Genomic DNA, 69,873 nt, shown 5'->3' on the forward strand with positions numbered 1-69,873 from the left:
TGATCACAGCTCACTGCAACCTCTGCCTCCTGGGCTCAAGTTATCCTCACACCTCAGCCTCTCTAGTACAAGTAGCTGGAACTACAGGCACATGCCACTACACCTGGCTAATTTTTGTAGTTTTTGTAGAGACAGAGTCTCACTATTCTGCCCAGGCTGATCTCGGACTCCTGAGCTCAAGTGATCCAACTGCCTCAGCCTCACAAAGTGCTGGGATTACGGGTGTGAGCCACCGTGCCCGGCTGACAGCTGAGATTTTTAATGCGTTCATTTGTTTCAAGGGAATTCATAATTGCTGTTGAAGCATTTTTATGATGGCTGCTTTAAAATCCTTGTCCAACAGTGTATGAATCATTCTGTCATCTCATTCATCTCCGTGTCTGTGGATTGTTTATTCACATTGAAGTTGGAATTTTCCTTGTTCTTGATATGATGTGTGAATTTTGATACCTGCCTTCTACCCCGTCCCGCCCACTCTCCCTCCCACCTTCCCTTCCTCCCTGGTCCTTCCTTTCTTTCTTCCATCTTCTTCTTCTTCACTTCCCTGCTAACGTCAAAGCTGCCTGCTTGCTCTCCCTTGCCGTTATTTATGGCTTAAGGCAAAGCATCACCCACTTTCATTCTTCCCTGTAAACCTCCTGCGGTTCAGGTTTCCCCTTCGTGTCCTCTCTGCGCTACTCTCCTCCTGTGTAGTCTCATCACTGAAGTCGAAAATAAAGAGACCCAGCAGACCCAGCCAACAACTCAATGCATAGGCCTTGTTTGGTTTTCAGTTCAACAAAATAGGTGTAAAGCCTTTTGTCTTAGTTGTAACCCTTTTCTTCAGTATGAGTTTCTTTTTTCAAAAACCATATATATGTGTCTGTGTGTGTGTATAGGTGTGTATACACACACATATATGACTGAATTGGGTCCCCAAAACTCATATGTTAAAAACTTAGCCAGGCGCGGTGGCTCACGCCTATAATCCCAGCACTTTGGGAGGCCAAGGTGGGTGGATCACCTGAGGTCAGGAGTTCGAGACCACCCTGACTAACATGGTGAAAGCCCGTCTCTACTAAATACAAAAAAAATTAGCCCGGCGTAATGGCGCATGCCTGTAATCCCAGCTACTTGGGAGGCTGAGGCAGGAGAACCACTTGAACCAAGGAGGTGGAGGTTGCGGTGAGCTAAAATCCCGCCATTGCACTCCAGCCTGGGCAACAAGAGTGAAACTCCATCTCAAAAACAAAAACAAACAAACAAAAAACAAAACTTAACCTCCAGTACACCTCAAAGTTGACTGTACTTGGAGATATGACCTTTGAAGAGTTGATTAAGGTTAAATGAAGTTATATGGGTGAGGCTGTTAAAACTTTAAAAAGACAGTTTTTAACTATTGAAATAAATGGAAATGGTCTGGGTACTGAATTATACTGTTAATTTGCTAGGGGGATCAAGCATTACGGTTATGTAAAAAATCTCTATCTGTTAGATACTCACTGCAGTATCTGCAGGTGAAATGATTCAGCAAGAAAAGGTGGGGGTGGGGAATGAGGTCATTGTTGGAACAAGAACAGTGAAATATTGATCCTTGCTGAGGCTGGGTATTGGTATATGGGGGTCTGTTCACACTACCTACACGTGGGTATGTTTGAAATGTCTATGTAAAAAGGAAACCAAAGACTAAATGTGGATTCTTCACACTCTCTCTTTCTCTACCAAGCCACTTAGAAGAGGTTGCAATGACTGTGTCACAACCTGGTGAACCTTCTAGGCCTGGATCCCTGTGTGACCATGTAGAACAGAACCCCCAGTGACCTGGGCTGGACTTGGAGGAGAACAGTGGATAAATAAATCTTTGTTATATTGAGTCTTGGCAGTTTCACAGTTGGTTTGTTATTGAAGGTATATTGTGGAGTAGAAGTAAATTCAGGACCCTGTCTAGGGTATAATATAATTTGTCATTTAAAAGGGCGTGTACCATTTGGGGAAGCTGAGGTGGGAGGATCACTGGAGGCCAGGAGTTTGAGACTAGCCTGGGCAATATAGCGAGATGTCATCCCTACAAAAAATGTAAACATCAGCCAGGTGTGGTGACACATGCCTGTAGTTCTAGCTTCTTGGGAATTGAAGTGGGAGGATTCTTTGAGTCCAGGAGTTCAAGCCTGCAGTAAGCTATGATTGTGCCACTGCATTCCAGTCTGGGTGACAGAGTGAGGCCCCGTCACAAAAAAAAAAAAAAAGAAAAAATAAGGCATATATATGTGTATGCTTATATATGCAGAGAACCTCTCTGGAAGGAAGTATAGAAAACGATGAAACTGTGGGTGCTTCTGGGGACAGGAATTAGAGGGCTGGAGAGATGGTAGGAAAGAGAACTTTTACTATAACCTTCTTCTTCAGTTTGAGTTTGTTTTTTCCAAAACCGTGTGTGTGTGTATACATGTATACGTGTGTGTATACACACACGTGACTGAATTGTGTCGCCAAAACTCACGTTAAAAACTTGACCTCTAGTACCCCTCAGAGTATGACTGTGCTTGAAGATATGACCTTTGAAAGGTGATTAAAGCTAAATGAAGTCATATGAGTGAGGCTGCTAAAAAAAAAAAAAAACACTTTAAAAAGACAGCTTTTAACTGTTGAAATAAATGGAAATGGTCTGGAAACTGAATTATATTATTAATTGACTAGGTGGGATCATGCATTACGCTTGCGTAAAACAACCTCTGTATCTGTTAGATATGCACTGAAGTATCTGCAGGTGAAATGATTCAGCAAGAAAAGGTGGGGGTGGGGAATGAGGTCATTGTTGGAACAAGAACAGTGAAATATTGATCCTTGCTGAGGCTGGGTATTGGTATATTGGGGTCTGTTTACACTACCTACACTTGGGTATGTTTGAAATGTCTATGTAAAAAGGAAACCAAAAACCAAATGTGGATTCTTCACACTCTCTCTTTCTCTACCAAGTCACTTGGAAGAAGCTGCAATGACTATGTCACAACCTGGTGAAACTTCTAGGCCTGGATCCCTGTGTGACCATGTGGAGCAGAACCCCCAGTGACCTGTGCTGGACTTGGAGGAGAATAGTGGATAAATAAACCTTTGTTATATTGAGTCTTGGCAATTTCACACTTGGTTCGTTATTGAAGGTATATTGTGGAGTAGAAGTAAATTCAGGACCCTGTCTATAGTACAATATAATTTGTCATTTAAAAGAGCGTGTACCACTTTGGAAGGCGGAGATGGGAGGATCACTTGAGGCTAGGAGTTTGAGACCAGCCTGGGCAATACAGTGAGATAGCATCTCTACCAAAAAATGTAAACATCAGCTAGGTGTGGTGATGCATGCCTGTAGTTCTAGCTTCTTGGGAAGTGAAGTGGGAGGATTCCTTGAGTCCAGGAGTTCAAGGCTGCAGTGAGCTATGATAGTGCCACTGCATTCCAGTCTGCGTGACAGAGTGAGGCCCCGTCTCAAAATAAAAAAAAAAAAAGGCATATATATGCATGCTTATATATGGAGAGAACCTCTCTGGGAAGAAGTATACGCAACAATAAAACTGTGGGTCGTTCTGGGGATAGGAATTAGAGGGCTGGGGACAGGACAGGAAGGAAAATTTTGCTATAACCCTTTTCTTCAGTTTGAGTTTCTTTTTTTCAAAAACTGTTTGCGTGTGTATATATATGTGTATATATAGATGTCTATATACACACTCATATGTGAATGAATTGTGCCCCTAAAATTTATATGATAAAAACTTAGGCCGGGCGCAGTGGCTCACGCCTGTAATCCCAGCACTTTGGGAGGCCGAGGCGGGCGAATCACGAGGTCAGGAGATCGAGACCATCCTGGCTAACACGGTGAAACCCTGTCTCTACTAAAACCAAAAAAAAAATTAGCCGGGCGTGGTGGCAGGCGCCTGTAGTCCCAGCTACTCGGGATGCTGAGGCAGGAGAATGGCGTGAACCCGGGAGGCGGAGCTTGCAGTGAGCTGAGATTGCACCACTGCACTCCAGCCTGGGCAACAGAGCGAGACTCTGTCTCAAAAAAAAAAAAAAAAAAAAAAAAAAAACTTAACCTCTAGTGCACCTCAAAGTATAACTATACTTAAAGATGACCTTTGAAGAGGTGATTAAGGTTAAATGAAGTCATGTGGGTGAGGCTGTTTAAAAAAATTTTTTTTAAGGCTTTTTTTTTTTGAGACAAAGTCTCACTGTGGCTCAGGCTAGAGGGCAATGGTGCAATCTTGGCTCACTGCAACCTCTGCCCCCTGGTTTCAAGTGATTCTCCTGCCTCAGCCTCCCAAGTAGCTGGGATTACAGGCGTCCACCACCACGCCCTGCTAATTTTTGTATTTTTGCTAGAGATGGGTTTTTACCATGTTGATCAGGCTGGTCTCAAACTCCTGACCTCAAGTGATCTTCCCTCCTTAGCCTCCCAAAGTGCTGGTGTTATAGGCACGAGCCACCGTGCCCAGCCGACAGTTTTTAACTGTTGAAATAAATGGAAATGATTCTGGGTATTGAATTTTATTGATAATTTGCTAGTGGGATAATGTATCATGGTTATGTGAAGAAGCTGTATCTGTTAGATATGTACTGAAGTATTTACAGGTGAAATGATGTAATAGAAACTAAAAAGGAAACCAAAAACCAAATGTAGATTCTTCACACTCCTCCTTTCTCTACCAAGCCACGCGGAAGAGGTTGCAATGACTGCGACACAGATTGATGGACCTTCCAGGCCTGGGTCCCTGCATGACCACGTGGAGCAGACCCCCCAGTGACCTGTGCTGGCCTCGGAGGAGAACAGTGGAGAGATAAACTTTTGTTATTCTGAGTCTTGCCCAGTTCACAGTTGGTTTGTTATCCAAAGTATATTGTGTAGTAGAATTAAATTCAGGACACCATCTATAGTATGACATAATTTGTCATTTAAAAGGACATGTACCATTTTGGGAGGCTGAGGTGGGAGGATCACTTGAGGCCAGGAGTTTCAGACTAGCCTAGGCAATATAGGGAGATCCCATCTCAGCAAAAAATGTAAACATCAGCCAGGTGTGGTGGCACATGCCTGTTGTCCTAGCTTCTGGCCACAAATTGAAGGCTGCACTGTCGGCTTCCCCACTTTTGAGGTTTAGGGACTGGGACTGATCCACCACTGGCTTCCTTGCTCCTCAACTGGCAGACAGGGTATCATGGGACTTGACCTTGTGATTACGAGTCAATTCTCCTGAGTAAACTCCCTTTCATATGTACATCCTATTAGTTCTGTCCCTCTGGAGAACCCTGACAAATACACACATTCATCCCTATACACTCTGTTAAGAACGAAAAATAAACGAGAAAATGCAACTCGTGTTTATCCCATCTCTCCTAGAACGCTAGCTGCACAGGCACCTTTTAACGTTCCATTTCCTGGTGGACTCCAGCCCACCCTCCTTCTGCTCCAGCCCCTCTGGGATCCTTGCTGTGCCTCCAACCTGACCACTCATTTTTAGGGTCTTTCATTGCCTCTGCCTAGAAAGTTCTTTCCCTAAATGTTGTGCAACTTTCTCTCTTTATTGCAGTCTTTCTTTCCTGATCACACCAACTAAAACATCCCCACCTTGGCCAGCACCGGTTCCAAGCCACAGATGGGCAAGCGGTGAGCACACGGGTCGCTGCCAACCACACTCTGGAAATGTCCTTGAGTATAACTCACTGTGCACATGGGCAAGGATTTTTCTAGGCTGCTGTGTGTATTTCCTTGGCTGCCATACAAATACCACAGACTGGGAGGCTGAGAGCAACAGGCATTGACACTCCTACAGTTCTGGAGCCCAGAACTCCAAAACCAAGGGGTCAGCAGACTCATGCTCCCTTGGAAAGGCCTGGGGTAGGGCCCTTCCTGCCTCTTCCAGCTTCTAGTAGCCCCAGGCATTCGTTGGCTGTGCCCACATCACCCCAGTTTCCTCTGCCTCCGTCATCACGTGGTCCTCTCTGCTCTGTCTCTCCTCTTCTTATAAACTTGTCATTGCATTTAGCGCCTACTGGAGCAATCCAGGATAGTCTCATCCCAAGATCCTTTCCTTAGTTACATCGGCAAAGACACTCTTTTCAAATAACATTACATTCTCACGTTCCCAGGGTTAGGACTTGAACATGTCTTTTTGGGGGACACCATTCCACTACTGCAGTGGAAAGGCATAAGTGAATTGCACGCACCTCTAAAATCTCCGCAGAGCCTGCCAAATTACACTCTCTATTTTTCCCCAGGGAAATTTTAATGCACACTTGGGCCTGGAGTCTGGCTCATCGGCACCACGTATACTCACCTTACTTTTGGGAAAACTGAGAACGATGGTGATGGTGACAGGCCCTGAGTTTTCTCCGACACTGATACCTACCGGGGCTGGGATACCTGTCTCAGAGAGTCCTGCCCTCCCCAGACACTGGGGCTGGTGGGGTCCTCACCAGACATGGGAGGCTCAAGGCAGTCTCAGGGTGAAGTGGGGGCCCCCTTCTTTGTCAGCTGTCCTGCCCTGTGGCTCCTGGGGTCCCAGATGGAGTGACTGATGCCTGAATGGCCAGTGGGGAGTCTAGACCTGGCTAAAGCCTGGGCCCCAATGCCAGCCCAGATGAGGAGCCTGAGACTCAGGGGACAGCCCAGACCCAAGCAGGCTGACGAACAGAACCACCCACAACAGGCAGGGCTCCATGACCTCGCTTTTCCCATCAGAGCCGGGCAACCTGTCACTGGGCCCGTGTCTCCTTTTCCCCATGAGCTGTGTGGGGCCTCTGAGCAGGGACCCGGGCAGTGGGCCAGGGCCCCTCTGATCATCCTCAGCCTAATGGGGTGGAGGAAGCAGGGGCGGGTCTGGTGGGGACTGAAGTGGGAGGGGCAGCCTGGTGTGGCCTGGCCTTGACACCTGCCCCTAGGAGCTGTGTCTCCCAGAGCGCAGTGCCTTCCCCGGTGAGACTCATCACAACGTCCATCTCCAAAGCAAACCGTTAGGATCTTCAAGTGAGGATCTAAGAAAACAGCCCGGGCAGGGCGCGGTGGCTCATGCCTGTAATCCCAGCACTTTGGGAGGCCGAGAAGGGCGGATCACCTGAAGTTAGGAGTTCCAGACCAGCTGGCCAACATCGTGAAACCCCATCTCTACTAAAAATACAAAATTAGCTGGGCGTGGTGGCGCATGCCTGTAATTCCAGCTACTCGGGAGGCTGAGGCAGGAGAATCGCTTGAACCCGGGAGGCGGAGGTTGCAGTGAGCCGAGATCGCGCCACTGCGCTCCAGCCTGGGCGACAAGAGCAAAACTCCGTCTCGGAAAAAAAAAAAAAAAAAGAAAAGAAAGAAAAAAAGAAAAAGTAAACGGTCCGATCTCCCGTAGGTCTGATTATCAGGATGACATCTGGCCGGGGAAGTGGAGATTCAGAAGAGAGTTCTAGAGGCAGCAGGGACACTGTCCCAGAGCGGCGAAGCGCGGGCCCGGGAGGGAGGCAGGTCTGCGGCTCCCCGGAGGAGCGGGGCCGTCCGCGGCGCAATGGCGGCCCCCGGTGGCAGTGGCTGGAATGGACCCCGCGCAAGGCCGAGGATCAGGGTGTGCAGGGTGCGGTCTGCAAATTGCCCTCGGTGCCCCTTCATCCGCGCAGGGCCGGGAACTCGGAAGCCGCGAGGTTGCCCCGAGCGCACCCAGCAGCTGCGCGCTCACGCTCGCCCCTCTCGCAGTCTGATCTGGTGGTTGACCAGCTGCCTTCCACCCCGTCCCCTGCAACTTTTGCAGACAAGCCCCCAGGAAGCAAAAGAACATCGGATATACGTAAGAATCAACAAAGCCCCTACTGTGTGTGCCTGGACCTCATCAAAGGGCAAAGGAGAGGCAGGCTCCATCACCTCCACAACTTCCTGTTCATGTGTTAGGAATTTATTATGTTCACAATATTTATCTATCAATATATTTATTCTGTTTCCTACGTGCAAGTGTTCATCCTCATGTTGATTCTGAAAAGGAGGTACCAGTATCACTCCCATTTTATGGATGAGCAAACTGAGGTGCAGGAACGTGAATTTCACTAACGCTGTCGAGAAACGTTTGGAATTTGGCAGGGTGCAGTGGCTCATGCCTGTAGCCCTAGCACTTTGGGAGGCCAAGGTGGGTGCATCACTTGAGCCCAGGAGTTTGAAACCCCATCTCTACCAAAAAATATACAAGTTATCCAGGTGTGATGGCATGCACCTGTAGTCCAAGATACTTGGGAGGCTGAGGTGGGAGGATCACTTGAGGCTAGGAGGCAGAGGTTGCACTGAGCCGTGATCATGCCAGTGCCCTCCAGCCTGGGCAACAGAACGTGACTCTGTCTCAAAACAAACCAAAAACCAAAAAAACATGTGGAGTGGGGGAGACTGCATCTCAGAAGCCAAAAATCCCTGGCTTCCTGGACCAGCACAGCCCACTGACCAGAGGAGGACATGGGAAGGCAGGTAATGAGAACGGCTCACCCTTTATTGCACCAGACTTCATACTGGAGACTCCATACTGGGCATAGCTGGGGGCACCAAGGTTTAGAAGGAGTCACAGTCCTGCCTCTGGGGTGCTGTGTCCAGTTGGGAAGGGGGAACGGCCAGTGCAGAAGAAAGAAGATGGAAGCAGCAAGGCCACTCCTCACAGCCCTCCTGGTGTGGGGGAAGGAGCCCAGCAAGAATTTCTGCTCCACCAAGGGCGGAAAGGAAGAAGCTCCCCCAGGCTGCAGGGATGAGAGGGAACTCGTGGCTATAGCCTTGGGAGGTGGAGGGCAGAGGAGAGGAGAAGCCAGGGAGGAGCCCGAGGCCAGATGAAGGCCACAGCCCTTGGAAGATAGACACTGGAGCCCCAGGGCTAGGGCTGCCTTCTTCTTCTTTTTTTTTTTTTTTTTTTTTTTTTTGAGACTTTTGCTCTGTCACCCAGGCTGGAGTGCAATGGCGCAATCTTGGCTCACTGCAACCTCCGCCACCTGAGTTCAAGTGATTCTCCTGCCTCAACCTCCTGAGCAGCTGGGAACTACAAGTGCCCGCTACCACACCCAGCTAATTTTTGTATTTTTGGCAGAGACGGGGTTTCATCATGTTGGCCCCAGGCTGGTCTTGAACTCCTGACCTCAGGTGATCCACCTGCCTCGGCGTCCCAAAGTGCTGGGATTATAGGTGTGAGCCATCACGCCCAGCCAGGCTAGGGCCTTCTAAGAAATCAGGGGTATCGGTCAAATGGGGGACTCTTTTAGAGCCTCCCTGGGGGGTGCATGAGTCCTACACACTCCCACCTAGAAGGACAGTGCATCAGGCCATGGCAGGGCTGGGTCCCCCACAGCCACTATGCGTCCTCGGCTGCCTCACTTCCCTCTCCAGGGTTTCACCATGTTGGCCAGGCTGGTCTCAAACTCTTGACCTCAGGTGATCCACCCGCCTCGGCCTCCCAAGGTGCTGGGATTACAGGCATGAGCCACCGCATCCGGCAGGTGGCAGCCCCAAGCCCAGGTTGGATCCCTCATTTCCCCTTTCCTCGATACAAACAGGGAAATACAGCTAGCCCTAAAGGGCTGGGCCCAGTTTTGGTAAACGGTCTTTGAGCTCTGGAAAGAGTCGTTTATCCAGGCACCCTCTCTACTGAGATGATCCGAAAGCCATGGGCAAACACCACGGCAAACACGGCCTGTCCCCCTCCCATGGCTCAGAGGGGCCTTCTCTGCCAGCTGCCACACTCTGCATTCTCGCGTATTCACTCAACAACCATTTACTGAGCACCCGTTATGTGCTAAACCCTGTGCAAAGTAAGATCTACATGTTTGGTATCTGCTAAGATTCAAACTTTCATCATTTATTTTAAGTCTATTTACTTCAGGAACCACAGTTTTGGAGACATTGTTATTATTTTCAGTAAAATGTGGATATGACATATCTCTTTGACAGCATCTATGTGTTTTGCATTTTGTTCAATTGGGTGAGGAGAAGTGACTGATATATTCCACCTGTTACATACATAGAATATATAACATAATGTATAATATACACATTAGATAACAACTCTCCCTTTTCACTTTTCTTTCTTTTTACGTTCGAGAAGCCATATATTTACAGGGTTCAAAACAAATCCCAACAGCACTAAAGCACTGTGGCAGAGACAGAGTTGACCAAACGTCCGTGGGCTCTTCTCCGTTTCCCAGGCTCCCCTGCAGTTTGGTCAGGGCCTTGGGACTGGTTCTGGCCAATGGAATGGAAGTAAAATGTTCTCCTGGGACAAGGCAGCTAGGAGCTAGTCTGCTTCCTCTGTCTCTCTCTTCCTCTACTGGGGCAATCAGGGGGCCTTGGTTCCTGCAAGTTGGAGAAGAGCTGCCCCACCCGTAGTGGACTTAGTGGAAATGGGAAATAGCCCTTCCTGGTTAAGCCACTGAGATGTCAGGGCTTATTTCTTATCGCAGCACAGCCTGGCCTAACCTGACTAATGCAAGTTAGACAGTGAAAAGTAGGCACCCTCTCAGACTTTCAGCCCACACCCAGTAGAGGTACTGTTGCCAGATCTTTGTGTCACGTTCCCAAAATGTTATCTCTTCTCTAGAAGCCTGAATAATGTGGGTGGCGAGCCACCCAGGTGCCGAGGCAAGAGATCAAGGGCATGAGCTGTTCCAGTATAATAAAATATATAAAATAAGAATAGTTATACTAGATATAAATCATAGATATGATTATATATGAATATCATTAATCATTAGTTTGTTGCAATTACTCTTTACTCCAATATTATAATAATCCTTGCTCTACAATCATAACCTAGGAAAAACCAGGCCATACGGAGATAGGAGCTGAGGGAACATAGTGAGAAGTGACCAGAAGACAAGTGTGAGCCTTCTGCTATGCCTGGGAAGGGCCACCAGAGGGCGCCTTGGTCCAGCAGTAACGCCAGTGTCTGGGAAGAACGCTCGTTGCCAAGTGGACTGCGGTCTAGCGGTAGCATCAGTGTCAAGGAAAAGCACCTGCTACTTAGCAGACGGGGAAAGGGAGTTCAGAGGAGTTCAGAGAAGACTCTACTCCTCCACCTCTTGTGGAGGGCCTGACATCAGTCACGCCTGCCCGCAGTTATCCGGAGGCCTGACCGTCTCCCCGCGATGCTGTCTTCAGTGGTCACACTCCTAGTCCGCCTTCATGTTCCATCCTGTACACCTGGCTCTGCCTTCTAGATGGCAGTAGCAAATTAGTGAAAGTACTAAAAGCCTCTGATATGAAGAAATAATGGCGTAGGCTGTGTCCTCTCTCTCTCTCTCTGTCTCTCCACCTCGGCTGCCAAACAGGGAAGGGTCCCCTGTCCAGTGGACACGTGACTCACATGACCTTGTCAATCACTGGAGATGACTCACACTCCTTACCCTGCCCCTTTGTCTTGTATCCAATAAATATCAGCGCAGCCTGGCATTCGGGGCCACTACCGGTCTCCGCCTCTCGGTGGTAGTGGTCCCCCGGGCCCAGCTGTCTTTTCTTTTATCTCTTTGTCTTGTGTCTTTATTCCGACAATCTCTGGTCTCCGCACATGGGGAGAAAAACCACCGACCCAGTGGGGCTGGGCCCTTCAGAAGAGGACTCCCCTGGGAGCCTTAAGGATGGGCAGAGGCTGAACCCTGCTGGCCGGAGAACTTCAGCAGCCAGGTGGGTGCCCAGAGGAGCCCTGTTCTCAGTTACTGTTCACAGCCCCAGACCCCTACCCCAACCCAGGTCTCCTGCACTATGACCACCAGGGAAGCAGGTAGAAAATGGCATTTGACAGGCTCCCAAACCCAAGCACACCTATTAGGGAAGGAACAGAGAGGAGGCTCGGCTGGAAAGATTCAGTGTGGCTCACGCCTCAGATTCTCCTCCCCCTGCCCCATGGGGTCAAACTTGGATTTGAGGCCTGCCTGCAACTTGCCTCCTTTTCCAAATGCGTTATTTATTTATGATGAATAGAGCATGAGATGAAACTTTATTCCTTGAACTGTCATTTAACGACTTCCTTTTCAGAATTTAAAACCGCTTCTTTTACTTCCAGATTGTGAAAGCCGCACTTGCTTCATTTTTTTTTTTTTTTAACAGGGTCTTGCTCTGTCACCCAGGCTGGAGTGCAGTGGTGCGATCATGACTCACTGCAGCCTGGACCTCCTGGGCACAAGTGATCCTCCCATGTCAGCCTCCTGAGTAGCTGGGACTACAGGCACCTGCCACCATGCCTGGCTAAGTTTTGTATTGTTTGTAGAGATGGGGTTTCACCATGTTGGCCAGGCTGGTCTCAAACTCTTGACCTCAGGTGATCCACTCGCCTCGGCCTTCCAAGGTGCTGGGATTACAGGCGTGAGCCACCGCATCCAGCAGCTTCGTGCTGTAAAAAAAAATAATAAACCTGAATCACAAAATACAGAAACAAAGGAATATAATTAAGAAGACACATAATCCATCACCCAAACATGACCACTGCAACCTCAGGGGTGCGGTCCTTGCACATTATTATATACATAGATAAAAACCTGTTGCTATGCTCGAGGACTTTTTTCTTGAGCCAAAATAAGAACAAATGATAATTTGCTCTTAACTTGTTTGTTTTTTCTTTTCTAATAAAATGAGTATGTTTCCAGGTTAACAACTGTAGATCTACATTGTCAGGTTTGGTTTGGTTTGGTTTGAAAACTACCTAGTATTTTGCTGCTAGAAGAAAGTCCACCAAAATGTTAATGGACACTATATCTAGATTTTGGAATTGCCATAATTTTTTTAATGTCCTCTTTTTTTTTTCTTTTTGAGCATGGGACTACAGGTTAAAAATGTAAATATAAAATTTTTAAAAATGTATTCTTGTAAGTAAATACAGTTTAATATTAAACTTCGATGAATTTGTTTTTCACTTTAGTTATGTTGACCTGGTTTTTCTTTGAACTCTCACAAGAATGTAAGCAATATTTCTACTTTATTTACTTATTTATTTATTTATGTATTTATTTATTTGAGATAGAGTTTTGCTCTTGTTACCCAGGCTAAAGTGCAATGGCAAAGTCTTGGCTCACTGCAACCTCTACCTCCTGGGTTCAAGTGATCCTCCTGCCTTAGCCTCCCAAGTAGCTGGGATTACAGGCGCCCACCACCACGCCTGGGTAATTTTTGTATTTTTAGTAGAGACGGAGTTTCACCATGTTGGCCAGGCTGGTCTCGAACTCGTGACCTCAAGTGATCTGCCTGCCTTGGCCTCCCAAAGTGCTGGGATTACAGGCGTGAGCCACCGTGCCCGGCCAACATTTCTATTTTTAAAATGTTTTTTTTCTTAATGTGGTAGATTCCTGGCAGGTGATTATATTATCTCCTTTATACCTTTTGTTATAAGTTAAATATTTACTAATAGTGTTTCTAAACCACTGAAATAAATACAATTAGTGAACCACCACACCCAGTCAAGGGAAGATATTAATTTAGATTCTTCCTACCCTTTTTATGTGCTCAGTTGCTAAAGCATAAAATTTGCAACTTATTTAAGGATGTTGATGTAAATATTTGGACTTTAAAACTGCCTTTTTCTACTTTCAAAGGCATGTGTGTATGCGCGTGCGTGTGTGTGCATGTGTGTGTGTCGGTGTGTGTGTCTATGTGGGCGTGCGTGTGTGTGCATATGTGTATGTGTCAGTGTGTGTATGTCTGTGTGTGTGTCTGTGTGTGCGCATGTGTTTTTAAGCACACAGCATCTCCCCTTTGTTGCTCAGGCTAGAGTGCAGTGGCACAATCACAGCTCAATGCAACCTCAGCCTCCCAAGTAGCTAAGACTGCAGGTGTGAGCCACTATACCCAGCTAATTTTTAAATGTTTTGTAGAGATGGGGGTCTCACTATGTTGCCCAGGCTGTTCTCAAATTCCTAGCCTCAAGCAATCCTCCTGCCTCGGCTTCCCAAAGTGCCGGAATTACAAGAGTGTGCCACTGCATGCAGCCCCAAAGGCCCTATTCTAACCATTTGGTCCTTATTTGAAAATAAAGCAATTTGTAAATAGACTATTGAAAATCCAGGATAATGGAATCAGGCTCTTTGCCTTTATTTTTTATTTTATTTATTTTTTATTTGAGATGGAGTTTCACTCTTGTTGCCCAGGCTAGAGTGTAATGGCACGATCTTGGCTCACTACAACCTCCACCTCCCAGGTTTAAGCGATTCTCCTGCCTCAGCCTCCTAACTAGCTGGGATTACAGGCATGAGCCACCAAGCCCGGCTAATTTTGTGTTTTTAGTAGAGACAGGGTTTCACCATGTTGGCCAGGCTGGTTTCAAAATCCTGACCTCAGATGATCCACTCACCTCGGCCTCCCAAAGTGCTGGGATTACAGGTGTGAGCCACCGCACCTGGCCCTTCTTTGTCTTTAATGCTAAGATAGTCTGACTTCAAAATAAATATTTTAGGAACAAAACCGATGAACAAATTGATGATTGGGGACGGAAAATCTCTCCAAAGCTTTATTTCAGATCAATAGTTTGAATCAATAGTGTTGATTTTTGTAGCACATATAATTGTTTGATGCTTTGCAAATTTTTTTAAAGTTAGAAATTAAAACCTACGCTCTTCTGTATGAGCCTCCATGTCCACGGGCTTTATTCTGTAAGTGGTCGTTTATTTTTCTCACCACGTTATCTATTTTCCTATGCCAAAAGATATATTTATTTTATTTTATTTCAGCTAACGAAATGTATGCTCAAAAAGGTGTTTTTTTCTTTTCTTTTTTTTTTTTTTTTTGAGACGGAGTCTCGCTCTGTCGCCCAGGCTCGAGTGCAGTGGCCGGATCTCGGCTCACTGCAAGCTCCGCCTGCCGGGTTCATGCCATTCTCCTGCCTCAGCCTCCGAGTAGCTGGGACTACAGGCGCCCGCCACCTCGCCCGGCTAGTTTTTTGTATTTTTTAGTAGAGACGGGGTTTCACTGTGTTAGCCAGGATGGTCTCGATTTCCTGACCTCGTGATCCGCCTGTCTCGGCCTCCCAAAGTGCTGGGATTACAGGCTTGAGCCACCGCGCCCGGCCAAAAAGGTGTTTTAAATACGTACTGATAAGAGAACAGTTCCCTTATTCGGGAGATGTTTGTAATCTAATGCTAAGTGGGCAGGGAGAAGGATATTACATTGTTTATATATTAAATTATGTTTATATGAAAATTCAAGGGAAAAATAACAAAATTAGCAAAAATCAGTTGGTGGACAGGGCGAACTTTTTTTTTTTTTTTTTTTTTTTGCTTGCTGTCTTTCCCTTTTTCCTACATTCCAAGTGTTTTGTGATTTCATTTGCTTATTTAAAAAACCTAAAAATTAAAGACATCTTCAGAACAAAATAATACAAAGTCCATTTAATTTCATCCACCACAAACATTTTTGTTTTTTTATGCTTATAACATAATTTATGTTCATTGTGCAAACAAACATGAGATGTTCCAAAAAATATAAATGAGGACATTAAAAATTACTGTAATTCCAAAATCTAGCTATATTCTCTATTAACATTTTGGTGTACTTGCTTTCACTCTTTTTTCTCTTTTCCTTTTTTCTTTTCTGTCTTTTTGTTTGTTCTTTTGTTTTGTTTGAGATACGGTCTCGTTCTGTCGCCCAGGCTGGAGTGCAGTGGCACGATTACGGTTCACGGCAGGCTCAACTTCCTGAGAACAAGCAATCATCTTGCCTCAGCCTCCCGAGTAGCTGGGGCGACAGGTGTGCACTCCTGCACCTGGCTATTTTTTTTCTATTTTTTGGAGAGATGGGGTCTCACTGTTACCTAGCTTGGTCTTGAGCTCTGGGCTCAAGCAGTCCTTCCACCTTGGCCTCCCAAAGTGTTGGATTATACTTGTGAGTCACCTCACCTGGCTACTTTCATTCTTTTAAAGTGGTGTTTGGTGTGATTGGAATTCTAGTATATGTAGAGTTATTTTTTTTTCTTTTTCTTTCTTTTTATGTTTTTGAGATGAGATTTCACTCTGTTGCCCTGGCCTAGCTGCCGTGAAGTGGCATGATCATAGCTCACTGCAGCCTCAGATAGAGGCCTTCTTTTTTCTTTTTCTTGAAATATCATGAGCGTTTTACATGATGTGACGTTTGTTGAAATATTATTTGTAATGGTTGCTTAGGAGTCTTCAACATGAATATCCTACAATACATGTCATAATTCTACCATTTTGTCAATGTAAGCTGCTTTCCGTGCCTTGACTTTTACAAATCGTGTTGCACTGAACACCACTGTACATAATATTTTTACTTGTCTTTGATTATTTCCTAGAGATGAAGTCTTAGAAGTGAAATGATTTGGTCAAGGGGCAAAAAACTTTTATTTTATTTTATTTTTGAGACAGAGTCTCATTCTGTTGCCCAGTGTGGAGTGCAGTGGCACGATCTCGGCTCACTGCAACCTCCACCTCCCAGGTTCAAGCAATTCTCCTGCCTCAGCCTCCAGAATAGCTGGGATTACAGGTGCGTACCACTACACCCGGCTAATTTTTGTTTTTTGAAGTTTCACTGTTTGGCCAGGCTGATCTGCAACTCGTGACCACAGGTGATCCATCTGCTTTGACTTCCCAAAGTGCTGGGATTACAGGAGTGACCCACCACGCCCAGCTAGTAAAAACAAACAACAACAACAACAAAAAACCTATATATATATCTATAGAAATGCCCTTCCTGTGTTTTGAACTGCCTGACCAAGAGGTGTCTTAAATTTATGCACCTATGCTCAATAAAAGTATCTTTTAATTCTAAAAAAAGGGGAAAAAGAGCTTAAACTATTTTAAAAGGTAAGAAATGCATCTCATTATTCTTTCTGAGCATTGTTTTGGTTACTAGTAAGGCTGCATCTGCTTTCCCTGATAAGCCAGCCATTGTTCTTTCTGTGAATAATGTTTCAAGTATTTTTTTTTTCCCCATTAGGATGTATTTATTTCTTATCCATCTAAATAAACTCTTTACCGGAAATATTATTTCTTTAGTTACAATATTTATGACAAATATTTCCCCATATTGTTCTTTAACTTTAAATTGTGTTTATTATCACTTTTGGTACACACAAGTTTGCATTTTCACATAGTAAAATGTTGGTTTTGCTTGCTGAGAATTCCTTCATGACTTTTATGTGTTAAAAGAGCATCTTCATACTTGTCTGAATGTTCCACCTAGATTTTTTTAATGTACTTTATTTTATTATTTATTTATTTATTTATTTAGAGATGGAGTCTTGCTGTGTCGCCCAGGCTGGAGTGCAGTAGTGCGATCTCAGCTCACTGTAAGCCCCACCTCCCGGGATCACGCCATTCTCCTGCCCCAGCCTCCCCAGTAACTGGGACTACAGGCGTGCGTCACCGCAGATGGCTAATTTTTTTTTTTTTTTTTTGTATTTTTTAGTAGAGATGGGGTTTCACCATGTCAGCCAGGATAGTCTCAATCTCATGACCTCGTGATCCGCCCACCTCGGCTTCCCAAAGTGCTGGGATTACAGGCACAATGTGCTTTATTTATTTATTTATTTAGAGACAGTGCTTCGCTCTTGTTCCCTAGGCTGGGGTGCACTGGAGCGATCTCTGCTCACTGCAACCTCTGTCTCCCGGGTTCTCCTGCCTCAGCCTCCCAAGTAGCTGGGACTACAGTCATGTGCCACCACACCCAGCTAATTTGTATTTTTAGTAGAGACGGGGTTTCTCCATGTTGGTCATGCTGGACTCGAACTCTCGACCTCTGGTGATCCGCCTGCCTCGGCCTCACAAAGTGCTGGAATTACAGGCGTGCGCCACCATGCCCGGCCAATGTGCTTCATTTTTTTAAGTTAACTCTTTAACTCATCTGGAATTATTTTGATGAATGGTGTGAGGCATACATGGAACCAAGGTTTTCCCAAACAACCAATTTTCCATTATAGTTATTACTTAATACTCCCTTTCCCCGATTCATTTGTGATTCTTCTTTTTATCTTCTTTTACATGAGAAGGCTTTACATCTATGAGAGTCCATTGTCTGGGCCATTCACTTTATTTCACTGGTCTGTCTCTTCTTGAAGCAACATACCACAATATTTATATTGTCACTTTATCTTTTCATATCTCATGTGAAAATCATTCTTTTTCTTCAAAAACATCTCAGTTGTTTTTATTAGTTTATTCATACGGATGAAAAAGTTTAGGATTTTGACACATTTTACCAGATCTCATGGAATTTTCTTTGGTACTGCACTTGTCCAGTTTTCCAATCCTCAGTCAAGGTAAAGCTGTAGTTTTCTTTATATGGGTCCTGCTCAAATTGTTAGAAATTCCTATTTCTAAGAAATATATTATGACTATCATAAGGCGATTTTCCCATCATCATCCCTGCTCAGGTTACTACCAATTTTTGTTGGAATAACAGAAACTGATTTTTTCCCTATTCATCATACACATAGCTACTTGCTGCGATTATGGATTCTAAGAATGTCTTAGGTAACTATTTGGGTTTTCTAGGTGGGCCATGACATCTGCAAACAGTAGTATTCCTGCCTTTTTTTTTTTTTTTTTTTTGGTATTTGCACTTCTTGCTTCATGTTTTACTGCATTGGCCAGGGCTGGTAGAAAGATGTTCAGTGGTCACGTGAGGTTTTACTACTTACTTTATTAGGAATGCTTTTGGTGTTTCTCATCTGAATTCCGTGATTGCTTAGAGTTTGAAATCGCTTTTTAAAAATCGTGTTCAGAAAGTACATCTCATGGAAATGACAAATATGAGAACTAAAACCGACAAATTTCCCCCCAAAATGCCACATGCAAAGCCTCCTGGCCCGGAGTCTCTTGAGGCGTCGGTTGTTTGATGACTTCCTATTTCTTTTCCTTTTTTTTTTTTTTTTTGACGTTGTCTCTCTCTGTCGCCAGGCTGCAGTGCAGTGGCGCGATCTCGGCTCACTGCAACCTCCGCCTCCCGGGTTCAAGCGATTCTCCTGCCTCAGCCTCCCGAGTAGCTGGAATTACAGGCGCCGCCCACCATGCACAGCTAATTTTTGTATTTTTAGTAAAGACGAGGTTTCACCATGTTGGCCAGGCTGGTCTGGAACTCCCGACCTCAGGTGATCCGCCCGCCTCGGCCTCCCAAAGTTCTGGGATTACAGGCGTGAGCCACCGCGCCCAGCTGATGACTCTCCATTTCTTCCTTGGTTCTTTCAGAGTCACTTTGGGAAATTCGGTTCCATCTGCGGTGGTAAAATACAGGCTCTCCCCGCACGCGGCCAATGGGCGCTCCCAGCGCGGACAGACAGTCCCATTGCGGGAGCGGGGCAGGGCGGAGGGACCCCAGGGCGGGGCTTCATTCGAGCCCAGCCCCGCCCACCGCCGCAGCCGCGCATGCGCCGTGTGCCGTCCGCTTTGGACCCTCCCGCGTGCCGTTCTTACCCGGCCTGCCCCGCGCTGCCGCTTCCGGAAGTGGATCTTGTCTCCTCCCAAGCGGAGCGTTTGTGCCTGAACCTGCCGGGACTGCGACGGCATCGCAGTGCTGCAGAATCCCGGGGGCCAAGGGCGGGCTGCTTGCCGCTATGGCTGGCAGTCAGGATATATTCGATTCCATCGTGATGGCGGATGAGAGGTGGGTGGCGAGGCCAGGCCCGTACCCCGCCCTGTCTGGTCCTCTCCCAGCGGATTCGCCGCCGGCTGAGGCCCAGGGCGGCTGCTGGAGCTTGGCGTCCCTTGGGCGTGCGCATTGGGGAGCGCCTGGTGGTCGTGGACGCAGGACAAGTGTGGGCCTGAGGCTCTGGTCCTTCTCTCCTCGCCCTCTCCGGCGAGGCACGTGCCCAGCTGCAATTCCAGACCCGCCTTCCGTGTCAGGGCTGCCCCAAGCATCTGCTCAGCCTGGTGGTTCCCCTCCTCCGAGGCCGCCCCGTCCTCTGGGAGGACAGACTTTGCCATCTGGGAGCTGCCTCTTTTTCTGGTTCCTTAACCATAGGACATACGGCAGTATTCATGGATGTGCTGATAGATGTGCCCGACCACACCCCTTTCCCTCCAGAGCCCCTGGGGAGCCCCTCGTGCTGCGACAGTGGGGGAACTGTGAGTTGTCTCCTGGCTGACTTCCAGTGCCCGGCCCACAGGACACGTCCATAGATGTTAGTTAAGAAAGCGACCGAACATTTAGCAGTCAGTTGCTGACGTTTATTTAGCTCTCGCTGTGAGTCAGACGCAGAGCTAAACGTTCCACCCTGGTTATCTACTTCAGCCCTACTTAGTAAGTGGATCCAATTATTCTTCGGAATTTACAGACTAGGAGGCACAGTCACTTTCCAGGGTCACATAACTGATAAGTGGGGAGCTGTGCAGTCTGCTTCATGGAGTGCTGCAGCCCACTCCTTGCGTCTTTGGTGACTGCAGGTTAAGATAATGCCAGTTCCACTGTTGGGCCTCACGGTCAGTGCTACTCCAGGTACCAGTGGGAGTACATTTTGTGGTGATCTGATGCCATTTCTCTCTGTTGTCCTACCAATGTGATGTCAAACCCTGTGTATGTTGCAGTTTTTTGGAAGCAGTTGACTTGGGCTAGTGCTACTTGAACACTCACAGAACTTTGGCCCCCTAACTCTGGCTGCAAACCAGACTTACCTAGGAGACTTCGAAAAGTAGACTCCGGGCCAGGTGCGGTGGCTCACACCTGTAATCCCAGCACTTTGGGATGCTGAGGCGGGCAGATCACCCGAGGTCGGGAGTTTGAGACTAGCCTGACCAACGTGGAGAAACCCCGTCTCTACTAAAAATACAAAATTAGCCGGGCGTGGTGGCGCATGCCTGCACTGTAATCCCAGCTACTCGAGAGGCTGAGGCAGGAGAAATGTTTGAACCTGGGAGGTGAAGGTTGCCATGAGCTGAGATCATACCATTGCACTCCAGCCTGGGCAGCAAGAGCGAAACTCCATCTCAAAAAAAAAAGGCTGGGCACGATGGCTCATGCCTGTAATCCCAGCACTTTGGGAGGCTGAGGCAGGCGGATCACGAGGTCAGGAGATAGAGACCATCCTGGCTAACATGGTGAAACCCCGTCTCTACTAAAAATACAAAAAATTAGCCGGGCGTGGTGGCAGGCGCCTGTAGTCCCAGTTACTTGGGAGGCTGAGGCAGGAGAGCGTGAAGGAGGCGGAGCTTGCAGTGAGCCTAGATTGCACCAGTGCACTACAGCCTGGGCCACAGAGCAAGACTCCATCTCAAAAAAAAAAAAAAAAAGTAGATTCTGGGCCAGGTGTGGTGGCTCACACTTGCAATCCCAAGACTTTGAGAGGCCAAAGCTGGAGAATCGCTTGAGCCCAGGAGTTTGAGGCTATAGTGAGCTGTGATTGTACCACTGTACTCCAGGCAGGGCAACAGAGACCCTGTCTCAAAATTAAAAAAAAAACAAAAAACGAAGGAAGAAAGAAAAGTAGATTCCAGGGCCTTGCTCCGGACTTACCGAATCTCTGGGGGTGAGGCTTTTGAGTTAATATCTTTGAATTTTCCTTGTGTGTCTCTAGTACTCTTATCAGGTTTGGGAATCACTGATTTAGCCCTTTGTTGTAGATGAAGAAACTGGGCTACAAGAGGTACAGTGACTTCCAGAGGAGACTAGGAAGTGGTATATCTGGGACCGGAATCTGTGTCTTCTAACTTGAATTTTAGGCTTTTCCTTCTTACTCTGGCTTGTCTTACTGGGTCCGGGTAATATAAGAGAGAAAAATTTTTCTGGAAAAAGTGTTCTTCTGTTGATTTGATGAAGCTGGAAAAAGTATTCTCTCTTCTGTTGATTTGATGAAGCATGTTTCTTCTTCACAGGTTTCATGGGGAAGGGTATCGGGAAGGCTACGAAGAAGGCAGTAGTTTGGGTGTGATGGAAGGAAGGCAACATGGCACGCTGCATGGAGCCAAAATCGGGTCTGAGGTAAGTGGGAACCCCCATCTGGAGATGAAACCTCTTCATTTACAGTTTATAATTTATTTGGATATTCAGTGTGATGGAGTAAGAATGTCAGGCCTTTTAAAATCAACAGTGCCTTGGCGTGGCGGCAGGCGCCTGTAGACCCAGCTACTCCAGATGCTGAGGCAGGAGAATGGCATGAACCCGGGAGGCGGAGCTTGCAGTGAGCCGAGATTGCACCACTGTAGTCCAGCCTGGGTGACAGAGCGAGACTTCGTCTCCAAAAAAAAAAAAAAAAAAAAAGTCACAGTGCTGGATGGGCACGGTGACTCACACCTGTAATCCCAGCACTTTGGGAGACTGAGGTGGGCGGATCACCTTGAGGTCAGGAGTTGGAGACCAGCCTGACCAACATGGTGAAACCCCGTCTCTACTAAAAATACAGAATTAGTTGGGCGTGGTGGCGCATGCCTGTAATCCCAGCCACTTGGGAGGCTGAGATATGAGACTTGCTTGAACCCGGGAGGCGGAGGTTGCAGTGAGCCAGGATTCGTGCCATTGCACTGCAGCCTGGACAAGAAGAGTGAAACTCCGTGTCCAAAAAACAAACAAACAAAAATCACAGTGCCTTTGTGTGGGAGTTAATGGACTAGATGGACCGTTGCTGGAGAAATACTCTTAGTACAGAACCGAGAGCGCATTTTGCTGTGGGTAGGTATAATTAAGTTATGCAGGCTGGATAAGATAAAACAAGTCCCTGGTCTCCTCAGTTTATTTTGGAGTGTCGTGGTGCTGGCTCATGTACTAAGCCAGCTGAATCATTGTCCAAAGCATGGGTGCCCTCTGTCATGTGAAAATATTACATTTATGTTTACGTTGAAATTTCATTAACTTTATGGGTTTTTTTTCTCCTCTTGCCCTTTGTCCTAGATTGACCCTTACTTACAGATAAGTGGCCCTTATTGGCAAAGTCTGAGTTGAGGCAGTTATGACTATATTGGATGTTTGATACTTCGAAACAGATCACCACAAAATGCATGGGGATTAACATAGCAAATATTGATGGTCTCACATGTTTCTGAGGGTTGGGAGCTCAGGAGCAGCTTTGCTGGGTGGTCCTGGCTGAGGGTGTCAGCCGGAGCCATGTCACCTGACGGCTTGACTGGGGTTGGAGGATCTGCCTCCAAGGTGGTGCTGTCACCTGACTGTGGGCATGGACGTCTCCGTGAGGCTGCTTGTGTGTCCTTGTGACATTCAAGAGTGAGTGGTCCAAGAGAGCTGGTGAGGCAGGTGGCATTGGCGTTTATCCCTAGACTCAGGAGCTTTGTACTGGTCCTCCACGTTCTGTTGGTTACGAAAGCCACCCTGATGGAGTGTCGAGGGACCTGCATAGGGCATGGGTACCAGGAGATGAGGACTGGGGCATCTGGGAGACTGGCTGCCCCACCGATGACCTAATCTCCTAATTTCCATTGCCTAATGCCCAATGGGTACTTCCAGAACAATAGTGTAAGAAGCACCGCTGCCCTTTGCCCCCACCTTTTGTTTTGAGAGATCTTGGTAATGAAAGTGTAGCTAGTTGGCTTATTAATTTCACTCTTACATATTTTTCACATTCACAGATCGGGTGCTACCAGGGTTTTGCTTTTGCATGGAAGTGTCTACTGCACAGTTGCACCACTGAGAAGGACAGGTAAAGATGGAGGTGTCTTTCTTTCTTAGTGTAGGAACCAGGAGTTCTAGTTCCATGGGTTACCGACATGCCCTTGAGTAATCAATCTGTCTGTTCCTCATCTGTAAAATGGAGAAAATAATCAGTGTCAAGCTTGAGCGTTGTTAGGAGATTTAATGAAAATACTAAACAGAAAGCGCCAGGCACGTTTTAGGTGTTTGATGAACACTGGCTGTTGTTGCTTCTCACGAGTTCTCTGCTCCTGCCTTTTACCTGGAGTCATTAGGGAACCACGTGGCTTTTAGATACCCTACCAATAAAATAATGTTGACATTGATTGTATTTTCTCGTTCACCTTTCCCCTGAGCTTCTAATAAACAAATTATAACAGTTTTGTATGACGTGGGCCCAGAAATGAGGATGCCATTGTCATCAGTTTTTTAATGTAGCCAACTAAGTCTGTTAACAAGAAAATGCATTTATATGTGTTTAACTCCTTTCTGGAGCTTGTCAACAGTCAATAAATGTTAGCTGTCATTTGAATTGTTTTTAGCTGTTAAAAACTCTTCTCGGCCGGGTGCAGTGGCTTACGCTTATGATCCCAGCACTTTGGGAGGCCGAGGTGGGCAGATCACCAGATCAGGAGTTCGAGACTGGCCTGGCCAGTATAGTGAAACCCTGTCTCTACTAAAAATACAAAAATTAGCCAGGTGTGGTACTGGGTGCCTGTAGTCCCAGCTACTCGGGAGGCTGAGGCTGAAGAATTGCTTGAACCCGGGAGGTGGAGGTTGCAGTGAGCTGAGATCACGCCACTGCACTCCAGCCTGGGCGACGGAGCGAGACTCCTTCTCAAAAACAAACAAACAAAAACTCTTCTTCCTGCATTGTACTTACTGAGGCCCCACATGGCCCTGCTTTATCTAGCTTCATTCTGGAGCTGGAAATGAACCCTCAAGTAAACGGCAGAGATGGTTTGGATACTCTGCCGTTCATGGGCGGCAGCAAGCGCGGGACCTCAGCTGGTGCTCTGGGTTGTTCTGACACCTCGTGGCCTCGCCTAGCGTGGGGGGGCACAGGGAGAGTGGATAACACTCGCCCTAACCACGTGCCTTGTGCTTTTATTTGAAATATCTGGAATTTCTAGAAATACCTTGAATATCTTGAATATTCAAATGTTTAAGAATGAGGATGCTTGCAGCTAATTTGGTGGTTCTTTCTGCTGCATTTGTAGCAGCGGCTGGGAGTTGATGGGATTCTGGGTTAGTAGAGAGGCACCTGAGGACATTTTCCTCTTGGTTCTCAGGCGGTGGCAGGCAGCTGGGGACCCCAGGGCAGTCGTTGTTGGCAGCCTGTGCCGCCACTGGGTGGCAGTCAAAGCTGAGCTTGGCTCTCGACTCCAGGCCACAAAAGGATGTGTGTGCTTGGCGTTCTCCACCCGTCTCCCGTCTCCCGTCTCCCGTCTCCCGTCTCCCACCGCGGCAGAATCTGCCGGCTCCCGGAGAAGTGCTGCGCTGTGTGTCCGTGGTCCCATCCCAGGAGGCTGCCAGCCCTTACCCCAGAGCAGGGGTTTGCTGACGTCTTAACGCAGCACACCCAGTCTAGCTAACAGAGAAGAACCGCTTTGGTTGACGAGGGGCTGGTGGAAGCCCGGCCAGACCCCCCTCGCAGCCACCCTCACCCCGTCCAGTAGTACCCAGAGGTCTCTTTGGAACCTAAGGCTTTATTGTAGAGCAGTGGTTCACGGATATTTGGATCTTATATGTCAGGTTTTGTTTATTTTTTTTAAATGAAGAAGGGCTGATGTTGCATGTTTTACCTGTAAATGTTTCCAAATAAGGATGTTAAGAGAAAAACACCCGCCACTTGCATTGTCATTCAGCAAAATGCTGGGCATGGTAACACCAAAGAAACCATGGAGAGCGGCATCTCGGGCCAAAAGATGGTGCTTTCTGTTGAGTAACTAGCTTTCCAGTAAACTGCGTGGCACTTCTGTCCCCGGCTTTAGCAGTCTGGTGAAACCCTTCTGCAGAGCAGCGCGTGCCGGGGCTGAGCGTGGGGGCTCTGGTGCCATCACTTTTGTTTCGTTAGCCCTGAGCTGCCCACACCTGCCTGATGTGTGCTGCCTGTGACGGTGCGCCCGGCTGGGTGTGTCTGAGCAGCATCGCTGAGCACCGAGGGTGGTCCTCTGCACTGGGTAGCATACAGCCACCTCCCACGTTTTGGCATCTCCCTTTGGTTTCCCTGGAAACCAGGTGCTTTGTTGCTAAAACTGACTTGCTTTGACCTTTCACAGTTTTGTATTTTCTCAGAGAGGTAGCCGTCGTTAGCTCTTGTAAACTGGATGCAGCTGGCGAACTTGCTCTTCTGTGTGTCCAGGAGCACCAGCTGTTTGCACACACACAGGAGTCTTGGTTGCTTTGAATTGCTGTCGATCCATCCTCACCGTCAGTTCTTTAAAATTCCTGTTAATCGAGAATCTTGCCTACTCTGGCCACTCACATGGCCCAATGCGGCACAGGGGCAGCGTGCTTCTGTGGTTCATTGGAAGGACCTGGCCCCACCAGATGTACACACGTGTGGATTATTTTTAAACCCCTGCAGGTGAGAGCCCTGGTCTCTAGGATCCAGAGGAAACCAAGAGACTGACATTTATTGAGCACCTACTCTATGCTGGAGTCCAAGCTTCATGTCTTTTTTTTTTTTTTTTTTTGAGATGGAGCCTCGCTCTGTCCCCTAGGCTGGAGTACAGTGGCGTAATCTCAGCTCACTGCAGCCTCCACCTCCCGGGTTCCAGAAATTCTCCCGTCTCAGCTTCCCGAGTAGCTGGGACTACAGGCACACACCATCACACCCAGCTAATTTTTGTATTTTTAGTGGAGACGGGGTTTCACCATATTGGTCAGGCTGGTCTTGAACTCCTGACCTCAGGTGATGCACCCTCCTTGGCCTCCCAAAGTGCTGGGATTCCAGGCGTGAGCCACCAGGCCCAGCCCATGTCAGTTATTTAATCCTCTTGGAAGTCTATGAGGTTGCTGTTACTCTCCCCATTTTAAAAAAGATAAACAACAGAAATGAATTTATTACCATCTGGAGACTGGGATGCCCCCCATTTTACAGACGAGGCCAGCAGGGTTGAGAGCGGGTAGGTCGGTGTTGGGGAGCAGTCATGCCCAGGGCTGCTGTCTCCTGAGTGCACACCCTTTCTGGAGAACCTCCTTGCCTCCCTAGCAAAGCTCTGTCCTTCCTGGGGAGGGGACAGTACTGATTTCCGCTCTTTTGAGGGAGGGATTTGCTGGTTTACTTGCAGCTGAACTCCGGAAGGCTTTGAGCACAAAGATTCCAAATCCTGGAAAATCCCCAGACCCAGAGCAGGCTGCTTGTGCCCAGCCCCAGTCCCTCTTGCCCAGTTCTGTCTGTTTTTGCGTGTGCGACCTCGAGAGTCAGTGGGGCTTCAGGCTGCCTCAGCCACTCAGCCCCATGGTCCGGATGGAGGCATGTCTGTAAGCTAGGCACACACTTGCTGTCGAGGTGCTGGGTGTGGGCCTAAGCACGTTGCTAGGTAAATAAATATGATTTCGTGTAATGAGAAAATGATCATCCAGCTTTTGAACGAAGGCATTCTTAGCGCACCTGCTGGGTTTCAGTAAGCAAGCAGCATAGCTGTTGCGTAAGTTGAACCTGGTGTGTGCACATGACTGAGAGTCTGTATTTCTGTGCTTTACAGCCGAAAGATGAAGGTCTTAGAATCATTGATTGGAATGATCCAGAAATTCCCTTATGATGACCCTACTTATGATAAACTCCATGAAGACTTAGACAAAATCAGGGGAAAATTTAAACAGGTGCGTGCACTGTGTGTTTCCTCCTGCTGGGAGCGCCTGACTGTGCCTTTCCCGGGCGGGGCGGCGCACTCCAGGGCCACTGCGGCGATGGCCTGGGGCTGCGTGCGCCGTGGAACTGTCCGTAGAGGCGCCTCGTCCTTGAGTCGCACTGCGGGAAAACCGAAGATGGTCCAGAAAATAGGAGTTAGAACTCACTTATGGGCTGGCCACGTAGACAGGAAAAGCTATCGCTAGAGATAGAATTATCTTCTCGTTTTTCAGTAAAAATACACAAGATTAAAAATACCATCCCTTTTCTTTTGTGTTTTCAGTTTTGTTCATTACTCAACGTTCAGCCAGACTTTAAAATTAGTGCAGAAGGTTCCGGACTTTCATTTTGAGAACGATGGATGAACAGAGACTGAACATCGAGGAACAGATGTGTGTGTGACATGTTTAGAAATGCGGCGAAGGGCCAGACGGTGCTGGGAAGGCCGTCGTTCAGTGGGAGGGTGAGGCTTCCGGTTCGGCCGCGGGAGGGCCTCCTTCCCCGGGGTTTTTTGCCTGTGTCATCTCGGTGCCCGCCGTGGGGCCTCTTCACAATGCCCTTTGTTGGGCTGAAGCCATCCCTGGCAGAGCCCTCGCGTGGCTGCTCCCTGCTGGGCCCACGTGCATTGGCCTGACGGCCTCTTCGGCAGCACAGGCCTGGCTGGCTCTGGCCTGGGGTTGGCTCTGGATAGGGTCAGTCCCCAGGCCTGGACTCAAGGCAGGTTTTTAAATTTTTTTTTGCAATGAGAGAGACAGTTGGCCCTCAACGAGGCTCGTGGGAGGTCTGGACGGGTGCTGTGCCGCATGTCGAAGCCGATTGTGTGCCAGGCCCTGCAGGACGTACGTCTCGTGTTTTATTTAATCCCTTCAGGAGCCCACGGGGTGGGTGTTACTCCCATTTTACAGAGGAAGAAGGTGAGACAAGAAGGGGTTGCGTGGTCTGAGGGCAGCCAGCAGCAGAGCTAGGACTTCCGCCCCCAGGCCGTGCCTCACCGCCACCAGGCACAGCCGCCTCTGGAATGCACAGGCCGGCACCTCAGCACTGGGAGTCCCTGCCCTCCCTCCCAGGCCGCATGGGCCCTGCTGAGCCTCGAGGAGCACGGGGGAGTCCGTGGTGGCCAGTTTGCCTGGCCATCTGGCTGAGAGGAAGAAAGGCCAGCCCAATCCTGAGGGGACCCGGACATATCCTTCACACTGTCCCCAGAGGGGCGATGAGCTCTGCAGCATTAAAAGATGGTGAAGGGGGGAAATATTTTGAACCAAAGACCAAATGTTAGGAGGCCGTTATATTTGCAGAAACTGAGAACCGTGTGTACAGGCTCCTGCATTCTCCCCTCTCCTAGGCGCTCTTTTGTCTCTGTCGGTCCTTAACGAGGTGCCATACAGAGACTGGGCTGGGCACGGATGAGCGGAGTGGATGGTTCGGTGGGTCCCCACGAGGTGAGTGGTCATATGCGATGACATGTGTTCACGCACCCTCCTGTGTGCACCTCAGGGTCACCGAAGTCCCCGCACGCTGGCTCTCCCCACCCCTCCTGTTCCAGAAAGCATGTCTGAAAGCAGTCCACGGGATTATTAAGGAGTCACCATGAATCCACTTCGGTTTTAAAACCATTCCCGAATGTCCTAGTGGATTGTGCTGTGCTGCCTAAGCTGCTGGCTGCAAGAGCCAGAGCACGGACTCCCTCAGGAGCAGCAGCAGGCGGGCCTCCACGGTGGCGGGCGGGCCTCCACGGCGGCTCGGGAGGAGAGAGAGCGCTGCTTTGTTTTTGTTTCAGTTTTTCGTTTGAGACAGAGTCTCACTCTTTCACCCAGGCTGGGATGTAGTGGCGCGATCTCGGCTCACTGTAACCTCCACCTCCTGAATTCAAGCGATTCTCCTGCCTCAGCCTCCCTGGTAGCTGGGATTACAGGTGCCCGCCACCACGCCCAAGTAACTTTTATATTTTTAGTAGAGATGGGGTTTTGCCATGTTGGCCAGGCTGGTCTTGAACTCCTAGCCTGAAATGATCCACCCACCTCCACCTACCGAAGTGCTGGAATTGCAGGCATGAGCCTCCACTCCCAGCCTGCTTTTTCTTTTTGAAGACAAGACTTAGGTCTCCTCCTCCTGAACTGTAAACCTGCGTGTGTGGCTGTGCACCCCTCGTTTGTGGCCTCACCTCAGGTCTGGGGAAGTCTGCGTTGGGCATCGCCCCATTGTGCCTTCATCAGAGCTGGTGCCTCCGGGCAGAAAGATTTCCATTCTTTCTAGATGGCAGGATCAGGGGCCTTTGTTGTGTTTCCCTTGGTGGATTTTTGTGTTTTGTAAGTTGTCTGTTTTGATAATGTATTATTTTTATAATTGGAAAAAAGTAAATAGCATATTTTAAAGTGAAAGTTTGTCTGGGACCGTTTATAACAGCATCGTTCATAACACAGCATCGTGTATAACACAGCATCGTTTATAACACAGCGTCACCTGTAACACAGTGTCATTTATAAAACAGTGTCACGTATGACACAGCATCATTTATAGCACAACATCCAGCCAGTTTTGTTTCTTCCTCCAGGGCATTTCGGATCTGGATATGAAGGAAGACATGTGCCCTAGATTTCTGCCAGCTCGTCTCCTTAACCCAGCGTAGACACAGCCGCTGCGAGAGTGGTTCCGTTGTGTTGGGGACTGGTCAGCTCCTGCTCACCTGGCCCAGCTCTTACTCATCCACCCTCTCCGAGACATCTCTATCCCCGCTGTCCCCGACCTTCTCTCCCCTCCTCTTTTTTTTTTTTCTTCTCCCATCTCTGTCTCCTGTTCTCTCTCCCTACTCCCTGCCTGCCTCTTCGACACAGCTGGCTGAGCAGCAGACTGCCGCTTCCTCCTCTGGTTTGCCTCACAGGGAGCCCGGGCTGCCTCATCTTCAAGATTCTCACACACTGTGCTGGCCTGTGCCTGCCTGGCCCCTTTCTAGAGGACGAGACCCAGTTTCCAGGATCCCTTGGTCACCCCCGACATTGTGGTACAGACAGAGCCCACTGTAACAGGTGCTTCCATCCTATCCAGGCAACGCCATCCTCAGCCTCTACCCTGGGAATGAGCATGTCTGTGTCTTCTCTTCTGCTAATGAGGTGTTAGTAGAGGGTTGACCAGTCCCCAGCACAGTGGGCCCACTCTTAGAATGACTGTATGTCTCTGCTGGGTTAAGGAGATGAGTTGGCAGAAGGTCCTGCGGGGGTCTGGGAAAGGTTACGTCATTCCAAAGAAAAGGTGCTGGTGCTATTTTGAACATCATCCTGTTGGGATGTGACAGCTAGAACTGCTCCAGTCATCTTGCAAGCTGGCTACAGCTGAAGCCACCCCAAGCCTGGCAGAGCGAAGAGCTAGGAAGAACCTGCGTCCTCGATACCACCGCGTGCTGTTCCCAGCAGCCCTGAGCCACCTTGCTCGCACCTGTAGGCGCTGCCCATCCCCGTCGTGGAAGGCCGTGGCCCTGGGTTTCCGTTGTTTGCGGACAAAGGCTGCTTGTTGCCTTCCCCATCCCCATCAGGCCCATCCCATCCCGCTAATTCTGGATGTCAGCCTTTGTCCAGAGTGGCCTTGAGTTTGGGAGCTCCTGGGGTTGGATTGCATCCCTTGTGGTTGGTTTCCCAAGGCTTTGGCCTGCCCCTTCCTTCCTGTCGGAAGCTCCCAGCGTGTTGTCTGCCGCTGTCTCAGCTCGGGCTGCCACCACGGCACCCCTGATGGGTGACTTCAACAGCGGTCCACCTTCCCTTCGTTCTGGAGGCTGGAGTCCGAGATCAAGCGTCACAGGGCTGCTCCCTCCTGAGGCCTCTCTCCTTGCCTTGCAGACAACTGTCTTCCCCCCATGTCCTCACGTGGTCGTTCCTCTGTGTGTGTCCTCATCTCTTATAAGGACCCCAGTCAGATTGCATTCGGGCCCACCCTTCCAGCCTCATCTGAACTTAGTTACGTGTTAAAGACCTCACTCTTCACACAGTCACATTCTGAGGCACTGGGGGTTAAGGCTTCCACATGAGTCTTGTGGGGACACAGTTTAGTCCCTAACAGGACCCAGCTGTGGCTGCTGGATAGACTGTTGAATTGGGACTCGGGAGAAAATAAAGCCATTTCATGTAAAAGTTGAAGTTACTTCAGTTAGTTTTTCTAGAATGTTAACAGCTAGGCACAAGCAAGAGTAGTCAGTCCTCCACTGAACTCTCCACTTTGGAATCACCTGTCAGAGTCACTGGATGGCCAAAGGGAACTGCCCAAGGGCCACTCAGTGGTCCTAAAACACGACCACCTTTCACTTTATTTTCCATTCACCCCTTGACATTTTTTCTCTAACCAGTGGCAAGAAAAGAATGAGGAGATAGGAAGAAGGGACGAGAGGCCTATTTGCTCGTTGGCTGCTGCTGGCCCGCCCTTTACCGGGATTATCCACCAGTGCTGGAGGCAGGGCTACCACCCTCGCTTTGCAGAGATACTGAGGACAAGTCCAGTGGTCACAGTAAGTGGCCAACTTAAGGCTTGATGGGGCACAGCAGGGCTTGAGCAGGTTGCTTGAATGATTCGCTTCCTGAGGCCATTGCTTTCTGAGAATTTGCAGCCTGTCTTCAGGACCAGTCTTGCATCTGGCACAGCAGTCCCCAGCCTTTTTGACACCAGGGACTGGTTTTGTGGAAAACAGTTTTTCCATGGCCAGGGCTTGGGGGTGGGGGTGGCTTGGGGATGAAACTGTTCCACCTCAGATCATCAGGCATTAGATTCTCATAAGGAGCACGCCCTTTAGATCCCTCACGTGCACAGTTCACAATAGGGTTCCCGCTCCTATGAGAATCTAACGCCTCTGCTGATCTAACGGGAGGTGGAGCTCAGGCAGTAATGTTCTCTCGTCTGCTGCTCACCTCCTGCTGTGCGGCCCGGTACCGACTGGGTCATGGACTGGTGCCGGTCCACGGCCTGAGGATGGGGGACCCCGATCTAGCAGATTGAGGCCAGATTGAGGCAAAAGCAGCTGGATTTATGGAAAAGGACCCATGCCGGCTGCCTGTAGGAGAGGCAGTGCCTGGATGGGTCCTTAGCTGCCCCAGACCCTGTGAGCAGGTCTCACCTAGGGATGGCCCTGGCACTGTGGGAGCCCAGGGGAGAGGAGGGAGTGAGAGGGTGGGCACAGGAGGAGATGACCTTCATACCGAGCTTTGCGAGCGTTCATCTGGCCTTACAACGCCGCAGGAAAGTCTCTCCCACTCCACCTGAAAACACCAGTGTAATCTGGAGACACCAAAAAGGGTAATTAACATGCAAGTTTATCCTAATTCCCACAGTTATCCTGATCCTTAATGAATCAAATGAGGAACTGGTTTGTGACTCAGTAAACTGAAGTCACAGAGTTCTTACAATCTGAGAAAAATGGGTCACTGTGTTTGGTGCTTCACAGGACACGGGGCCTGCAGGCGAGGAGCCAGGCCTCAAGGGTTCAGCGAGTTGTCCAAGCCAGCGTGACTAGGGTTCAGCTGGGATCTCTCAGATTAACTTCCAAGAAGGAAAGTCACTCCTTGCTCATACACTTTTTCATAACTCTCCTTGGCTGGTAAACTCAGGTGGCATCGAGGCCTTGGCATCTGCCCCTTGGTGACCCGCATCAGGATAGCGCCTTGGCTGTGTCTCCTCCCTGGCACCCTTTACCAGAGCAGCTGGGCCTTGGGTTGCAGGGATGGAAGCCTCTATCTCGGGCGACACCTGAACGTGTAGAGTATGTGGTGCTTGCTGAGCTAGAGGCTCACGGATTGGTGTCCCTCTGCTGGTTCCAGTGAGTATGTGCCTCTGAAATTCGAGGGGACTGTGGAGCCTGCTTCCAGGCTTTGAGAGCCCAAGTCTGTTGCAAATTGAATGTATTCACAAAAAGGAACGTTGAAGTCCTAGCCTCTGGTGCCTGCAACTTCATTTGGAAATACGAAATGGGGTCTTTGTAGATTTTTTTAAGATGTGAATGGGGCCAGGCGCAGTGACTCACATCTGTAATCCCAGCACTTTGGGAGGCTGAGGTGGGTGGATCACGAGGTCAGGAGTGGCCAACAGAGTGAAATCTGTTGAGGTCAGGAGTGGCCAACACGAGACCAGCCTGGCCAACAGAGTGAAATCCTGTCTCTACTAAAAATAAAAATAAAACCAAATTAGCCAGGCATGATGGCGGTGCCTATATTTCTTTTTTTCTTTTTTTTTTTTTAATTGTACTTTATGTTCTAGGGTACATGTGCACAACGTGCAGGTTTGTTACATACGTATACATGTGCCATGTTGGTGTGCTGCACCCATTAACTCGTCATTTACATTAGGTATATCTCGTAATGCTATCCCTCCCATCGGCAGTGCCTGTATTTCTGAGCTACTCGGGAGGCTGAGTGAGGCTAAATCACTTGAACCCGGGAGGCAGGGCTTGCAGTGAGCCGAGATTGCCTCACTGCACTCCAGCTGGGGCAACAGAGTGAGACTTTGTCTCCAAAAAAAAAAAAAAAAAAGATGTAAGTTAAGGTGAGGTCTTACTAGAGTAGGGTGGCCCCTTCGTCCAATATGACTGGTGTCCTTTGAAGGAGAGGGGAGCCGGCAGCCCAGAGAGACTGCCACGTGAAGACACGGAGCTGATGGCCCTGTGAGGACGGAGGCCGAGTTTGGAGCTGTGTGTGGACCAGCTTACAAGAGCTGAAGGTCGTCCGAGGCGACCAGAAGCTGGGGGAGAGCGGGTACGGCAGACACTGCTGGCCTCTGGAACTCTGAGAGAAATGTTGGTTGTTGTTTTGTGAAAATGCATTGTAGCAGCCACAGAAAACGACAAGGCCCCTCTCCCGGCCTGGGCTTTCGTTTGCTGGTCTGGAGGGTAAGGGTGCCGGCCGCACCATCCAGACACTTCCCGCCTTGCACGCGGGGCCTCCTCAGGGGTTTGCCTTGACTCCCCCGCTCTCAGCCGTCACTGAGGGCAAGTGGCGGGAGCCCCTGAAAAGTGCTGTCGCTGCAAGGCTCCCTCCCTGAGAGGCCTCTGCCTTCTGGGAGGTGCAACTGCCCTGCACAGAGGACTGAGGCAGGGTCCACCAGAGAAGGCTGGCTCGATCCTCTCCCCTGGTCTCAGCCCCTGTGGGCACTATCCGGCCTCGGAACTGGGGAGGTGGATGTGGTCAGGCCTTTCCTCCAAGTCAGTTTGGTCACACATGTGCTCTGTTACACTCAGAGTGTTACACACAGAGGGGTCTGTCCCTTCAGACAGCAGTTCTAGGCATACCTCTGGGCACTGGTGGCCCCAAGAGGAGTCATTCCCTGACCCTGTGGAACTCCCAGCTAAGCAAGACAGGCATGTTGAAATTCTAAGATCACATGGTAACTCTGTCAGTCGCTCCTGTTGTTTATGTCAGTCATACACGTTAGATCTAGAAGAGGTAGAAAACACAAGCGGCCGGGTGCAGTGGCTCACACCTGTAATCCCAGCACTTTGGGAGGCCGAGGTGGGCGAATCACAAGGTCAGGAGATCGAGACCATCCTGGCTAACACGGTGAAACCCCGTCTCTACTAAAATACAAAAAATTAGCCAGGCGTGGTGGTGGGCACCTGTAGTGCCAGCTACTCAGGAGGCTGAGGCAGGAGAATGGCGTGAACCCAGGAGGCGGAGCTTCCAGTGAGCCGAGATTGCGCCACTGTACTCCAGCCTGGGCGAGAGCAAGACTCTGTCTCAAAAAAAAAAAAAAGAAAAGAAAAGAAAAGAAAACACAAGGTGTAGTAGTTAAGGGTCTTTGAAAACCAAATGACACAGTGCCCATATCCAACTGACTTAATAAAGGACAATGATTGGCTCCTGGAACAAAAGGGGGATGGCTTCAGGAGGGGCTTGATCCAGCAGTTTGTCTGGAGACCCGTTACCCATTATCTGCTTTCCCTCAGGCTGGCCTTGTGCTCAGGCTCCCCTGTGAGGCTCTGGGAGCAGCTCAGTCTTCCCTTGGGGCTGCAGAGGGGCAGTGCCACCCCTGGGCTCGTGTTCCCCTGCTGGGAATCCTAAGGAAGAGGGGGAAGCATTCTCTTTTTCAGAAGCCCCAGAAAATGTCTCCTCAAGACTCAGTGGCTCTATTTGATTTCTCCCCCATCCATTAACTTGCTGCTCTTCTGGTGGGCATGGATGTGCGGTTGGATTTCAGCCTATCAGGGCCTGGCCTGGAGCTGGGGATGGGGTCAGTCCCATTCAAGTCACAGATCTGGGAATGGTGGTTCTCCTGGAGCAACATCTGGGTGCTGTCAACACCAGGAGGGGGCATCCATGGTGGCAAGAAAACCCAGAACTGTCCACTGAATGGGCCAAAGGAGGGAATTAAGATCAGCCTTGGTGCCACCACCCGTGGCCACCGTGGCACGGGGGCCTGTGCTTCCAGACCTGGGTGGTGCGTGGAATGGTGATGGTGACTATGCGGATGCTCCAAGGGGATGACGGCGTTCCCTGAGTGATCACTGCGCCCCAAGCTCGGTGCTCAGCACTGCTCAATACACATTGAGCCATTGAATCCTCAGTACCCCAGACAGAGTTCAGTTATTGGACAGAGATTTACGGAGCCCCTGTTCTGTGCTGGTCATTGGCATGGGTAGGAGATGGAGACGACTCCCCATCATGGGCTGTGTTCTTGCAGGCTTTCCCCATGTTACAGGTGTGAACACTGAGGCCCAGAGAAATGAGGCCACACAGCTGGAATGTTGCAGATCTGAGATCCAACCCCAGGGCCTTTTACTCCAAAACGTGTGTGCTTAATGTGTGTCTATACATGCTGGCGAGTTTTCTTTTTAAACAGCTGATCACCCTCAGACGTCCACCGCTGGCCTGTTTGGCTGCCCTTCTCCAGGCCAGCAGCCAAGACACAGTGCTGCCCGCAGGGGCGACCGACTGGGAGCCTTGAAACAGGTGGAGCTGGCGAAGCAGGGCCCTGAGCTGTGTGCATGGGGCCTGGCTGCAAATGGCCCAGTGAAGGCTCCATGCATTTCCATTTTTGAAGCTTGAGCCCTTTCTTCTCCATGAGGCTGACCCACTAGGCTGGCTTGGTCACATACTAGCTGTGCGGTCCTAGCTTAGTTACTTTACCTCTCTGGGCCTCAGTTTACTCATCTGCAACGGGTCGGCAAACTACTACCCTCGCCCGAATCCAGTCCGTTGCCTATTTTTGTAAATAAAGCTTTATTGGCACACAACCATGCTCACTCATTCACAGAGCGGCTGCAGCTGCTTTTGCACAGGGCAAGAGACCCTGTGGCCCGCAAAGCCTGAAGCCCCTCGATGTGGCCCTCTCTGGAAAACCTGCCAATCCCTGACCTAGCAGATGGGATGATTGTGTGCAGGAGAGTGTAGGCTCAGAGAGGGCAGGGCTGTGTCTGTGGCTCTCACCAGAGTGTCCCCTCCCTGTCACCAACCCATGGGGTCGTTGCAAGACTCGGAGAGAAACTGTGTTCAGTGTCAAACACAAGGCACACAGTACGTGCTCAGTAACCTCTAGCTTTGGTTCCTCCTGTGATTAAACAAAGGCAAGGAGGACTGCCCCGACAGGCTCAGAGGGCCCAGGGTCTGGAATAGGAGCTGATCCTCGGGTTAGACCACTCGGCTCTTAAAGTGGCTGCCGGTTGAGAGGCTTGTCTCAGCTGCCGCTAGGTGCAAATTAAAAGGATTAATGGACACCGCTGTCTTTGAAAGGCTCAAGGCCCACCGAAGCCCCTTCAGCAGAGGGCTCTGCATTCTCTCTTCCCCAGTCCTCCTTGTGTGCCCCCGTGAGTGGCGGTGACAATGCTCCCGGATGTGGGCCCCAAGGCCAGCGGCCCCGGAGCTGCCCGCCCACCCGTCCGCCAGCTATTGTCTGCTCCAGCCTGGCGGTGTGGCGCTGGGCTTGTGGGGCCCCAGCGGGCAGGGGACTGTGGGAACGGATTAGAGGTCCTGGGCTTGCTTTCCTCGTCTTGCATAAACTCTTGATCAAAGACATTCCTGGGATGACAGAGCCCTGTGAGCTGCGAGGCTGGCCCAGCGTGCGGGACGCACACCCCATGCTGCAGCCCCTGCACAGGCCTGCCCTTGCTGGCCCTCGCTGGCCCTGGCTGCAGTGCTGACTCTGGGGACTAGCCTTATGGTGGGACTGGTGATGGAGCGGGTGCCAGGAGGCAACACAGCCTTCCCCACCAGATTCAGAGGCCAGGCCCTCGATGCTGGGCAGAGCCAGGCTGTGACTCTGCTTCCTGGGGTGCTTCAAGGAGGGTCACGCTGCATGCGGGGTGGCTGGAGGGAGTGCCAGCTGCATGCCACTGCCGCTGGGCCTGGCTTCTCTGGACTCCCACGGGCACTGCCCCATCCTCTGCAACAGCCCTGCCCACTGTTATCCCACAAGCACGGTCGGAAGTCTGCATGCCCGCTCTGTCCAGCCTCCGTCCTCTGTCCCCTCGGGGACTTTCACTCCTCATGACAACTCTAGGTGTTGTCTGGGCCCCTGGGGAATCCCCGGCCCTTCCAGCCATGGAGTCAGCTCCTGGCACGCGGATCAGGCTGGACCTATGGATCTGCAACTTAGCCTGGCAGCTTGGGGCTGCCCTGTGGGAGCCGACACGACCTCCCTTCCATTTGGCCCCCTTCCTAGGACCCACTGTTTGCCAGGGTGGGGAGAAGGGAGGCAGAGAGGAATCAGGGAGATTTCCATCCTGGAGGGACTCAGCCAGAGCAGGAAGGTGCCCAGGTATGACAATCCCAGACTCCCAGAGCCACCTGCCTGGTGTGGGGTGGGGAAGCCTCCAGAGAGCCCATCCTCACAGTGAGTGCAGAGATGAAGGGTCCTGTGGACCAAGGCGGTGGGCCAAGCACAGAACAGGAAGCTTGATTCTGTCTGGTGTGTCAGGAGCTCCTGGGCAAAGACATTGAGCTTATTGGGGCTCAAGGCTGGGTAGAGATGGGGCTGAGTCCCAAGGACCTTGGACGGAGCTGAAGGGAGATAGGAAGGCCGGGGGTTGGGGGCAGAAGATGAAGAATGGATGAGGACTGTCTGCCTGCAGGGACAGGGGCCAGGAGGCAGGGCAGGGCCCCTCGTGAGTGGGTAGGGGTGCTGGGGCACCTGAGAACAGGCTTCTGAGAAGGGGCTGCAGGGAGAGCTGACTGCGGAAGTCGTTGTCTCTGAACTTCCTCAAAGGTCAGTTTTTTACCGTCACCCTCTGGGCAGCGCAGATACTCCAACAATGGACGAGGTCTTCACTGCGTCCCAGGAGGGATCACAGGCCCCAAAGTGATGTCAGTGGAGTTTGAGAGTTGGGAACAAGGGCCCGGAGTAGCCAGACCACACCTTTGATATGGTTTGGCTGTGTCCCCACCCAAATCTCATCTCGAATCGTAGCTCCCATAATTCCCACATGTGTCGGAGGGACTCCGAGGGGAGATAATTGAATCATAGGGGCAGTTCCCCCCATACTGTTCCCATGGCAGTGAGTCTCATGAGCGCTGATGGTTTTATAGGGGTTTCCCCTTTCATTTGGCTCTCATTCTCTCTTGCCTGCCTCCATGTAAGATGTGCCTTTCGCCTTCTGCCATGATTGTGAGGCCTATCCAGCTACGTAGAACTGTGAGCCTATTAAACCTCTTTTTCTTTATAAATTACTCAGTCTCGGGTATGTCTTTGTTAGCAGCATGAAAACAGACTAATATAGCCTTGGAGCTCGTGGCATGACCACGATGTATAGACCTACCCTTCACTGGGGGGGTGTACAGACCCCCCCATCGTGGCACAGCCAGGGGTGGAAGGTGTATAGACCCCCCCATCGTGGCACAGCCAGGGGTGGGGGGATCAGGGGATGTACAGATCCCCCCATCGTGGCACAGCCAGGGGTGGGGGGATCAGGGGATGTACAGATCCCCCCATTGTGGCACAGCCAGGGGTGGGGGGTGTACAGACCCCACCATCAAGGGGATGCCACAGATGCCGAGACAGAGAGACTGGGCTGTGGGGGAGCTCACAACCGCTTCACTCTGGGCCCGAGCCCTCTCTACACACTTGGCTGTGAACACACCTGACCCACTCAGGGCCCCTGCCCTGCCCTGCCAGCCTGGCTGAGCCCCGCGCTCGGCAAAGTGGCTCTCCAGCTTCTTCCCCACATCTTTGCTCAAACCTAACAGGGTCCGATGGCTACCTTGCCTGCTCCGTGAAACAACCAAAGGTGCGCGATGGTTGGAACTCTCTGCACAGGCCTTCTGCTACACCCATGTGCTCTCGGGGGATGAATGTAAACCCAGCTGCAGGCTGGGGGCCGGGGCATGGCTTCCCTAGGACCCCAGCCCTGACACAGGACCTGGCTCTTGCCCAGAACTGAACAGCTACAATAGTGCAGACCTGGTCCCTGCCTTCAGAGTAATTTGCCCAAGGAGCAAGGAGCTGGGCCTTGTAAGCCACCTGAGTGGCCACCAGTGTCACCTCTGGCTCCGACGGTCCCTTGAGCTCTTGCTGAGGTGACCTGTCAGGGGCACCCTGCAGACTCCCCCACCGACTCAACATGGGACTCCCTTGGGGAAGGCTCCCGGAGCCCCCACCCTCAGGGCAGAGGCTGGTGGAGACCTATAGGGGCTGAGTGCTTCCCTCCATACCCCACCTTCCTCCCAGGGCAGGTGCCTGTGGAGCCAACACACCGACCACCCTGGCCCCACTTTCCGCCCTGGGAGGAGTGCTCTACAAGGCAGGAAGGGTAGACAGCAGGTGCTTCATAAAGGCCAGAGATTTGACCTACAGCTGACAAGTAGTAACCATCAGTGACGTGGGACCTGAGCTTCCACTCAGCTTGGGGTAAGGACAGACCAACCTCACAGATGCGTCCAGGAGCAGTGACCAAGGTCCGCGGACACCTTCCCAGGGAACTCCCACTACCCACCTCCACCCCGGGGTTTGAAGTTAGGTTCAGTCACGTGCACCTGAAATCCAGAGGTGGATGTCACGGGCATCCTATAAGGCAGCCTCCAGGTCTCCACAATCCCAGTGAAAGGCCACCCTGGATCACAGCCCTGACACGGTGCTTTGCTCTCCTGGAGCCTGGCGTTGCCAAAGGGTCATGATTCATCCAGAACAAACAGCAGTTTGTGCCAGAAGGGGGTTAACAAATGCCGGCTTTATTTATTTTCCTATCTGCAAATAACCTGAGAAGACAAACTGGTGGGGCAAGCAAGGGATGGAAGATGTTCCCAATCAATGGGCACCACTCACGTCACCCAGGCTGGAGCTGTTGTCTCGCGTGGTTGGAGGTGGGCTCACCCAGCCAGGCTGCCTGCAAACTATTCTTTGGAGCCTCCCCGGGACAGGAGTCCTCCTCCCACCTCACACCCCTGTGCTCAGGGCTTCCTCCCAGTTGGGAAGGGTGTGCCTGCTCCTGGCTGGATTCTGTCCCCACCCCCGGGGATGTGGCAGTGTCAGGAGACGTTCTTGGTTGTCACAGCGGGTGGCGTGACTGTCATCCTGTGGGTGGAGGTCAGGATGCCGCTGAACTTCCCGCAGTGCACAGGACAGGCTGTGGCCTCCCGCATCTGCGGAGCCTGCCACCCTGCCCTGGTTCTGGGGCACCAGGACACGCGCCCCTGGCTCCCGGCCAGCCCAGGAAGCAAACAGGCGGGCACCATGCTGGGGTTTTACCAGTTTTATTTCTAGACTTTCACGTTTGTCTTTTTGTCTTCTGCTGGAAACATGCCGGTTACATGTTGGTGCTGGGAAGCGCCGCGGTGCAACCAGAAACACACGGACCCAGCCGCCCGCCGCCCAGACCCTCAGACTTGCGCGTCACAGGACAGACTCCACTGTGCCCCGTGCACTTGCCACCAGCCTTTGGCCTCTCGATACACACAACATCCAGGACTTGTGCCCTTGCCCCATCACGACAGACAAAGCGTCCCTCAAGGCCCCCGCGTGGTTCAGACAGACGCCGCAGCCAGGATGGTTGAGGTAAGCGTGAGCCGTGTTCTGGAGGGGTGGGGCGGGACGGGCCTGTGCCCACGATGGCCTCTGAGCACAGGATGACCCTGCCAGGGCAGGGCCCCAGCCACGCGGGCCCACAGTGGGGTGCAAATTCTTTTGGTTCGGCAGCTTGCTAGGTGACCCGGGCACATAGCACTGTGAGCTGGCTTCATTGAGATTTGGAGTCTCTTTAAATTAGCATTATGCTGTAATTAACAAAACAATAACAAACAGAACACTAGTACATAACAGATTAAACATACCCAAAACTTGAACAAATTCCAGAAGCTATTCCAATCATCCCGAATGAGAGTCCTACGGGCACAGCACCGTGGTGGCACGTAAGACACACTTGTTATAATAATAATAATAATAATTATGCAACTTCCATAGCTACACGCAAAGAATGACACAGCTGTAAAAACTACTATGATGATACGCCCCCGATCAGATGAAGAGCCCAGCGTCACAGGCGCAGGGAAGAGAAGATGGATACAGCCTGGTCTCCGGGGACACCGGCACGGTTCTCACGCGTGCGGCTTCGGGGCCGGCCCCCACCAGCCTGTGTGGGATCGCGCCCGTGTGTCTGCCCGCCGAGGCAGACAGAACCTGCCCGCTGGGTCCACCATGGCTAAGTGAAGCATGAGGTATTGTGAAACAGGAACCTTTTTGGAATAGAGCAGTAATCACATTAAGTCAAAATTGATCACATAAAAAAAAAAAAAAAAAACTACAAAAAAGGCATCTGTAATACAATGTTCTAAGAGAAAATTAAAACTAGTACATGGCAGTATATGACATTGTAAAACAAAAAACTGATCCTCCAATAGCAGCAAACAATGTGAAAGAGATACAGAGAAGCGATGTGAATATTTCCAAACCGTGCCTGGAAGTCAACGGTAGCAGCGCAATAAGAAAACGGAGCTGCGGCCTGTCCCCGGTGTGGGCACCGCCCCATCCCCTCGGGAGCCTCTTCCTCACACCTCCTCCCGCCTGTCCTCCCTCACACATCAGCCTCCACACTCTTGCCACCTCCCTTCAACACTTCCTAAATAAAAATTACAAGAATTACAGAGCCAAGATGTGCAAATTGTCTATTTTGTCACTAAGTTTTTTAAAGGAAGGGGCAGGGGATAAGAATATATCGGAACCGAACTTATGTCGAGTACCCTAATTTTCCTTGTGACACCCATGCCTTTCCAATCAGATGACTTTGGGAAATGCCAAACAGGCTGAATCAATGTCTGTGTGTGTTTTTTTTCCTCCAGATTGTTTTTTGCCACCTATAAAAGGTTCTATCTTTAAAAATAAACTGTATGAAACCTGCAACATCAAAGGCAGAAGGTTTGTGTATGTATGTCTGTGTGTTTAAATCAAGGGGAGATTGCATTTATAAATCATACTGGCCTTATGAACATCCTCTGCAATAAATATACTTTTTAGCCTTAACTATAAATTATATATTTTAGTGTTTAAAAACCTTCCGGTGTGAAACATCTAAGATAACCCTTAAACCACCTGTTCTCTAGGTAAACCTCTGAGATCCCTACTTTCAAACACCAGTTGGCACCAAAGGATTCCTAAACTTCAACTTCTTTAAAGAAAAGGAAAGGAACTTATCATCCTGGCAATGTGAGAATGCAAACCTTTTTCTTCTTAACTGGCACGCAGCCTCCCAAACACCCCACCTCCACTGCCACCACAGTGGCCCGCACTTGCCTCGAAGTCCTGCTTACACACAAGTACAAGGATATTCCCAAACCATTCCATTAGAAAACTGGCCTCCCTCCACACACAACAAAAACAGCGCTATCTCCTACACCTATTGGACTGAAAGTGCTTGGAAATGGAATGGTTTTAGAATATTGAGAAGAACACAAACCAAGTAGCTGTGGGTTGAACCTGGACGTGAGCTGGCTGTGGGGCCGTTGGGTAGAAAACCAGCGTCTCATAAACAGGTCACTACAAAAATAGGAAGAGTATAAAAATAGAATATATTATGTCACTATTTCGTCTTCTCTTTATAGTAGCGTATCGTAGGAGTGGGACAGGTGGCCTTTCCCGACCCTGCTACGCTGGCTGGTGCCCGACAAACCTCCACTGGGATGGTGGTCACAGGTGCAAAGGACATGCACACGGGCACGCTACGCTACGGTAACCAAGAGGTGACTTCAGCCATGAATAAGGTGAAGAGGTTACACATCTACCTACGGAATATAATAACATACAATGACTTATAAAGTGACTACATGCATATGAGCAAGCAAAGTACAGAGATGCCTAGAACCACACTACAGCTGCGCTTTTCAGGAAAAGCACAAGAATACGTTTTGCTACCTAAAACCCTCTTCTACTTTAAAAATGGTTTGCTGAATTTTTCTATGTTTTAAAAATGTTTTTACGCTTTCTTTTTTAACACGTAAAGGATCGAACCTAATCCTCTCCCGAGACTCCTGCTTTGTGTTAATGCCTATTCTTACAACAGAGAAACAAGTACATTAATATAAAAACGAGTTGATTATTGGGGTATAAAATCCTCTATTGTCTGTAGCACAACCCTCCTCCCCCACCGCTCAGGGTTATGCAAATACTATTTTTTTTTCTCTCTCTTTTAAAGACAGTTTTGGGTAATCTTTTTCTTTTGCTTAAGGCAGAGATGGAAGGGAGAAAGAGCAAAGGAAAAAACAACCAACAACAAGGAGAATGGAACTTTCCCTTCTGGTATCGAAATGCTCCGGAGAGGAGGGACTGTCAGGGGAGCACCTGGGGCCGGTTCCGCCCTCGCTGTGGGTGGCGGTGGCGCCTGCCTGCCTGGCGCCCTCAGATGTCCACATCCCGCACGTCGGTGGGTGTGCAAGCCAGGTCCACCTCCTCCTCCTCCTCTTCCTCCTCCTCGGCGGCCTTGGGGTCCATGTTCTGCTGGGCCTGGCGCAGGCTTGACTCCAGCAGGGCTTCGATCTGCTCCTGGCAGGCCCGGAGGCAGTCCTGAGAGAGACGGAGTGGGGAGAGGTGGGAAGAGGGGGTCCTTAGGAGGGGCCTGCGGTGAGGGCCCCCTCCCAGGTGCCACGACCTGGAAGGCCTCTATAAGAGCAAGACTAAGTAAAAAACTGTCCCTTGACCCATGCCGCCGCCTCTGAACCTGAGCGAGACGTGGGAGCTGCCATCACCTGTCAGTGAGACACTCAGGACCCAACGCTTCCACCTCCCACCTGGCCTCCGGAGCCACAAGACAGCAGATGCTTGCCCGCCCACCCTGCACCCGCTCTGCCCATCCCCAAGCTCAACAGCTCCTTGACCTTCTGTTCCCACTGGCCCTGCCAGCTCCCTGGGGAATTCAGTGCCATCTGATCTGGACAGACAGGCCCTTTCAGTCCTGCCTTTTCAGACAGCCTCTCCGTGTGGCAGCCCTCCAGGTGAACCTGGCCTTCCATGATCAACGGCTGTCAAAGTCTTAGGCCGTGCATGACTGAGGATGAATGCTGGGTGCCCAGGGGGACCTGGACCCTTGATCCCTCACCTCCATCCTCTCCCGCTCAGGCCTGTGCCCCGGGGCCACCCATCAGCCTGGCACAGCATGCATCCACCCGCTGCGGCCACAGAGGTGCTCGCCCTCGGGTGGAGTGCGACAGAAGCTCCTGGAAGTCCTGCACCTCCGCCCTCCGGGTCTCCAGACCCCCTTGGCGGCGGCCGCACCACACTGTCAGTGGGAAAGAGCAGCCATGGAATCCGGAACCCCGCGCCCAGCCGGGGGCCTCTCCTCGGCTCCAGCACGGGCAAGTCCCAGGCAGCCCGAAGCGGCTATCTCCTGTGCGGGGGCTTCTGGATAGAGAACTAGCTTCATGTGTTGGGGCTGTGTGTGTCCCAACTGCCAGGAAGCCACAGTAGGGCTTCAAGCCGAGTCTCTAGGCAGCCCAGGAAACAGACTTTCCACAAGGAGCAGGGCTGGGCCACAGCCCCAACAGGTGCCACTGAACTTCCAACCAGATGGGGGTGGACAAAGGCAGGGCATGACAGGCGATGACCTAGGCCAGAAGGACTTTTCAGTGGACCCCTGGGGTCATAACATTTTAGCGTCCTGTGACTTTATAGGGAGGGCTTTCCTCTCCCGCCTTTCAGATAAATTCTCATCATGGCAAATGAAGCCGGCTGGGCTGGCAGCACAAACAGTCCCACTGTACAGATGGGGAAACTGAGGCCAGAGACCTGGGGTGAGATCCAAGACTCCTGATGTTCAACCTAAAACACCAGCCACCCTCAGTTCCCAGCTCCAGGGGCCTGGCAGCTCCACCCACAGACTCTTCACCTGTCGTCCGCCCCCCTCACCATGACCCGCTCCAGGGTCACGCATGCAGCTGGACTCCATTTCCCTCATTCCTCTGGCCCCACAGCTGCCTGCAAGGCGACCCTGGTGGACAGAGCTGTTCTCCCACAGCCAGAAGCTCCAAGGAGGCAGCACGCTCCTCCACGAAAAGTCACTGGTGTGTGGCCCTGTGCACCCGATTCACACAGATGGACATTCCACCCACCAAAGAAAATTCTAGAACACGCCCTAGAAAGTGCAGGGGGCCTCTGCTGTGAACGGTTTTTCTGAGTCTGGGCTCAGCTAATCAGGCAGAGTGGACTCCGCCTCAGGTAACTTCACCCCGTGTGTCAGCTGTGAGCGTGTGCCTCTCATCTAGTTCAGATGGTCTCTACTCAAATAAGGGCCAGTGCCCAACTTCCCACAACTGCCCAAAGACAGCAACATCCCGGGCAGATACCCCTGGCGGGGAGGCGGTTTCCACTCAGGGCGTGGAGTTGGAAATGAAAGTGCAGATGCGAGTTTCATTTTGACGGAGGGGCTTTCCCTTTGCTGGGCTTCTGGAGGCCTCGACGGCGTTTCTGAACCATTTTCCTGAGAGAACTGTGGGCTGCTGGCCTCCACCCTACAGCGGGTGAGGACACCTTACCACCCCCACAGGATAACACGGGGCAGGGTGCAAGGGAGGCCACGGCCGAGAGCACAGAAGGGAGGGGAGGGCGCCCCTGCCACCTCCAGTATCCCATGGCAAAAATGCTTCTTCCTCTTCCGAGACACACATGGGCTGGGCAGCCGCTAGCTGCCTAGAGGCACCGCTAGGCAGGGGACAGGCAGGTAGACGCTAGATAGCATCTGCTGAGACCCGTGCGGAGCCCCCGGGAGGCTCGAGGGCAGACCCCCAAGAGGCGGCCCAGGCCAGAGCCACAACGGGCCTCGCAGGCCCAGCCGGCCCCAAGCTGGGGTCAGGCGGTCACTCCCTCACACACCGCAGGGCCGGCGGCTGACCCGGCCACCTCTCTGGTCTAATTTGGTAAATGCCACAAACCCTTTTGATTGTCATTTTAATTCTTTCTTTAAGAAAAGAATCGGGAATAAAACAATGGCATTTTGAAGAAGAAAGACACAGTCATGCCAGGGTTTAACGGCAGCAGCCTCTCAAAGAGCCGTAAACAAGGCCGTCTCTATCCGCCCGTTGTCCGGCGTCTCGGACCTCACAGGAGCCCTTTTCAAGCATCTATTTATTGGCCACGCACATTGTGGCCCAAACAAAGCTCGCCTGGGCCTAACCCCACACACTATCACCACACGGACCATTGGCTGGGGCCGCCTGGGGCCTTCGTCCTGGACGCTTCGCCCAGAAACACTCTACAGCTCCTGGAAGCCCCAGGGGACATGAGCAGCCTGTGAGGACCTCCCGACCGGTCAGTGAGTTCTAGGAGCAGTGGAAGAAGCTGGTGCCCTGTCAGTCTGTGGCTTGGGGTCCGAGGGGCCCAGCCCCAGCCCCAACCCCAACCTTGTCACCCTTGCACCAGCCTTGGCATTTCCGTGGCACTAGGCGTCTCCTGCCTGTGAGCCCCGGCGAGGCTCCCTGGGACATTGCCCTCACTCACCGGGTCACACTTGATCACTCTGGAGAGGAAGCGTGTGAGGCGGTAGTAGGACAGGAAGTTGTTGGGGCTCCCCAGGTTCAGGCCTTGCACTGCGGCCACCACGCTCCCTGCTGCCACCATGGAGGGTGGATTGGAAATGAACTTCACATCTGCAGCAGGAGAGAGGGAAGGGGGCTGTGAGCAGGGGACCCGTGATCTGGGCATCCCCACGTGCTGGCTCTGAGCAGGCGGCCCGGCCTGGTGGGTACCACTCTCCAGGCCCTCCCCAGCCTCCCGCCATCCCTGGCTACTAGGAGAGCAAGAGCCCGGCCCAGGGACCCTCCAGGAATGTCAGCCCCACTGTTGACTCAAACATAACCAAGCAAAGAGAAAGCCACGGGAAGACAGGACAGGTGACCGGGACATCACTACCCTCTCATCCTTTCAGCATCTTGAGCCTTGTGAATGTTATCACTTATTCACAAAAACAAAGTTAGATGACACAAATATGAGGACACAGAGATGTCGCCTCTATGACCCTAAACCTTAACCCCAAGTACGTGCCACCCCCCAGCAGCAGGGATTGGAGACAAGTCATATTCTGAAGGGACGTTGCACGGGGCCAGGCCATGGGGCTGCAGGGCATTGATGAAGCCATTCCCTGTGTCCATCGAGGGGCAAGCCCTGGCCGGCAGCCTTCAGGGTGGCCGTGATGGTGTGGCTCCGGCTCAGGCCCTGGCGTCAGGAGAGCCCGGCTTGGCTCACTCGGGAAGGAAGAGCTGTTCCAGCAACCCATGGCCCTTACCGTGGGACCACGACTGTCACGGTGACCTTCAGAGCACGGACCAAGTACACCCCAACTCCACCCAGGGCCCTCTACTCACAACTCTACTTCTGGCCGATGACAAAAACGCTTCTCTGGGCCACTTGATGTAGCCCAGCAATTCCAGCGACTTCCCAAGTAAGGGAAGAGGTGTGGGGTTCCTAGCAGCAGGCACTATGGGACACCCTTGGTGGACTGGGCCAGGAGCCGGGTCCCAGGAGGGAGCAGCTTTCCCAAGAAGGCACCAATCCCCCTACTTGGGGCTTCCTGGGGACTGTCCCGCACATCTGGGCCTACTTCCAAGGGGGACACCAATCTAGGGCGGCCCATCAGCCTTTGTGGTCTGCACAAAACTCCCTCTGGTCACTGTCAGATACTGGGACTCATCTGCCTGCCAGGCTGCAGTAGTGGGCATCTCAGGGCCTCCATGACTGACCTAGACAAACAGCAGACCAGCTCTTTCCATAGAGAGCCTCGCCACCAATCACGTCCCAGTGTGTGGCGGGGAACGCCGGCCTCCCCTCCTCAAGCAGTCATGCACCTACCGTGGACAGGTGGGCCAGCGTGGGATGTGCCTCTCAGCCTGGCCCCCACCCCAGCTCCGCTGGGGGTAGCCCTTTGTCACACCCACGAGGAATTCTGCATAGGAACCAGGGGCCCTGGGCTGGGAGCTGGACGTCAGCAGGGATGAGTGTGGCATCTTTGTCGGCCCCATCGCCTCATCTCGCGCCACTGAGCGCCCGGGAACAAGGGGGGTCGGGGGAGCTGAATGGGAGCCGACCCAGGCACAAAGGGAGAGGGGCCCCCACGGGCCGCCAGGGGTGCGGCGGCCCATCCGAGACTTCATCCCGAGAGAATAAACAACTTCGGCCTTGTTAGAGAGGGGCGCCGGCGAGGGGCTGGGAAGAAAGGCAGCCACCCTGAAGGGGAGACAAAGCCGGCTGCTGGGCGCCGTAACAACTTAAAAAAAAGAAATCCTTAACGAGCCGAGCCACCTCTTTTCCCCTTTAAATGGGAGCAGTTCCACCCAGTCTGAGAGCCATGAATGAAAACCTTTTCATGGAGGCAAATCAGAACCGTACACACAGAAACCGCTTCTGCAGGGAGCGACAGGTTCTAGCTGGCCCCGTACCTGGTGCCCCCCGTCTCCAGGGGCACACGCAAAGCGGAGTCACTGGGGCCACGTTGTTTCAGAAGCTCATTCTCCCACCCGAATGTGTGGCGCTGCCTGTGTTTAGATTGGGAGCCACCCAGAATTAGACACCAAAGCTCCAGGATTTGACCCCATCCGCTGCCCGGTTGTAAAGGGAACTGACAGCCATCCTGGAAGCTCCTAGGTACTGGATGTTCCTCATCTGGCCTCTCGCAGAGCCAAGGGCACACCTGCCCTGAAACCCCCATGCGTGAGTGTATGCGGCATGTGCACACCCGCTGGGGACGTGGGGCCAGGGATGCCCGGCGCAGGGAGAACCCCCAGCATCCCCTTTAAACGTAACCCTTGCCACGTGGACGGCAGAAACACCTTCCCAGACTCTTTTCCATGCCTCCACCTCCTTCAGCCATCTCTAACTCTAAGCAGCCCTAAGTCACTCTCATCTCCATAGATGTCCAGCAGGACCAAGGCACCGGCTGCTCAGTTACGTTCCATGGGGTGGCCATGGGTCAGGACCTGGAGCACTTTGCAGGGGTGGGTCCTCTGGCCTCCTGCCTCTCCCTCGGGGCCCACCCTGGAGTGGACTCCACAGCTACTGAGAGTAAGTGCATAGCTGGGTCCCCGAGTGTCCCTCCTCCACCCACCGCTGGGGGCGCCTTAGCAGACAAAGGGTGTGCAGTAGCGGGGAGGGCGAGACTCTGCACCTGCCCACTGCCTCCCACCAGCACTCAGGGGTCCTGGGACGGGAGCTCGTCCGCAGGAGCCACCCTGTAGGAAGGCTGTGCAAGAACCACGCCCCACGTTCTCTCCAGGAAACTTTGCATTTCTCTGAAGCCACTTTCAGCTCCATAAAAGGCTGGCTGGAGTCTCCAGAGGCCTCTCTCCTCTGAGGAGCACCAGCCAGAGAATGCCTCCCTGTCTGCCGCATGCCCCCACCCCCCACCGTCAGACCCATCCAGGCTGGACGACATCCTTGGCATCTTCATCTGCCCACCTTGGGGACTAGCTTGGAAACATGTTGGGGACGGGTTCATGCCCCAAGCAGGTGGAGGAGGTGGGGGAGGCCTCACGCCTAAACCAGAAACTATTCTGGAATACCAGATACTGGTGTCAGAAGGGAGCACAAAGTAGGCTTGGGGGGCTCCGCCCTCTGGGGAGGGGAGAAGATGCTACTGCTTCCTTGAGGCCCCCTGGGCCTTGCGGCCTAGGTCACCCAGAGTGAGCCCCCAAACAGATGTGATGACTGAGGCTTGAGCAAAGGTGGGCCACAGCAGAGGTGGGTGGGATGGGGACATACCCCCCCCCATCAGGGTAACCAGGCTTCCTGGGCCAGGAAAGGAGGCAGTCACACGGGGGTCAGAGGCAGGGCTGGGGACAGCAGGAGGCAGCACCCTGTGTATGTGCGTGTCTGTCCCCACTGGGTTCTGGGGCCAGGGCCATGTCAAGGAGGGGCCTCTGGGGCCATGCCAGGGGAAGTGAGGACTGGGTGCTTCTGCTGCCTACGGTGGCGGCCCAAGCTGAGACTGCTCTGAAGCACCCCCCAGGGCTCAGCTGAGCCCGGCTGGCTGGCAGCACCCCTGGCAGGGCCTCAGGCAGCAGAGCTCCTCTGCTGGACACCCCTGCACTCGGCTGCCCAGAGCACGTGGTGCAGGCGGGCCAACAGCTCTCCCCGCCCCTGGAGGCGTCTCTGGCAGGTGGCCCAGCCTGGGAGAGGCCAGGAGGGGGCCCTGCAGCTCAGGCTCCTTAAGGACACAAGAAGGGCTGGAGGTGGGTGGGGAAAGGAGGCGGCCCTGCAGCCAAGGTAAACCCCTTTGAGCATGGAGTGGCCACAGGCTGCCTGGCCTGGAGGATGAGGCCACAGAAGCTGGACACAGGCAGGCCGAGCTGTCCACACCGATGCCCAAGGTACTGCATGGTGGCCGTGAGGGAGCAAATCCCCTTCCATCCAGCACAACAAATAATCCTGGGCCTCTGCTCACCAGAGCTGGAAGAGCGCTTCCCAGCGCAGGAGGGAGCCTAGGGACATCTTCCCAGACATCACCCCGGTGGAGAGCGAGAAGCCGGCCAGGGTCACCTAAGGAGCTGGCTCTCCAGCGGAGGCCGGGGGCTGCTGGGCCTACCCTACCTGTGGCACAGAGGGCAACGAAGGTCTGCGCGTGTTTGCGGATGATCTGTTTGTTCTCCTCCGCCTCTGGCATTTTGGAAAGGAAGTGTTCGATGAAATCGTGCGGGGTCATGGCGGCCAGGTTCCACTTGAGCTTGTTCACCAGGAGCAGCTCCATTTGCTGCGAACACAGGGTGAGCGGCCATCAGGGGAGGTGCGGGCCGGCCCGGGGGCGCGGGGAAGCCGGCAGCATGGGGGCCCGGGCCATGCAGCACCTCCCGCTCAGAGCACTGGCCCCTGCGTCTCGTGCGGTCCTGGAGGTGGGAGGGGAGGGCTGGCGAATGATGGGGGTGGTATCGGGGAGCCGGGGCAACACGCGATCCCAGATCAAAACAGAAAAGGTGCCCGCTGCGTGAAAAGACTCTGCAAGTGGAAACAAAAAGACCTCCCACCACCTGAAACAGAAGGCTCAGTGCGGAGCGCGGCGCTCCTCGTGCAGCCGCTGGAGGGCGCGCGCCGCCCACTTTTCGGCCACACTGCCGGGCGCGAACGCGGTGGGAGTCGCAGGCAAGCGACTTGGGGGCGGTGGGACGGGGGCGGCTAGGATCCCGCCCGCTCCCGGGACAGGGACGCCCGGCGGCGGGGCCGCCCTCCCTGGGAGCAGATATGTCAGAGGCGGGCCGGCCGCCACTGCCTGCACCTTCCCCGGCCCCGTGATCCTGCGTGCGACTCTCGGGGGGCAGGGGGCGGCGGGGTCCCGCGGTTACCAGCAGCTCTTCGGGCCGGATGGAGTTGTCGGTGTAGATGCACAGCTTCTCGGCCGTCAGGGGGATGGTCTCCTTCATCTTAGAGGCCACGAACATGCAGGTGGCCCCCAGCAGCTGCAGGCGGCTCTTTTTCACGGGCTCCAGCGACAGGAAGCGGTCCAGGTAGTTCATGGCCAGCGGGAAGACCTCCTCCTCGCACTTCTGCTCCTCGCAGACCTGCGGAGGCACGGGGCCCGTGACCGCCGCCGCCAGGTCGCGCCGCCCCACCCCCGCCCCCGCACCCCCCCATCGCGCTCGGCAGGACCGCCAGTTCTGAAGGGCGCGGAGGGGTGGGGGCCGGGGGCGGAAGGACCTTCCTGTGATGCGCCCCCTCCCCCGCGCGTCCCCAGTACCCACCCTCCCCGAAACTGAAAGGGAAAGTCCCCGCGAGGCTGGCACGGTGGGGGCGGGAGCGGGCACAGCTGGGCGGCGTGCGCGGCGGCGCGGGCTGCCAGCCCTGGGGACCCCGGCCCGCCCTGGAGCTCCGTGGTCCCTCTGACTGAGGGTCGACACCCACTGGGGTGCGGGGCCGCGGAACGGGCCGCGGGGTTGGGCGCCGCGCCTGCGAGACACAAAGGTGGCGTCCCAGGCCGCCGCGCCGCATTTCCCCAGACGTCATCTTTTCAAAAAATATTTAAAAATATTAAAAAAATAACTAAGTGCATAAAAAAACCCTGAAAATGACCCTCGGGCGACCCTTTACCCAGGCCGAGGGTCGGGAGTTCGTTACAGGCTCCGGGGGGAGCCCCAGGAATTCAAACTCCGGGGCCCCCCTTCCCCCTGGGCGCGGGCGGCGTTTCCCTCTCGCAAGGGCACCACGCCGCACTTTCAAAAATTATTTAAAAATACTTGCGGGCCCCTCAGGCGCCCACCGAAGGTCTGAAAATGTGCTCCCAGGCCCCCGGCTCCCTCAGAGAAGGTCCCCCAAGCCGAGATCCCTGCAGACGGGGATCAAGCCCTGGCGTCTTGGGGGCCACGCGACCTTGCAGCTCGGCGTGCTCTCCGGCCCTGGCTGCCCATTTGGGGCGCCCCGGGACTCGCTGCTTAAACAAAGGGCCCCCCTTCCCGAGCGGGGTCCCCCCAAAACTCCCCATGCCGCGTCCCTGCGCCCCTCCCGCGGGCTCCCGGCGGCCGCGCGGCCCCTAGCTGCGGCCCCAGCGCCCGGCGGCCGCTCCCCGCCCCCACCCTGCCCCCAATTATTAATAAACACTTTTGCTTTGCAATAAAAGAGCAAAGATGGCGCATAATACTGGCACGAGCGGCCCTTGCATACGTGTCCATGGATATTAATTTAAAAATCAAATCTATGCCCCCTCCCCCCGGAGTTGGCGGCTCTCGGCCGCAGCGGCCGCGAGAGGAGGCGCAGCCGGGCTGGGGCGCAGGCGGGGGGCACAAAGCGCACTCAGCCTGCCAGCCCGCACCCTCGGGCCCATTGGGGTGCCCCGACACTGGCTTCTCCCGACGGCACCCCTCCCCAACCCCCTTCTCCCCTCCCACGAAACGCAACTTATAGCACCCCCACCCCCACCCCTTCCTGCTTCAGAAAATACCCACAATTTTTATTTTTAAAATGCGGATCCCTAGCAACACCACAGCAAACTTCAAAGTTCTAGCGGGAGAGAAGGGAGGGGGGTGAGGAGCAAAGAAACGTGGGTCTGGGCAACAAGTTGCAGGGAAGTCTTAAGAGAGCCGCCCAAAGCCCCGCACCTCCAGCATCCAGGTGGCGACGATCTTCCGCATGGACGGCAGGACCTCCTTCTGCACACATTTGAAGTAGGACACCGAGGGCGCGCAGGTCTCCTCCGCCTTCAGCATGGCCCGCAGCACCCGGTCGTTGAGGAGGTTGGCATCGGGGTACGCGCGGCGGATGGTTTCCACTTCGCAGCACAGGAGCTGGTGTTCCATGGCTGGGGCTCTGCCTGGGCAGCTAGGGAGGGCTGTGGGTCCGGGCTGGGTCCGCGCTCGGCTCTCGCTTCTGCTGCCCCGCGCTCCCTCGCGCTATTCTGCCCCTCGCCGGAGCGTGCGGACTCTGCTGCTCGCTGCTACTGCGCCGACAGCCCTCTGGAGGCTCCAGGACTTTGCAACTTCAACAAAACTCCCCTGTAGTCCGTGTGACGTTACTGTTGTTAAGCAGAGATCAAAGCCGGGCAGAGAATGGGAGCGGGAGGGGGGCGGGGGCGGGCGCAGGGGGAGGGGGCGCGGGCGCCAAACGCCGGGAGCAGCGAGGGGCAGAGCCCAAAAGCCATCCCCGAGGCGCCGCGCCTGCCCTGCGGCGGAGTTGCCCCCGTAGTCCGGTTTTCATAGAAATGCAAATCGCCCCGCTGCAGCCTTTCTCCCCGCCAGGGAAGAGGGGTGCAGGGGGCCCCGTCCGCCTCGAGTGGGTTCCCCGGGATTTAGGGGGTGAGGTGGAGGTGGCTCTGCAGTAGGGGACCACTAGGAAGGCCGGCAGGCCACACGCAGCCTGGGGAGACCACGAGAAGGGGGGACTCTAGGGCGCGGCGACACCCCATATCCAAGCCGGCAGAATGGGCGCATTTCCAAGAACGCCACGAGGGCACCCACGGGCGGACAGACGGCCAAAGAATCTCAGCGACTGCATCTTCTTTCATTTTCATTAACACGTGTAAATTTCAAGAACTATTTAGCATACAGGGACGGGGAGGACCGGGCACACAACCCCTGTGCAAGTTTCATTCCGGCGCACAGGGGCGTCGTTGCAAATGCCCAAGGGGGTAACCCTAAAAGTTAAAGGAATTTCAGCTTAGCATGCGCTCGCTCAAAAAATAAAATAAAATAAATGCCCGAAAATTCCAGCAGCAGCCCAAGATGGTGGCCAGCATTTCCTTCATCTTGTCCTTCTAGCCTGGAGACTCTTCGGGCTGCCTTCCTACCTTGACCAGTCGGTCCTTGCGGGGATCCCCAAATGCACCCCCTCCCTTCCCGTGCCGGCAATTTAACCGGGAGAAACACACGTCTGAATGGAAAGCTGAGAAACAGTGATCTCCGTTCTGACTCATTTTTTTAATTAAAAAAGAAATTAAATTGCTGGAAATATTAGTCGCCTCAGCCTGGGACAAGACCACTGGAAGGTTCCTAATTGGTTTTGTTGGGGGTGTAGACGTCCCTTCACCTTTAGAGTTTGCCCTGGGACTAAATTCGTGAGCATGAGGGGGCTGGCAGGAGCGGGCATAATTCAGAACAATTATCAATTAAACAAATGAGTGTACTGATCTGATTTTTAGCAAAATCGATAGGTGTTCGTGGTTTCATGAGAGGGTCCCCACTACCGCAAACTTAAGCAGATGTAAATTAAAATACATAGTTTTTAAAATAACAGGTTCTGTCTCTTTGGTGCATTAAAAAATAAAAGGACATTTTACTGTCTTAACTTTTGTTTTTGTTATTTTAATAGTACCTGCCCCAAATTAAGAAAACTGTTCATTTACTTCCTTTTGAATATAGTTTAGTGTCATCAAACCACCGTATCCTCTTAACAGTAAAAGCTCAAAGAAAACGGATAGAAAAAGTCCCCTCCCCTTCGCCAGGGAGCTCACAGCAAGATGCGACCCCCCCCACCCCCCACCTTTCAGGGTGAATTCCTCCCGTGCCCCCTCCCCCGCCGGGAATTAGGATTACTAATATTCCGGGTCCTGGGGGGTAATTACCCCCAGATTCCGCATGGGGAGCGATGGGTGGCCCCAGCAGGGAGCACCCACGGTCGTGTCCCCCCCACTCCCCGAGCACCCATAATCGCTTTGGCCCCAGCATAGCCAAGCCTCAGAGCATCAGCCCGCGCACGAGGGCGGCCCAGCTGCTTTTTCATTCATAAAATCCCGACCCGGCGGCCGCCTGGATGATTTATGGGGCCCGGAGCTATCACCCGGCCTCTCCCACCCCGGGGGTCGAGGGGCCCCGAGCCCCGCGTGCGCCCTGGCCCAGCCCGAGGCGCGAAGCGGGCCGAAGTCGGCTAGGGGCAGCACGGCATAAAGAGGCTCGCCCACTCCGGCAAAACCGGCTCTGGGTCCAGGAGGGAGCTTCACCCCCCCATCCCGGGCGCAAGACAGAGGAAACTGGAATTAGCATGAGCCAATGGGGGCGCGGCGCTGTTACTAGGCGGACCGGGCAGATCTAGGCTAGGAACTTCGTTGATTTCCCGGCTCAGGGACGAGCGCAAAATTGCAAGCCCGGCTAGCGAGCGTAAAGAGCCGTCCAGGAACCCGCGGGGGAGGCGCTGGAATTTGGGGCCCGGCGGGGAGCGCCAGCTGTCCAGCCTCCACCTGGGGGAACCCTGCTTAGCGGCCCCCGGGTCCCCTGAGGGGGCCAATACCTCTGGGCTTTTGAGGGTCATTGCTTCAAGAAGCGCAGAGAAAGCATTTTGATTTTTTTCCAAAGGGAAAAGCAACTTTAAAAAACTTTTCTGTTGCAGTTTTACTTTACACTGTCTTCTTAAAACCCACCACGAAGCAGGAACTGCGGCTTCTGGGCTCATTTAAAGTGCTCTGTTCTTATTTCTTGGTGACCATTTGGAGACAAAGGCCAAGTGGCCCAGTCGGGAGGGTAACCACGCTGGTTTGAAAGAAAATCCAAAAGTAACTTAAATCACCTTCACGCTTTCCTCGCCCCTTGGCCCCTGCCCGGGTGACCGCGGCCTGGGCGGATGGTCGGCCCCGAGAGAGCGAATTCCGCTGCAGGCGCGTGTTCGCCACCGTCCCTGGCTGTGGGAACCTTCATTCAGGCGGGGGAAGGGAGCGCGTTCATTCAAGAACCGGCGCGACGCGGCGCAGACCCCGGGACTCAGCGCGGCTGCGCGCCGCGGGGCTGGGGGCGGGTGGTGCAGGGACCAGTCCCGACCTTTCGCCAGCGACCTCCGGCACCCGCCTTACCACCAGGGCGGCTGGCGGGCGGGCGCACCCAGGTGGGGTCACCTGCAGCCGCATACCTGGCGGCGACTTGAAAGGACTTGGCTCAGGCTCCGCGAGTTTTCCATTGTTAAGCCCTTAAGTCGCCCGGGAAAACGCTTCCGAAAGCCGGCCCCTGGGTTCCGAAGACGCTCGAGCTCCCCTTCCCCCTACACTACTCGCTTTTGGGGTGCGCGTGGCGGCCCACGTGCTGCGGCAGCTCTGCTTCGGTTACGTAGCGCCGATTCCCGGCGCCCCAAAACTGCGAGGTGAGCCGGGGCGAACTCCGGCCCCAGTGCCCACCCGAGGCAGCCACACGCTCGGCACATGGACAGCCGCACCCCGCCCCCCATCGCCCCAACCGCAGACGTGCGTTTCCGCTGTAGATCAATTAGTTTCAGCCACACACAGACCACCCTGCCCCCCCCCCGCCCCCGCGCCCCAGTCGTCCGTCAGGCGGGCTGCGGGGAAACGGGACCCCTCCTCCAGCTCCGAAGGCTGCGGGCGAGATGTGAGCGGGAGTTAAAACGCAACCCAACAGGTAGGGGGGCGGCCCTGGCTCCAACGACGCATCTGGGATCCCGAGGCTGAAGGCGCAACTCTTGAGGGTTAAAGGCGATTCTAATTCCTCGACTCCCGCCCCTCAAAATGCATCGCCTGGTACCCTGAGCAATGTGAACCCCCAAATCCACCAGGGATTTCCTGGCCTTCCGGCTGGCCCCAGCCCCTCTCAGACCAAGTCGTGGGGAGTAGGCGCCCAGATCGAGAAGAAAACCACCTCGGGCCACAGGAGAGAAAGCGGGCTGGCGGTGACCTCGGAGGTCACGTCCGACCCTCTCCCCTGCAGTCAGGCCTGGCCGCGGCCCACTCGAGGCTGAGCAGACCCCCGCGTCGGACCGAGACGCAGGGCGCCGCTGCCGGACTCGCGGGGCCTAGGAAACCTGCGGCGGCGGCTCGCAGGAGCCGGTTTTCCGGCGGAGGATCCGCGCTGAGGTCCTCGTGGGCTCCCACGGCATGCCCCACTCCGGAACTTGCCTCGCCCTCCCCCGCCCTTTCCGGAAGACTGCGGGGAGGACCCCGCATCCCCGCGCCTCTCCAGTTCGCTCCATAATGCCGTTGGAACGCTTGAAAGCGCTTCCATCCCTCGGCTTGGCACTTGGGGGTGGGTGGAGGGACAGCGAGGTCGTTATTAGGGGCCACCTTAGAGTTCTGTTTTCGGGACACTCAACAAGCAGGGGAAGGGAGGGAAACGGAGTTTTTTTCCAGGTGCGGGGAAACGGGTTGCGTACCTAACGCCCCGCGCCCTTCCCCTGGGGTCCCTGGAGCCCGTGCCTTAAGGGCTGGGGGCAGGATTCGGTTTCGGACCCCTTAGGGAATTCTGGGTTCGCAGGGTCTGAGGGACTGATGGGCCGCGCTCGGTCTCCAAGTCCCTCCTGGGTGTTCACGCGGGGCACGATTTGCCCAGCGAGTTCTGGGTGGCAGGACCAGGGCCGGGGTGCGGCTGGAAGAGGTGACGGGGGAGGCGAGAGCGCGCGCCGCCGGACCCTGGGCCGTGGCCCGGGAGCCGCGCGAGGCCGCGCCGCGCATTCCGCGCATTCCCGCCCGGCCTCGGTTCCACCGCCACGTGGTTGCCTTGCTTTCGCGTTTACCGTAAGGCTTAGAAAAGACGCGCATCACGGTTCCCGAGCGCATGCGGACCTCCCAGGACGCTGAACGGCGCCGGTCCCTGTGTGATGCCGAACATACTCCTTCCCTGCGGGTAGATAGGGGCTGCTTTTTTACGTAATAAGGCGGGTTGTACTGCTGGAGCGATAGCGTGTTCATCTGTAAAGACGGGCAGGAAGGAGGGTGCTCGGCCCTACTGGAATCTGTAATAGGGCGACTGTCCGGCCGAAGAAAGTGACGGAACCGGGCCGTGACCATTCCACCTTCTCAGCGCTGGTAAAGTACTAAAGAGCAGCTGCACCCTTCCCATGGCGTCCAGTGCGCTGTGGCTGGAAAGCTCGGAGCCAGAAAGTGCTTAACAAGTAGGAAAACGTCCAGAAACTGCCTATAGCTTTTTTTTTTTTTTTTTTTTTTTTTTTTTTTTTTTTTTGCCTGAGGGTCACTTTAAGATAAAGAATCTAGTGCATCCCTGGACCCTGAGCCCGACCTTAACCAACAGGATGCCTGCCTGGGCTCATGAGCTTCAGGGCATGATTGTGGCCCCCTGAGATCCAGGCTAGGTTGTGTTGCCTCCCGAGCCGAGGCTTGGATGAGTCAGAGGAATCCTTAGGCCCCTCCTGGACCATCTCACTGAATCCTGGCTTAGACAGAGAGCTGTCCCTGCTATCCTATGGGAGGGAGACAGGTTATATGCCCTAGGGTGGTGGGGGCTGCATTAGTCCCCATGGTTCTAGACACACCTCTAGCCCTGAGCAGCACCAGTTCACCCAGTCTACGGGAAGCATGGCCATTTGCTTTGAGGTCCATCTCCTGTAGGGTTTGAAGAAAAAGTCTTCACCCACCACCCATCCTCATCTTCTCACTTCTATGAGGTGTTTCCTCCAGCCAACTTATAGTTTCACACACTTAATCTCAGGGAAATGCATTTAATGGTAAGGAAACCGAGGCACAGAGAAACTTGTCCAGGCGCCTTGTTCAGGTTCACAACATTGGCAACAGTGATGGTCTGTAGCCATGTCATGGACACTGTCAGAATAAATCCAGCTTGCTTAGAAGTTGATAAAGATAAAAATCTACTTTTTCAGGAATTCATGCAAAGCCAAACCACTTTTTTTTTCTCAAAATTTCAGGCAGGTGGCAGCCACATTTATGAAACTGAACAAGAATGTCACACACAGACCTACATCTGCCACTAGTTGTGTGGCCTTGGACAAATCTCTGTCCCCATCTGTAAAACGGGCTATGATCATTTTCCTCACAAGGCCACGGTGAGGAGTAATTAAGGTAATATGTGGAAAGCATTTAGCGCAGGGCCTGGCGTGTGTCAAGGCCTGCTCCATTTATTCATTCATGTATTTGTTCTTATGCAGGATGAAGGCCATGTGCCACATGCAGTATGTGGAATTAATTACACATTTCAGTTTATATTCAGAAAGAGGATTTTACAAATGACTTTATAATCTGTCAGCTTGCTTCTCTATGCTGACTTCTGAGCTGTTTGTGGCCATGAGATTTAAATCATGGAACAAACTTTTACATGAAAAAAAAAATTAACCGCATTAATCCTTTCTTCTTTCTTCTCCCCTAACTTTTTTTTCTCTTACTCTGCAAAAAGAGTAGAAATGTTGATTTAAAAAAGAAGCACTTTAATTAAGGGCACAAGTGTCAATGCTAGGATGAGAGGCAAAGCCATAGGGAGGTTTCGGCTGGCCCAAGAGGGTCAGTAGCCCAGGGCTCTGCCCTGTCTTTGGATGGACTGGCCGGGTTCCTGGCACTCATTGCGTAATAGGAGCCATTCTGCTCAAGCGGGAGGGGGCAGTCACAAGGGACGCTGGCCAAAGGTGTGGGTCAGTGAGTGTCACTGCTGGAAACAAAAAGACACAACTGTCAAGAAGCTGCCAAGGCCATGTCAGCTCAGGGCATCGACATGGCCTGCCAGGCCAGCCTCTGCTCTTAGTATCTTGCTATGGGGAAGGGAGAGAGGGTTACTGGGATGTCCAGCCTGGAAACCTTTCCCTGGGTCCCCAGGCTCTGAGCATTGGTTCTCTGCTGGCCCTCTGGGCTAAGGGTTGGTATACTTCCAGGCAAAGGCAAAGGAAGCCTGAGGCCTTCCCTTAGCTGCCTTGTCCCGGGCAAATACATTGTTTACTCCATCCCTTTTGAGTTACGGGGAAAAAAATCCCTGGAATCCCTTTTGTAGCATCCCAAGAGGGGAATTACAGCTGCAAGAAGGGCGCCACTGAAGGTTATTGAGGGTCAGGGGCGTAGGGGCTGTAGGGGCCATGGTGGTGAGGCCAAAGCAGCTTTCTGGGAAGGTGAATCTGGGCTTCTCCAACGGGAGACAGATCCTGGAGCTCCCTTGCCCCCCGGGCCTCTGCCCTTTGGTTGCCATCTGATGAAGCCAAGCTCGGCATCCACCCACCTGTGAACCACCCACTCGTGAATTACCATGCAAGCTCCAAGGTGTTAGACAGAGGCTGTTTGGAAAGAAGAGATGAGAGATAAAGACAGTAACTGGGGAGATGCAATATAGGGGAGGCCCAGGAGGAGGCAGGGAGTCGAACTTCCAGGAGTTGGGGGTGGGCAGGGGAGAAACAGGGAGGAGATGGGGAAGTTAGGAGCCTCCGTAGGGAAGCAGCCCTTCTGCCTAGACCCTGGCTGCTCCCTAGACCCTGGCTGTTCCCCGGGCAAAGATACCGGTGAGCCCCGCTGGCGGTGATGGCGCGGCCCCCGGGGACGCTTACTGTGCTCTCCACCTGCCCCGCATCTTCACAGAGGGCATCTGATTCAATCTTCACGGCAGCTCCAAGGAGAGGCCCTTTATCCCCATTTTACAGATGAGGAAACCGAAGCCCGCTGCATCATTCAGCTATGGTAGAGCTGAGATGCCTTCTCACTCTGACTCCAAAATGCAAGGAGAAAAACGGTAAACTCCAGAGCACCTAGAAATGGCAGGGTTCACCTTTTTATTTTATTTTATTTTATTTTTTAAAAACAACTTTATTGAAAAATAATTTACATACCATAAAGTTCACCCATTTAAAGTATATAGTTCAATGGATTTTGGTATATTGGACAGTCACCATCACCATCTGAGAACATGCTCATCATCCGCCAGAGAAACCCTGGACCCATTTGTGGTTATTCACCCTTTTCTTCCCCCTTTTCCTCAGCCCCCGGCAATCACTAATCTGCTTTCTCTGTGGATCCACCTTTTCTGGACGTTTTCAACAGATGGAATCGTATGCTATGCAGCCTCTTGCATCTGGCTTTTTGCACTTAGCATCATGTTTTCAAGGCCCACAGGTGGCATGTGTCCATGGTTCATTCCTCTTTATGGTCGGGTACTATCAATACTATCAAGAGACCACATTTTGTTTATCCATTCATCAGTTGATGGGCCTTAGAATGGTTTCTACCTTTGGTTACTGTGGACGCTGCTGCCAATGAACATGGAGGTACAAGTTTATATGTGGATGCTGTTTTCATTTCTCTTTCACAAGGCTCATCTTTTTTTTCCCCCCTGGATACAGGGTCTTGCTCTGTTGCCCAGGCTGGAGTGCAGTGGCACGATCATACCTTACTGTAGCCTTGACCTCCTGGTCTCAAGCAATCCTCCTGCCTCTGTCTCCCAAGTAGCTGGGACTATAGGCACTTGTCACCTCACCCAGCAAATTTTTTAATTTTTGTAGACATAGGGTCTCACTGTGTTGCCCAGGCTGGTCTCAAACTCCGGAGCTCGAGTGATCCTCTGGCCTTGGCCTTCCAAAGTGCTGGGATTACAGGCATGAGCCACCACACCTGGCCTTAATTCTTATTATTATCAACCTATTTCTCCTTTGAGGAATAAAGTTTCTGCTCTTTGAAAAATAGAATGTTCCCACTTTTTGGCTATTATGAATAACGCTGCTAAGGTTTTATTTAAAATGTATTTTTGAAATAAACCTGACAGCTTGACGTCATGAGATACATATACATAGTAAAATGGTTACCAGAGTGAATCGGATTAACATACGCGTCATCTCACATAATTACTTTTTTTGTGAAAAGAGCAGCTAAAATCTGCTCATTTAACATAAATCTCTTATTTCTGGACTTTCTATCTGGTTCCATTGGTCTCTTTTCCAGTCCTTACCCTAGAAGCATCATGGAAGCTGTACACTACGAATTCTTGATATCTGGTGGGCTAAATCCTCCAAATCGCTTCTCTTTTATGATTGCCCTGGCTATTCCTGGCCCTTAGGGTTCCATAAACATTTCAGAATCAACTTACATGCTTGCACACACATGACGCTGGAATTTTGATTGGGATTGTATTGGATCTATAGATCAATTTTGAGGGAATTGACACTTTACTAACAGAGTCACTCAATTCATGATTCATGGGCATGATATAGACCTCTGTTTATTTAGATTGTCTTTAATTTCATTGCAGGTGTGTGTGTGTGAGTGTGTGTGTGTTGTGTGTTATGCATCTTTTATTAGATTTCTTCCTAAGTACTTGATATTTTGATGTCATTACAAATAGCATTATCTATACATTTCATCTTTTTTGATCAAGATTTTGAATTGGGAGCTGGTGGTGGGAAGAATCAGAAAAAGTAGGAAATGTCTTCTAGTGTAGAACTGGGTGGGACATCCAGGTTTATGAGCAGCAGTATCTGTGGTGCCCATCATAGAGCCATGGGCTCTGGTGACAAGGTCTGAGCCCCTGCAGTTTTATTGAAGGGTCTGGTGTGGGGGCGGGGAGGGGTGGCCCTGGCTTCTCATGAGATGAGATCTGCAGCATGCTTTCATTGTGATTCATGCTGTCTTGCCTCCCTTGTTCCTGCCTATCTTCTGCATCCGATTTTCCTTTTCTGCTGAAATCTGCCAGCATTGGTTTCTGTTGCTTGGAACCAAAAACTAGGATGAGGAGGACACCAGGACTGATCACTTTTGTAAGCTGCATAGAGACCTGTTACATCATTGCCAATTATCATATTTGCAAGAGATACCCTAGAAACAATCTCATGTTCAAGAAGAGGAGAATGGTAAATTATGGTGTGTTCACTGGATGGAAGAACAGTAAATGAAAAAAAGCAAGATACAAAAGATAAAACCAGCATCAATTCAGCAAAATAAATACATAGCTGGTTTGAAGGACATGTAGCAAAAGAGTAGGAGCTGAGACTTTTGGGATGATCACAGTGATTTTTCCCTTTTTTTTTTGAGATAGAGGCTTGCTCTGTCACCCAGGCTGGAGTGCAGTGGTACGTCTTAGCTCACTGCAAACTCCACCTCCTGGGTTCAAAGGATTCTCCTGCCTCAGTCTCTGGAGTAGCTGGGATTACAGGCATGCACCAGCATGCCCAGCTATTTTGTTTGTTTGTTTGTTTTGTATTTTTAGTAGAGACAGGGTTTCACCATGTTGGCCAGGCTGGTCTCAAACTCCTGATCTCAGGTGATCCACCCACCTCGGCCTCCCAAAGCGCTGGGATTACAGACATGAACCACCGCACCTGGCCAATTTTTCCCTTTTCTATACTCTGTTATGTACTTCCACACACTGCATTCTATTATGAACAAATACTACCTTTATAGTAGAGAAAAGAATCCAACCAGAAACAACTTCAAAAGACACCCAGGTATTTTCCAGGCCCCAGGCCCCAGGCTCCCTGGCTTTCCTGGGAACACCTGAACCAAATCCCTTGTGTTTTATTGGGCAGTAGCTACATGGGATTCTGTCTGTCATGGAGGGAGGAGCCCCTTGCCCAGCCCCCTATTACCAGGCTCAGGAGGATCCTAAATTCCCCATCACCTCCTTTCCAGCAGACAGTGGAATGGGAGGCTGGTGTTTCAGGTAGAATTTAATTGGTCTGGTCCCAGGGCAGATGCTGCACGTAAATGCAAAGGCAGGCTTTCATGTCACTGGATGATGATAACAGGAGGACAGGAGGCCTGGGTTCTGCCTCCTAAGATGCAGGGCATGGGCCGAAAGCAGGAGGAAATGGAAAGATAAATGACAGTTATAGCATCAACGTACAATCCTTTTGCCACAGGGCCGGTGGGGTGGCTGCTGAGTAAGCAGCAGTAAGGCAGCCATGTTTTCCTTAGCATGAACTTTAACCATGCTACCTCTAAGAATTCATGAGGTCCTTGGGAGACACATGTGTGTCTGATCCAGCAGCAGCCTGCTGTCTACTAGGGCAAATCAGGACACCTTGAAGGCTGCTAGACCTCCAGAGTCTCCCAGCCCCTCAATTCCTCCCAGGAGCATTATATAGACAGATGGGAAAAGGTAGTGCTGGGTGATAGGGTTTTGGGTGGCCAGCATTGCTCAGTGCCCTTTGATATCTTTGATACTCTCCTTCTTCCATAGCAATAGAGTTTTTAAGTGGGCACCTACTATTCAGCTAAAGACTACATTTCCCAGCATCCCTTGCAGCAGGGGATGGTCTTGTGACTAAGTCCTAGCCAATGGGCTGTGAGAGCAAGTGCTGATTGAAACTCCTGGGTTGGGGCATTAAAAGGCAGGGGCATGCCTTCCCCTTCTCCTTTTCCTTTTCCTGATGAGGCGCAAACATGGCAGTGGCTCTTCTTGAATGATGTGATTGAGGGATGTCACAGTGATGAGGGCCCTTTACTCAAATTACAGAGTAGTGCCACCATACCAAGTTTTGTACATAAGAGGAAAAAATACATTTTCTACCCTATTTCAGCCACTTTGTATTCATGATATTGGCAGTGGGAGTGGTTTCCTTGAAGACAGGCAGAGATTGGAAGGGCAACAGGCTTGAAGGGCAAGAGGCAGTGCTCCAGATGAGAGGAAGAGACTTGGAATTGCCCACGGTGGGTCTTACGGCACAGGGACAGGGATGAGGGGGCCCTGTGCAGGGCTGAACTTCCTGTGGTGCTTCCCAGAAATGAGGGGCAGTGACTCAAGTTGTGGAACTTAACCTGTTCCCTTCTCTACTATGATTCCCTTAGGTCTCCTAGCCCTCAGTGAGGCCTGTCCTCTGCCATGAAGGATAAGAAGCAAGAACAGTGATGCCACAGAGACACAGTCAATGGCAACGTGGTAGTGACTCTTAGTGGGGTCAGGATTTGTGAGGTGGAGCAGGAAGTCTGAGAGCAGAGCTGCCAGGGGAGAAATCAGCTTTGTTGGAAAGGGAAGGAAGTTGGAGAGGAGAATGGGTCACAGGGGGGTTTATTTTCTTTTCAATGGGAGAAATAGCAGCAGACTCGTTTGTTGATGGGAACATTCCAGGAGAAAAGGAAAATGATGCTGGGGAGAGGCAAACATTGCAAAGTGGGGAGGCTGTGGAGCGGGGCCCACTGCACAGGCAGAGGAGCTGGCTCTGGCTGGGAATGTGAATGGTTTGTCTGCATTCATGGAAGAGACAGAAGAGTCAGTGGTCATAAATGCAGGGATGGGGGGCTTCTGGGAGGGTGGGGCACATATGAGGACAAAGTACCCAGACAAGGAGAAAAGTCCCAGTTCTGAGGGATGAAGCGGGACCCAGCCTGAGCCATAGCAGTGGCAAGGGACAAAGGAGGTCCAACAAGGGCTAATGATGAACGAGGAGACAGAAATCTGGAGAGTTTTTATTTAACACTTTTTGCATTTTTCAGTGCCGATCATGAAATGTTTGTGTTTTTCAATGCTGATCATTAACATTTTTTTAATAACACAAAAAAGAACTATAAAATAAGCTCTGATTTTAAAAGTTGTGACAGACGATCTCTAGAATGGCACCCAATAGCCCTGCCTCTTGACACTCTTGCCCTTGTGCAATCCCCTGCTCCTTGAGTGTGGGTGAGGCCTATGACTTCCAAGGAAATGTGATGGGACGTCCCTTCCGAGACCGGGCTCTGAAAAGGCTGTGCCGTCTGCCTTGCTGGCTGTCTTTGAGCCCTTGCCCTTGGAGAAGCCAGCTGCTATGTTGTGAGTTGTCCTCTGGGTGGTCCACATGGCCAGGAACCGCAGTCTCCAGCCCACAGACAGCACGGCCTTGCAGGCTGCTGACAGCCATGGGCGTGAGCCTGAAAGTCCACCTTTGAGATGGCTGCAGCCCCCCAAGAGCCCTTTATTGCAGCCTGTGAGAGACCCTGAGCCAGGGGACCAAGCTAAGCCCCATGCCCATTCCTGACCCATGTCACCTAGGTGATAACAAATGAGTGTTGTTTTAAACAACATATTGAGGCAGCTTGTTACGTAGCAGTGAATAACTAATACAAAAGGAGAGGCATGTTTCCAGCTCCTGATTCAGTCCTTTCATTTCTAAGCAAGCGTACAGGCCTGTCCTCCTCCTTGCCTCCCAGGTCTGCCGATGGATTACAGCCCAGCCAAGCAAGGCTGTGCAGTGATGACGTGTGCGGCTCTGGGGCCAGACGCCGGGCTTCCAGTCTCAGCTCCGCTACTTGCTGGCTGCATGGTCTTAGTTGAGTTGCTTTCTCCATGTGCCTTGTTTTACTTCCCTGTAAAATGGAGTGATAACAATGGGAGGATTTAACAAGTCAATTCCTGTAAAGTGCCTCGACCCAGGGTGTGCACACAGCTGGTGCTGAAGAAGGTGTCAGCTGTTACCCTCATCACATGGCTTGATGTCAGGCCTGTGAAGCTTGCTGTATGTTACCACTCCCCTTGCCCACCTGCCTGGCAGGCTACACCCGAGGACTTGTCTTATGATGCTACTGTGCACTCAGGCACCTTCAGTGGCTCCCCGGCGGTCCCTGAAGGTGTTCTAAAATCACTACGTGGTGTTCCAAGACCCTCTTCACCCAAGTCAACTTCTCCTCACCCCTAGGGGCCTACCACCCCTCTTTTCGAGCCGCGGGACTCAGCTCTTCTTGCAGTGGTGCCCCTGCCTCCAAGTGCACAGCATCTGGGCCTTCAACACAAGACCCCACCGTGGTCCCACCCCGCCACGATGCGGCTCAGCAGCCAGCTGCGCACAGCCACCACCCACAGCTGCCCGCATGTCTCAAGCACCATACGTGTTGCTCTATGGAAGAGTGACTTCCTCCAGAGTCTGTGACCACCATTCCCTCCCACTGCCATCCCAGGCTCTCCAGGGGCTCAGGAGAGGGAGGGATCCCACGTGGCTGGCAGGTCCGGGGAGACTTCTCTTTGGAGAAGGTGGACTGGCTTGATATTTGAAGCAGGCATGGAGTGCCAGGAGGTAGGGGTCTGTGCAAAGGCAGCTCCTGACAAGTCATGAAAACACAGAGATCATGTACTTCCAGCTTCTCATGCTAAGATGCCCAACTGGAGCACCAAGGCTGGATGGAGCTGGACTCCCAGGGAGCCTCAGCCCAGGCGGAGGCTCAGCAGGCAGCTCTCTACTGCTTTCTGCATTTAGTCGTCGTCGTTTTCGCTGTTGTGGGCTTTTTATGTTTTTTTTTTCTTTTTTTTTTTTTTGCCATAGAATCTTGACTGGCAATACACAAACCTCCTCAAAAGAACATGAAAAGGAAAATTAGAGGGAGACTGCTGAGGTACTTTGCACAATTGGAAAAATCAGCGTTCTCCCTGTTGCAGAGTTCACCGGCACATCCACTCAACTCTGATTAAGGGGACTTGGTGTTTGTGGGGGCGTTCGGCAAGAGGCCTCTGATTGGGAGACAATTTTGTGGCTTCAGCCTGTAATTTGGGTGCAAGGGATCAGGCACAGTTAATGTGATAACCTTGCAAACCTCTGCTTGTGACTGAAGCGCATAGCCACCACGAGCCATCATTAAAAACATGCTGCAAACGCTCCTGAGGCTGGGAAGGGCCAGGAAGGTGGGGCTCTCGAAGGCAGTTGGGAAGAGCCCTTTTATGACTGGCATTGGGAGTTTGGAGATAAAAGTCACTGGTCGTGTTTATCATCTAGTTCTTTTTTTTTTTTTTTTGAGATGGAGTCTTGCTTTGTCACCGAGGCTAGAGTGCAATGACGTGATCTCAGCTCACTGCAACCTCCGCCTCCTGGGTTCAAGGGATTCTTCTGCCTCATCCTCCCGAGTAGCTGAGATTATAGGCACCCGCCACTGTACCCAGCTAATTTTTGTGTTTTTAGTAGAGACAGAGTTTCACCAGGTTGGTGAAGCTGGTCTCGAACTCCTGACCTCAGGAGATCCACCTGCCTCAACCTCCCAAAGTGCTGGGATTACAGGCATGAGCCACCGCACTCGGCTATCATCTAGTTCTAAATGCACCCTGCTATTGAGTTTCGTATTTGCTAGATATTAGTGTTTGATATTATCCATGCCCTAGACCAGGGCTGTCCCATGCTTTGGCTTCCCTGGGCCTCTTTGGAAGAGGAATTGTCTTGGGTCACATATGAAATGCACTAATATTCACATAGCTAATGAGCTAAAAAAAAAATCCCCCCAAAATCTCATCATGTTTGAAGAAAGTTTACAGATTTGTGTTGGGTCATATTCAAAGCGGTCCTGGGCCGCATGTGGCCTGTGGGCCATGGGCTGGACAGGCTTGCGCTAGACTATAAACGTATAGTCTGGGGTACTGTCCACTGTAGGAGCTTTGCACAGATCTGTTTGACCAAGGAATGAAGGAATGAATGGACAGAAGTGTTTAAAAACATGTTTTGGTCTTGAAGAGTGATAGCCATTCCAGATAGGCTGATGGCCCCAAGAAACCTTCCTGAGTACCGGGGTCATTTGAATGTTACCAGGAATACATGGGTTCTTTTTGGCTAATGACTGCTTTTGTGCATTTTTCTGGATTCGTAAATCACCAAGATCAGAAGGCTACTGAGAAGACAAACTGTGTGTGTGTGTGTGTGTGTGTGTGTGTGAAAGAGAGAGAGAGAAATGTGGAAAATCAGGAGGGGTGGGGTAGGAGCAGGATAGGGTGAGGGAGGGAGGGAAGGAGTAGTGGGGTGGGGTAGGGGAGGGATAAATAATGTCCACAGCCGAGGCTTCCTACCCTCTCTCTGCTCCTGTAGGGGTACCCTGGGTTCCCGTTGAGCACAGTGTCTGTGAGCATATGCTACACATTGGTGTCCGTGGAGTCTTTGAGGCTCTGGTTTTATACTGATACTTCTTTGGTTCAACTCCTTCCAACCCATTGTGACCCATATGGGCTGAATTCCTGCTGCCCCTCCATTTGGCTGGGAGAAGACTGGAAACTTTCAAACAGAAATGCGTCCTAGGAAATTGAAGGCAACCAGACCGACAGCATGTAAGAATGAATAAGACATGAATGAG

General features: G+C 52.1%; 2 protein-coding genes across 20 annotated transcripts; one reads left to right on the top strand and one right to left on the bottom strand.

The window, feature by feature from the left end:
• The first annotated feature begins 19,394 nt into the window (after nucleotides 1-19,394).
• Nucleotides 19,395-42,417, top strand: LTO1 (LTO1 maturation factor of ABCE1). Of its 19 annotated transcripts, none has more exons than XR_006692377.3 (7): nucleotides 19,395-19,558; nucleotides 21,763-21,868; nucleotides 23,467-23,537; nucleotides 27,241-27,358; nucleotides 27,670-27,849; nucleotides 28,729-28,825; nucleotides 29,938-31,504. XR_006692377.3 is itself a non-coding variant. In XM_065527827.2 (6 exons), the coding sequence occupies exons 1-5, from the start codon at nucleotides 19,509-19,511 to the stop codon at nucleotides 27,736-27,738; spliced, it is 414 nt and encodes a 137-aa protein (XP_065383899.1). In that variant the 5' UTR covers nucleotides 19,395-19,508; the 3' UTR covers nucleotides 27,739-27,778; nucleotides 29,938-31,504. The 19 variants fall into 19 exon arrangements, 11 of the variants coding, with proteins under 11 accessions (XP_065383899.1, XP_045228238.1, XP_045228237.1 ...); XR_006692379.3 differs by lacking the exon at nucleotides 29,938-31,504 and adding an exon at nucleotides 29,164-29,764; XR_006692378.3 differs by lacking the exon at nucleotides 29,938-31,504 and adding an exon at nucleotides 29,201-29,218.
• Nucleotides 42,418-43,975: 1,558 nt separating this feature from the next.
• Nucleotides 43,976-54,180, bottom strand: CCND1 (cyclin D1). Its single transcript, XM_005576982.5, has 5 exons — nucleotides 53,825-54,180; nucleotides 52,079-52,294; nucleotides 51,333-51,492; nucleotides 47,253-47,401; nucleotides 43,976-44,327 (listed from the first exon to the last, which is right to left on the bottom strand). The coding sequence occupies exons 1-5, from the start codon at nucleotides 54,020-54,022 to the stop codon at nucleotides 44,163-44,165; spliced, it is 888 nt and encodes a 295-aa protein (XP_005577039.1). The 5' UTR covers nucleotides 54,023-54,180; the 3' UTR covers nucleotides 43,976-44,162.
• Between the last annotated feature and the right edge of the window lie 15,693 nt (nucleotides 54,181-69,873).

This window comes from Macaca fascicularis, chromosome 14 (genome assembly GCF_037993035.2).
Source record: "Macaca fascicularis isolate 582-1 chromosome 14, T2T-MFA8v1.1".
NCBI classification, from domain to species: domain Eukaryota; kingdom Metazoa; phylum Chordata; class Mammalia; order Primates; family Cercopithecidae; genus Macaca; species Macaca fascicularis.

Bases quoted from the DNA above. Each gene is read 5' to 3' on its own strand.
- CCND1 (XM_005576982.5), bottom strand. From the start codon at position 54,022: ATGGAACACCAGCTCCTGTGCTGCGAAGTGGAAACCATCCGCCGCGCG. The intron at 47,402-51,332 runs GTAGGGTAGGCC...CTCCTGCTGCAG, and splicing joins CGTTGCCCTCTGTGCCACAG to ATGTGAAGTTCATTTCCAAT. The intron at 44,328-47,252 runs GTGAGTGAGGGC...CGTCTCTCTCAG, and splicing joins GAGTGATCAAGTGTGACCCG to GACTGCCTCCGGGCCTGCCA.
- LTO1 (XM_045372300.3), top strand. From the start codon at position 19,509: ATGGCTGGCAGTCAGGATATATTCGATTCCATCGTGATGGCGGATGAG. The intron at 21,869-23,466 runs GTAAGTGGGAAC...TCACATTCACAG, and splicing joins GAGCCAAAATCGGGTCTGAG to ATCGGGTGCTACCAGGGTTT. The intron at 27,359-28,728 runs GTGCGTGCACTG...CCCCTCTCCTAG, and splicing joins TCAGGGGAAAATTTAAACAG to GCGCTCTTTTGTCTCTGTCG.